Genomic DNA, 54,453 nt, shown 5'->3' with positions numbered 1-54,453 from the left:
TTTACACCAATAAAAATGATAAAACGATTATTTATATTATGCCTATTCACCGTGGCACTTCTTAGTATGGCATAGCATTAGTGTATATAGTCTACAAGGAAGCATCCACTATGCAGTAAGACTTGGGTTGGCATTGCCATGCAAAGAAAATGAATGACCTGTCTTTGTCCTTGGGGAGCCATCACCAGGCCATCACCCGTTGGCAATGTTCACTATATTGGAACTGCTCTGCACCCAAAAATATTGTTTCTAGTAGAAAGACCCTTGTCATGACACAGCTCTTTATCCTTTTAGTCATCTTATGTCTTTTTGAAAAGAACATCAGAATAATCTAATAATGTATGGGGTACTGATCCCTTCTACAGGAGTATCAGGTCCAGATTCCAGGTCGGATGCCAAATAGTTGCTGTTTTCTAGTTGGTGGTACTAAAAGTCCAAGAAATCTTTTTTTAGTCTATTTGCAGAAAGTTTCTTAGGTAGAGGCGTGTATATCATACTCTTCTAACAAACCTTCACTGAGCACCTACTTTGCACAGGGCAGAATGGTAGGGGCTCTAGAGAAGAGTGGGTCCAGTTCTTGTTCTGCAAAGATGATAATATGATGGGGCTGCCAGATATAATTGCTATAAGAAGCCACTAACACATGCTGTGGGGGAAAAGGCCATTGGAGAAGAACAAAGTCTTCAGAGTAGGGGTAAGGTTTGATGCTGGCCTTGAAGTCTGGGTTCCTCATAAGGATGGAACTGGCCTTCTTTGTGCATTTTGAGAGAATTTTCTTTTTTTTTTTACATGTTTTTCCACATTGCATACTAATGTGAGTGATATTGTCCAGTTTGAAGGTGCAGGGGCCCTCTGGTAGGGTTGTTTGGCAGGTTTTCCAGGCGAGATCTCATAGATTGGCTTTAGCTTGGTAAAATCACCCGACTCCCTAATCTGGTTCTCAGCTTTGTGACCCAGGCATTTCACTTTCTTAGCCTACCAAAAAAGTCGTCTGACCCAAGTGATCTGACTTAAACAAGACTTTACCAAATTAGCCATTTATGATGGGGCTGTTTATTTACATGTTCACATCTGCCTTCCAGGAAGCTCTTCCAGGTTTCCAGATATTTTAAAGCCCATGTCGACATAAATCATTGGTCCATAAGCACAAAGTTGGAGCAAAGAGAGGTTGATAGAGGGCCAGGTATGTCAGGGAGCTAAAGGAGTCATTTATAACTCAGAGCAGGGTACTGCCCTTTAGGAAGCATGTGTATTTTCCTCAGGGTCAGTATTTTCTCCCCTGGACAATATTAGATGGATGGACACCGCCAACTTTAGTTGTTCTGATCCCCATTTCCACGTATTCATGTAGACCACTCTCTCATATTGCAACTTTCTATATTAAGAGATATTAATATACAAAAAATTCTCTCTTCCTGTTTTTGGCCAAGAATCCTTTTTATGTTTAATTTGGCCATCTTTTACATATATGTTGAGTTTTTTTTTCAATCGAGTCTGTTTCTTGTCCACTTTACCTACACTGTGCTGCCTGCGTAAATATGGCTTCTTCTGAGGGGAGTCAATCAGCACCATGCAAAGAGTTATTTTTAAAACTTGTATTTGCCTTACTAAAATAGCTATATAAACACTGCTGGGGGAAATTAAAGACATAGCACAGCACTGTTATTCCCGATATGCCATTACCATAGATTCCAGCCATTTATATTTTGTGCCTATATTGGTTTGTTCTCTATAAAACCCCCTTAAGAGAACCCAGAAGAGATCTTTAGACCACAGCACAGTTGGGTCAGATGGCTGTTCAAGTTCTTAATACCTTTTCTTCCTTTGGGGTGTTCTCTCCCAGATCATATCCGCTGACTCCCTTATTAACTTGATCTTTAAATGTCCTTATCTTTATTTGCCTTATATCCATGACTAAAGGCCACGCTCTTCATTTGCTGTTTGTGCTCAATTTGTTTTGACCAAAACTTTTTTTTTTTTATACTTTCTTGGTTCATACTGGATATTCACCGATTATTCCTTCAAGTTATAACCTCATCTACAATGCAAACATAATACCAGTACCAGTTTATTTTAGATGTTATCCACTGGTTCCGTCTCATATTACTTTCAGGCTTCTAACCACCTATATTCTTTAGTTCCAAAGACAGGGAATTTGTGTTGCATTCTAGGAGTTAAGAAGTTCTACTGTCAAGTGAGCCTGACTGGAAACCTCCCGAAATTCTACCTCACGTAACCCTGGGGAATTTCAGAGTGGCATCGTAGCAGATGCTGTCAGTGCCTCCCCTAGATACCACTTCAGCACACTCAAGCCCACTTCTAGCTGCCAGTATCTGCACCTATTTGCCTGAGGGCTTTCCCAGAGCCACGTTCTCTGCCAAAATATAAGGGTAGGCTAGAAGGAAGGAATGGGGAATTAATATCCCTTAGTACCCTCAACCAAGAACTGAAGGGACCTGGTGTACAAGTACCCAACAACCGTTCCTCTAGGGTGGATAGTTCTGAGCTGTGTATTACACTGTTTCTCCAAATGCCTGGCATCCCTAAGCTCCAGTTTCCCACAGTGTTAGTTTGCTTCATAACACACACCCTTTCCTGCTTCCTTCCTTTCCCTGGCCCACCTCCTCATCCCCTACCAGTGTTCCCTGCACCTCACAAATAAACTTCTTGCACTTGAATCACTGTCTCAGGGTTTGCTTCTGAGCCCCAAGTAAGGCATGATATAATGGAGAAGAGGAAACTTCCTAGCTGTAGGACCAATCAAATTAATTTCCAAAAGTTACAGCTGATGAACTATAATGTCTGGTACATAATAATAATTGTTTTATGAATGCTTTACAAATAATTGTCACTTGTGTTCTCCCTCTTACGGAGTGAAAATCCAGTAGGAGAGGTTGGCATATAAACCATGAGACTTTAATATGCTGTAGTTCATTCTGTAAGGGAGATGTGAGAAACTTCCTGTGGAAGAGTCAACAGTTCATTAGGATGGGATTGGGAGTGAAGAACGGGTTTCAGGGAAAGTTTTATTGAAGGGAAATTAGAAAAGGGCATTTCAAAAAGAAAGAGAGAGAGAGAGATTTGAATAAGCTGTGAATACTGCCATGGTGAGGGGAACAGTGGGCTGGTGCATGGGATGTTTGGGGAACAGTTACTGGGATGAGATGGTGAGAGGCCTCAAATGCCATGCTCAGGAGAGTTGCCCTCATCCTGCAAGTGATAGTGAGTCAAAATAGGTTATTAAGCAAAGGAGTAACATGGTCAGCTCTCTGTATTAGAAAATCTTGTTTCCAGATATACCCTGTTTCCCCCAAAATAAGACCTAGGCAGACAGTCAGCTCTAATGCATTTTTTGGAGCAAAAATTAATACAAGACCCGGTATTATATTATACCCGGTTTTACATAAGACCTGGTATTATATTATACTATACTATACTATACTATACTATACTATACTATACTATACTATATTATATTATAGACCTGGTCTTATAGTGAAATAAGAATGGATCTTATATTAATTTTTGCTCCAAAAGACACATTAGAGCTGATTGTCCGGCTAGGTCTTACTTTCAGGGAAACACAGTAGATGGATTAACTGTATGATACTTAAGATGATTTCTGGAGTTCAGTTTACATAGATGAGGCAGTAGAAATTAAGTGGTTAAGTATGTTGGATGCTTTTATTTCAATCCCAGCCCTGCCACTTACTATTGTGTGATTAAAAATAACTAACATTTATTGAATCTACTAAGTGCCTGGCACGATTCTAGGTGCTTTGCAGGTACTAAATTATTAAGTTCTTTGTCCTTCAGATTTGTCATCTATACAATGAATATAACATTATTTTATGTTAAAATATTTTATGACAATATTTTATATAGCTGCCTTGCGGAGTAGTTACATAATTACATTAATTTGTGTAAACTTCTTAGAACATAGCAGGCAGCAGGTGCTGAATAAATGCTGTTGTTATTATAATATTCCTCACTGGTCTCAGAAGAGCTCATATGAAGGGAAACCCTTTGCTAAGTTCCCATACATCTGAGTTCAGACATTACTGCACAGCATCCCTGACAGACACCTGCCCCTGTTGATGGATAGGCAGAAGGCTGATATGGTGCAATATCACATATCCTTACTTTCCTATGCAGCTCTAAGAATTTTGTCCACTTGCAAAAGCTCTGTTCAACCTACCGTAGACCGGAGCCTGTGCAGAGCTGTCCTTTAGTGGAGGTGCTGAACGAGTTGGGAAAAGTTGTTCAACAGCCAAGGCATGTGAGCGTGCTCTCGGTTTTAGAATCTAAAAGAAAAAAGAAGCATAAAACTGGCAGTGAGTTTCGGGCTCAGAATTTGGAGCAGTGTGTGTCTGGTGTGTCTGACTCCAAGGAGTTTTTTGTCCCTGTCTCTGGAGCTATCTGGAGCCTCCAGTGAGCAACCAGGAAGTGGCTCGGCTGAGAGAGGAGTCACATGGTTTTGATTGTCTGTTAAAAGGGCTGCTGAGTTTCTTTCTGGAAGAATCTCCCCCCGGAAGCTTCAAGATCTTGTTGTGATTGTCCATTTGAATCTTGAGGGACAATCGAGCTGTGGAGTAAAAAGTTATTAAGCTTCTTATCCAGACATCTTATGAAATTGCAGATGCAGACTTTTGAATGCAGGCTCTAGGCACCCATGACAATTTCTGACTACAACTCGACTTTCAAATTTCTGGATAGAAATGAGGTATGAAGAGAAAGAGGGGTATTGATATTGTGATATAATTTTTATATTTATAGTTTGAACTAATTATAACTTTTTCAGGAAAGCAATGCAGGACCATACTGCTTCTATGTATTCTCCCTGATTTTTGTCCTTTTTACTAACTCTTCCACCATGAGGCAAGCAGAAGAGGTGGAACTCAACTTTTTCAATAAAACAGAATGAACTTGAGTCGTAAGATACTTCATGTTCACTAGGAACTGCTAGGTGATTTTCTGGTTTCTTTAAAACAGTAGGAGAAAAATAGCATCCATCGTGCCCATGTATAACTACTGATAATCTCACTATATATCCTTGTGTCTTTCATCTGTGTGTGTGTGTACTATGGACATCATATTATACATGCTGGTCTGAAACTTATTCACTTTTTTGAATAATACATGATATTTAAAGATACCCTTGACATTCCCCTAACTTTTAAATTTAAAAAGAAAAGGGGTGAGATATAATTTTGCAGTTTGTGCTCTTTTGTGCCACATTGACAATAAATGGTATTTTTAATATATATGCGATAGTCCTGCTTTTTAAATCCAAACTTAAGCATCGTTTAGAAGTATGTATAACTAGTTTATCGTTTGTTTTCCTTATAACTAAGTGCAATAAAAGAGAATTCACTTGTGTCTACAACCTGGAAATTAAATTACTGTTCTTTACTACCCATTTGGTTAATATTTTTATTATTTTAGGTACAATGTGAAACGCTAAGCACGTTAAGTACCAACGGAAGAAATAATATTAGCAACTATTATCATCAGTGAGGTAAAAACATACTTTAGAACCCTTTGTGCTAAATATATCAGTGATACCAAATTACAAGAATAGAAAACATTCAAATTCTCGCCACACCAATTCAAAAACCATCTGACTTTCCCTTTTGCCCATCTGGAGAGCATTTTTAAGTCCTACAAACAACTATATAGGAGTAGCCTCACAGACCTTTAGAATGAAATACTTGTTACAAAATCTGTTTCACTAGAGGTGAGTCTATGAGTTTAAAAACAGATATGTATTACGCATCCTACTCAAAGCCTTCCTACTCAAAGTTTGGGCATTCCCCGGGCTTGTTAGAAATGCAGAATCTTGGGTTGTACTCTAGATCTTCTGAGTTCGACTGCATTTTAACAAGATCCCTGCCTTATTCATATACACATTAAAGTTTGAAAGGCATGGCGTTGGGGAGATAAAATATATACTGAAGGATGATTTTTCAAGGCTTCTCCTAATCTAATTATTTGTAGGACTTAGAAATGCTCCACAGATGGAAAAAAGAGAGATTCAAGTGTTCTCATTTCTCTACCATATTGAGTGTCCATACAGTGAGGTCTGCTGTCTTGTGCGGGGTATCGGACAGCTTTTCTTGGTTTGATTCTTGTCCTTACCATTTGTATAACCTCTCTATAACTTCAGTTTCCCCACTTGTATAAAAGGAATAACAATAGTATTTCAAAACAGTTGTGAAGATTAAATGAGTTAATATTTGTGAAGCTCTTGGAACAGTGCTTAACACATAGTAAGTGCTCCAAAATAATTTATTTGCATCATCATCAAGGTCTGAGTTTTGTAAACCATTATCGTAAAACCTCAAGTCCTCCTCTGAGGGTCTTGGTGGCAAAATGGTCCAGAGATGAGAGGCTAGTCAGCTCAGAGAGCCTGGGATGAACGGATTTGTCTGCAACCTCTATAGAGCAGGTCTAGGCCTGGCATAGGGCTGTCATTTAGTAGCTTAGTGCCCAAATGTAATGAGCATGGAATATGAATTACTGACCTCTTTTCCTAAATTCCATTCATTAAAAGTGACTAAAGATTTTTAGCCAGTTCCCTGAAATCTTATTATCTTTACTTTGTAAGAAAACAAGCCTCTTGAGTATAGTGAAAATTCACTGTTAATATATCTCCTTGTTACATAAATTGATGTTATTGATGGAATAAATCCTGGCATCTCTCCATTCCCCTCTTTATCTCCTACAAATAACTGTAAGTAGAATTCAGATGATAGACTGAGTAAAATGGAAATGGCAGGACCATGATTTCATTCTTCACCATCTACAAGAGAGAAATATGCCAGGCCAAAGAATACTTATCAACTGGAGATTTGGTCTCTAACTGCAATGTGGAGTCCTGGTGTACAAGAAGGAATCCTGTTGCCCAGGTTACTGCTTCTGAAATTTTAATACGCAAATAAATCACTTAACTATCTTGTTAAAATGCAGATTCTGTGTCAACATATCTGGGTAAGGCCCAAGATTCTGCATTTCTAAGAAGCTCCGAGGTGAAGTCAATGTTGCTGGTCCATAGACCACACTTGGAGTGAGGTCTAGGCTGTCACCAGTCTGAGTTGGTCAAAAATATTCTTTTGTACCTGCCTACCTGAGCCCTCACCTGAATCTTGGCTCTCTTTATTAGTGGTTTTCAGCCCTGGTTACACATTACAATCACCTAGAAATTCTGATCCCCACCTCCACACATTGTGATTTAACTGGTTTGGGATTCATGGGTGGAAGAGAGCCAAAAAAGAAAGATAAAAAACAGATGATTCTGGGAGAGCTTCGAATTTTCAACCCCTTGCATTAACAATGAAATTCTTCGTCAGCACTGTGATTCGATAAAATAATCTTGCCTTTGACCTTGATCTAGATTTATAGTAGAGAGTCAACAACTGGGGAAATACTTGAGTTTTCCATGGAGTTGAATAATAACTACATATAGTCAACGTGGATGTCAAACCATTTTTATAGAGCAGTTCATGAGTACTTTTCAAAATGTAATGCTGAAACATGTTCAGGGGAGAAAACTAGGTTCAGAAATTCAGGAATGCCCATTTACTCTGTCACTGGCAAAGGGACAACCCATTACGTATTCAGTTGGGGAAAAGCTATAAATATATGATCCTTTTCTTTGAAGACCTTATGTTCTAGTTAGGGAGATAAGACCAATACATACAAGGGGTGATCAAACAGTGTGGTGAATGTTTAAATAAAAAGCATCGATTACAGTAAAACACACATTACCATTAACCCCCCTCAAATACTCCCTCTCACTTCGAACACACTTATCCCATCATTCTTGCCACTTTCTGAAGCAGATCTGGAAGTCCTCTTTTGTGAGTGTCTTTAGTTGCGCTGTCATGGCTGCCTTAATGTCCTGAATCATTTTGACTTTGGGGAAGAGCCAGAAGTCACAGGTACCAGACCTGGTGAATAAGGTGGATTCGGACACACCGTAATGTTTTCATTTGACAGAAATTGCCATGTACCAGAAGTGATGTGTGACACGGAGCGTTGTCAGGATGGAGGAGGATTTACTGCAGACTTTGAAACACACCTTCTCTCAACCATAGCTCACAACCAACTGACTGTACCAAACAAGTTGAAACTTGTCACACACTGTTACTAAGGTTTGATGCTCGGCTTCTGGTATTGAAGATCCCTGCCTTTTATTGGACGGCATTTGGCAACAGCTTTCACCATATTTTGTGATCACAATGGAAAAGCTCTGTGTCACACATCGCTGTTGGTATAGCAATTTCTGTCAAATAAAAACATTACAGTCTGTCCTCATCTACCTTATTCACTGAATCTGGCACCGTGTGACTTCTGGCTTTTCCCCAAAGTCAAAATGACCAAGAAAGATAAACGTTTTGAATTGATTCAGAACATCAAGGCAGCCGTAACAGCGCAACTAAAGACATGAAAGAAGACTTACAGAACTGCTTCAGAAAGTAGCAAGAATGATGGGACAAGTGCGTTCAAAATGAAGGGGAGTATTTTGAGGGGGATTAGTGGCAATGTATCTTTTACTGTAATCAATTTTTTAAATTTAAACATTCACCCTATTTTTTGATCGCCACTTGTATGTGCGGTAAAGGGTTAACTCAGCAGGCCTGGATTACTCAGACACTGTATATTCCAAAGAAAGCCTGTCTTTATAGGACTGGCCCTTGGCTAGCTCCTGGGAGGTAACTTCAGAGTCCTTGGAATATCCTGCCAGATAAGAGTGTTTTTCTGTATGCCTGAGGCTGTGGACCAAATTGTATGGTATCAGTTTGATTGCTGGGGTGGTGGATGCCTCTGTGACTGACTTGCAACAATAATCCTGGACACCAGGGCTCCAGTCAGCTTCCCTAGCTGGCAGACTTTCACATGTGTTGTCACATATCATTGCATGGAGAATTAAGGGCATCCCCAGGTAACGCCCTTAGGAGGGAACACCTAAAAGCTTGTGCCTTATTTCTCCTGGACTTTGTCCAATACACCTTTCCCATTTGCTGATTTTAATCTGTATTTTTCCACTGTAATAAACTGTAACCATGAGAATAACAGTTTTTCTGAGTTCTGTTAGTTTTTGCAAATCATCAGGCCTGAGTGTGGTCTTAGGAACCCCTGACAAAACATGTAACAGGCGAGATCAATCCTGAGTCTCCTCAGGAGGAAGTCTATTCGGGAGGTGATCCAGGAAACAGAATAGAAAGAAGGAAATAAAGGACGTGTTATCAAGCTGATCATTATTGTGAGTGCCTATGGCTTGATGCCCTGGGACATTCTGAGGAGATATAAAATATCTCTCAGCATTGTCTTCCTGAAGGGAGGCAGGAGCATTTATCCACCACCAACCACACTATCAATGATTTTATTCAGAAAAGTATTGGCTTTCTTAAACTTGGAGCTGTTAGATTGTACACTCCTGGGTAAGTCTCAAACTGAGGCATCAAAAACGTCCAGAATAAAAAGCAGAAAGTAGTTGGCTGAGTCTAGGTAAGGTGTTGTCAGAGCTGTACAAAGCTGGCTGCTGTTGTAATGGCTGGAGAAAAAGATGGGCTGAGAACATGTGGGGCTGACATGTGGGCAAGGCACAGGCTGTTACTGAACTTGGTCTGCGGTGCGGCCCATCCCAAGAGGCCCTGAGACTGGCACACTGGCTGGCCAGCTTTGGACCAAGCTGTGCATCACGTGGCCACCTCCAAGAAGGATACACCCGAAGGGCAGAGTGGGCAGGCACCAGAACCCCTACTCTGTATGATCAGCCCCTGCACAACAGCTTCTCCACTGTAGTCACAGTCAGTCTTCACAACCAATCAGCTCAAGGATGAATCCCTCCAACTGAGTTGCAAAGATAAGCCAAGGCTCAACTACAACAGAAGGGCACACACAACCCCCACAAGGGAGTACCTGGCTCAGATGTCAAAGTAGACTGTGCCCCTGGGCCCCATAGGATACCTAGTACACAAAGCCACTCTACTAAGGCTGGGAGACATAGCAACCCTACCTAATACATGTCAGATGGTTGCTGGACTTAGCATGGTGATCACTTCTTTAGGTATATAAATGAGGCATATAAATGTTGAATGACTATAGTGTACACCTGAAACTAATATAAGATTGTATGTTAGCTATATTTTCAGAAAAAATTTTTAAAAAAGATATTGAAAATAATGCTAATGATTTGACAAAATTTGATTACAATGACTTTAAGGAGTTTTCAAAGTTCTCAGAGAGAAAAAAAGTTGAGTTATTTATGAATTCTTCTATTTTCTGTCCAATAGGTTCTCCGTTTTTTTTTTAGATGGTACAACTGGTACCATCAGGATTTCACAACAACTAGTTAGTGTCAGAATCATCCATGGTAGAAAAGCTGTAAATGTAACATTTCCTTGTTATTAAGACTTGTTTCTCTCTGAAGTAGTCAAATCATGGGACAATAAGGCTGTTATATTACTGAATGTAACAGTGATATTCTCTTCTCCAGGAAGGGTAGTTTTTAAGGAGAAATTGTGTGCAAGGCATTGATACTTTGTTACCTTTTCGTACTCTGAGGATATTATTTGCTAAGTAATATCTAAGGAACAGATTCTAGATATTCCAGAATGAAATATTATGTCTGGTTCAAAAGTTTAAATACTTGGTTCGTTTAAAAAATGTATCCATATATTTTTTCAACTTTTAATTTTTTAAAAAACATTTTATTATGAGTATTTCAAACACACTGGGTTAGACTTACTCCATACATGGACTTTTTGAGAACAGTTTCCATGTAACACTTGAGGCATTTATTTTTCTGTGATCTCATTAACTCCCATGTAAATGCCAGATTTTGTTGAGGAAGAAGAAACTGTTAAATGACAGGAATCTAGGGGTTTGGGTATTCATTTTACAAGCAGCAATTTTTTCTGATCTGGAAAAGGTCAGCATTTCTAAGAGCGTGCTCTTTTGGTGGGGCTGCTGTTCTTCTTTCCTGAGATGTAATGAGATGCAATTGATCTGTCAGGAAAAAATGGCTTTCAGAGGTTGCAAATACAGTAAAATCAAATTAACACAAATAAGATTATTCTAAAGTGACTTTTGAATAAAAAGTTGTTATCCTACTTTATAAACTGCTTTGAAAATAATACTATAAGGATGAAAGCACAGTCAAAGACAATAATGTTTTTTAAAATTTTTGGGACCCTTTACAAACAATGGTGCTGGAGCAATAGGACATCCACAGGCAAAACCTTGGCTTAAACCTTACACCTTATGTAAAAATTAACTTAAAATTAATCACAGACTTAAATATAAAACATAAAAATATAAAACTTTTAGGAAAAAATCATAGGAGAAAATCTTCAGAACGTAGGGCTAGGTTCAGACATGACACCAAAAGCATGATCCATAAAATGAAAAATTAAATAAATTGGATCTTATCAAAATTAAAGCTTTTGCTCTGTGAATGACCTTGTGAAGAGGATGAAAAGCCAAGTTACAAACTGGCAGAAAACATTTGTGATTCACATAGTCCACATAAGAACTTATATCTAGAATATATAAAGAACTCTGAAAACTCAACAGTGGAAAACCAAGGGCAAAAGACATGAACACACATTTTTTGAAGAAGACATACAGATGTCAAATAAGCAAATGAAAAGATGCCCAACATCAATAGCTATTAGGGAAATGCACATTAAAACCACAAAGCGATATCACTTTACACCCTTCACAATGGCTGAAATAAAGCATAATGATAACATCAAATGCTGGAAGGATACAAAGAAACTGGATCAGTGATGCTGATGGGAAAGTAATATGGTACAGCTACTCTAGAAAATAGTTTGTCAGTCTCTTATAAAATTAAATAAGTACTAACCATATGAGCCAACAATTGCACTCTTGGGCATTTATCCCAGAGAAGTGGAAACTTATGTCAACACAAAAATCTGTAAACAAATGTTCATAGCAGTTTTATCCATAATAGCCCCAAACGGAATGCCCTTCAGCAGGTGAATGGTTAAATGGAATATGATACACAGGAATAAACTATTGATACACACAACTTGGACGGATCTCAAGGGAATTATGCTGAGTGGAAAAAAAGGCCATTCTCCAAAAGTGACATAGTATATGATTCCCTTTCTATTACATTCTTAAAACAATAGAGAAGAAAAACAGAGGGTTGCTAGGGTTAGGGATGTGGAGAGGTTGGTATGTATTGCTATAAAAGGGTAACGAAAGAGAGCCTAGTAGTGATGGAATTTTCTACATCTTGATTGTGGTGGTGATTACAAGAATCTATGTATCTGATACAATTACAAACATACCTACATGAGTACATATAAAACTGGTGAAACCTGAATAAGTTCTATGGATTGTACAAATGTCACTTTCCTGATTTTGATATTGTACTATAGTTACATTAGATGTTACCTTAGGGGAAAGTAAACAAAGGACACATAGGACCTTTTTGTGCACTTTTTGGATAACTTCTTGTAACTCTATAATAATTTGAAAATAAAAAGTTTAGGAGAGCTTGGATTGTGTGTTTACTAAGAAGTCTGGATTGTACAGGCCATAGAAGTAATTTGTCCCCTCTCCTCCTACTGCCTTCCTGAAGAACTGGTAGGTCTAGGTCTTGAAATATACATGGAAGAAAACGAATTCTCATCTTTCCTATGTCAGTTCTTCCTATTCCAGGCATTGCCACTCCTGTTTATGAAATACAAAAAAAAAAAAAAGTAAAACTTATAGATTTCAAAACCCTCTCTTCTATTTGAAGACGTTTCTTTCTCCTCCATTTTCTTATCATCACCAACACAGTAAAACTTATTGCATACTTATTCTGTGCCAGTCACTGTTGCAAATTTCAGAAACCCAACTTAAACAAAATAAAACTGGAACTTTTGATTTACCTAACTCTGAACTCTAAAGGATGGACCCGGTTTCAGGCATGGCTGAATGTCAGCATGTATAACGATTTCTATCTCTTCCTCTTTCCATTTCTCATCACAACTAAGACAGCCTCTCTTCATGTAACCCACATGGTCCTTCATTATAAGTTCGAGCAATGATGTGGTGGGAGAGGATGGGAGTTGGAGGCAATTCCTTGATGTGTTGTTTTGTTTTTCTTTTACAGAGAATAAAAGTACAGGATGATAGAAGGGTAAGAAAAAGAAGTTCAAATTGATTTTGATTAATCATCTAGAATTGCCACAAATCAATTGTTAGCAGTTGAACTCATAGACATTAAACATACAGATAGAGAATACCAGGGGTGATCTGCTTGGAAACCTACTCAGTTAATGCAAAAATTGCCTTAACTTTATCTTTCAGTTTTCTTTAAGAAGTAAATATATTAAGCTGTCTTAATTCTGATTTTTTCTTTCTAAGCTGTTTAAAACTCTTAAATTAGGGTTTAAACTCAGTAAGATTGAAAGCAGCTTACATTTGAAATCATACTAATGGGTGGAAACATAGAAAAAGGACCCGGGATTAATTTTTGAGAAAAGAGATTTGATTACATTACAGATAAACAAAGACTCGATATTAATTCAACATGCTAATTTTATTCTTCTCGGAAACTTCTTAAATTTCTTAAAATAATATCAACTAGTATTTAATTTAGAGCAATATGATACCGTGTTTCCCTGAAAATAAGACCTAGATGGACCATCAGCTCTAATACATCTTTTGGAGCAAAAATAAATATAAGACTCGGTCTCATTTTAATATAAGACCGGGTCTTATATATAATACACTTATATATAATATAAGACCCGGTCTTATTTTAATTTAATATAAGATCCGGTCTCATTTTAATATAAGACCAGGTCTTATATATAATATACTTATATAATATAAGAGCTGGTCTTATATTAATTTTTGCTCCAAAAGATGCATTAGAGCTGATGATTCAGCTAGGTCTTATTTTCAGGAAAACACGGTACACACACACACACACACACACACACACACAAGTTTTCAGCCTTTCATATCTGTATGGTCCACTTAAAAAATCAGAGCTAAAATTATTTGAGACACTGGAGATAAAATGGGTAGTGATTACTCCTTTTAGGATACTAACTGAAATGTCACTTATTTTTATATTCGGAAACTCATTCCAGGTGTCTTGATTATTTTAGCTTTTTTTTTTTAAGATCAAATTATACCAATTTTTTCCTCTCAATTCTCTTGACCAAATGCAATGATATTTTTTATTTGAACATGCCTATGTAAGGAAATTGCAGGGTTTTTTAAAATAAATACCAGATGTCTTTTTAAAATACAGCATTTTGATTCATTTTTAAATAGATTAAAAGCCAATCTAGCTATAAAAAATGATTATACAATTCACTTTGTAGAAATAATAAAACTTACTTGATCTGTCCTTGTATTTTTATAGCTATCATTTAATTTTAGGTTCCATTTTAATAAAACCTCATATGTCTGGAAGCATCTGTTTTCTGCCAGCTTTTTCCCAATGTGATTCATAAATATGTCAAGAAAATCTAATAAATCTTTCATGAATATGAATTAATATTTTAATTGCAATTTAAGGAAAAAAGAAAAGATTCTGACTTCAACGGATTGGAATTTTTTTAATGTCATGTTTCAAATTAGCAATAAGAGTACTGCTTTTCTATAATGGCTTTACCCTCAGAATATCCATCATGTGAAAATCTAGCCTTGTGGGCATTGAAGTAACTGCAATAAGTTATTGACTTGCTTTTTAAAAAATTCTCTTATTACTTTTCTCAAAAGTTATTTGTCTCTAACGACTCTCTGAGATAAACCTGTGCTGCTTTCAGGCTGCGTGACAACCTTCCCTGGCCTGTGAAGTCACCAACAGTATCTCCACCCACACTGCCTCCTGTCCTCCGGAGATTGAAGAGATGAAACCTAGCTCCTTTAGGGAAAACAAAACAAAACAAAACAAAAAATGAAAAAGAAACCATTAGCAAGGATGTCCCTTGTACATACAAATCTTTTATTTACCAGCATTCCAAATCACAGTCCCTATGTGCATTGGGTGAACCTGAAAACAACCTCAAGGGGAAGGACTTTTAATAGTGTTGGTCATTATTCCTGTAAATTGTTTAATTTTATCAAGTAATTAGAATAAGAAAAGTTTCTCTCTCCTATAAAGGAAGCTGTGTCTCTGAGAATTATGTGAGCTGCCTTGTCATTCTCAGGACAATGTTAATTATCCTACAACGGGAAATCATAAGAAATGTTGATGTATTTAGTCTGTGGTCCTCCATTTCTTGTACTCATTGTTCTTTTGTCTTTTAGAAGAAGAGTGTTTCTCCTGGGGTGATTGCTCAGTCCAGTGTCATTCATTGAAAAGTCCTTCCGAGTCCAGAGATTTTCCTGGAAGCAGAGAGGTTGATATCTATATAGTTTGAAGAGATACATAGGAAAAGGTATAATTAGGATTATTGGAGTTACTGTAAAATTTATGAAATATTAATGTTCAAAGAGAAGGCAAACTCAGTTATAAATAGGAATTTCATGTAGAGGGCACAGATGTTTGTGAAGAGAGCTGAAAGATATCCTTGTTCTGAACCAAATACACTCCCAGTCATTTGGTCATTTTCCTGGAATTGCCACAAATGACTGTCTCGTCTTGAGCCCCAGCTCTGTAGCTCCACAATTGGCTTCTACCCTAAATTCTTCTTAGAGCCCATGGGCTAAGTTGGGTCTTTGTAATGATTTGCTTTTAACTTCCATAACTTCAGTGGGTAAAACATTTACTCTTCATTATTAAGATACCCATAAGCAAAAACTTTTCTCTACATTTCAAATTTGAAATGAGGGTGGTATTTCTAAATGGTTCATCCTGCATCAGCATAGGCAGTAAATAACAGGAAATTGGGAAGATGTATGACCGGGTGCAGGTGGTCTTAGAGAAGATAAGACAAGAAACATAATTTTAGCATTTTGTGAGTCCATCTTACAGCTGACACTGGCTTAATAAATGCTCACTGAATGAATGACTGAGCATCCTATAAAGCATTGAGATATAACATTATTTCACAAATAGTATCCACTTTCCATTTTTTACGTAATGATGCTATTTACTGTTGACAGTTATATCAAAGTAATGATGAAAAAAACATTCTCCATGTGGGTTTCATGAAGTATTTTCTGTCCTGAGAAAAATTAAAGCTAGTGACTATAGCATAATCATTGAGACAGACATATCTTAGGTGAATGCCTTCACAAAGTGGGAGAGGAGGATTCCATAGTTACCAAGAACACCTGGGGATAAATAGCAAAATGTGGGTATTTCATGCCAAAAATAGACAAGCTTTTCTTGTGCTAAATTGCAGATTGCCACCATCTAGTCGGACAGGTTATCGTGATCATAACCTACCCTGCACTTCTTTCTTTTTTAAAAATTGAGATTTAATTCACATGCCATACAATTCATCCTTTTAAAGTATAAAATCCACTGGTTTTTAATATAGTCACAAGATTAAGCAACCATCACCACTGTCTAATTCCAGAATATTTTCATCACTACAAAAGGAAATCCCTGTACTTATTAGCAGTCACTTCTCTCTCTCTCCAGCCCCTGGAAACCACTAATCTATTATTCTGTTTCCATGGAGTTTCCTGTTCTGAATATTATGTATACATAGAATCATATAATGTGTAGTGGTTTGTATCTGAATTCTTTCACTTAGCATAATGTTTTCAAGGTTCCTCCATGTTGTCGCATTATTAGTACTTCATCCCGTTTCATGGCTCTGGCGTAGACTTAAGCAGTGTCCTTCCACCTAGTCTCCTTACTTCTACTAGGATTCCCCCTTCTACTAGGGTCTCTCTGCTCACTACTAAAGCCAGAATAATCTTTTTTCAAATGAAAATCAGATCATCTCACTCCTTCAAAATTCTCCACAGGCTTCCCATTTTACTTCTGAGAAAAATTTGAACTGCTTGCCATGGCCTCCAAGACCTTGGCCTTCCGTCATCAGGACCCTACCCTGTTTACTTCTCTGACCTCAGCTCCCCACACTCCACTCACTCACCCTGTGCCAGTTACACTGGCTTCCTTCTACTCCTTGAATGGTTCAGGCTTGTTTCTGCCTCAGAGCCTTTGCACATGATGCTCCCTTTGCCTGGGGCTGTTTTTCACAGTTCTTCTTATTACTATTTTCTGCTCATCTTTCCTGCCTCCTACATCTTCTCAGAGAGGCAAGCCTAGATCCTCCTGTCTCAAGTATCTTCCCCCAACTCTCAGTCACCTTCCATTATTTTATTACCCTGTTGTAATTTATTTATAGCATTTACTACTATCTGAAATTGTTTCATTTACTTGATATTATTTGCCTCTCCTTGAAAATTTGTCAACCCCATGAATGCAGAGACTTTAACTGACTTGGTCATTGCTATATCCCAAACTTCTAGAATGGAACCTAGAAGGTGCTCAGTTAATATTTGAAAGAACGCATGATTATCTTATGTAGAACTCCTAATCTTGCCGATCATGCAGCTACTCTCAGTTCCTAAAGTCAGGTCTCCTTACCTATTACTAAACTTTGCTATTGCTAACTACTGCCTGACTGGATTTCTAGCTATTGTTGACTCTTCCATTCTCCTGACTTTCAACCATCCTTCCCTTCTGAATGCTTTCTGTGATGACTTTTCCGGACATTCCTACCATAAGCTAGCAGGTCTTGCTAATCTCCAGGTCCACGATCTAACTGAGCCTTCTTTCTTATAAGTTGTAAACAGAAAGCAAAGTCCCGTTGCTAATGTGTGGTCAAGAATGTAAGAGACAATAGGTGAAAGGAATCAGCATGGTACTCAGAATCAAACTTTCGATCTGGAAAAGAGGAAGTGGGAATGCTTTAGATGCTGCGCTCCACCTGCTGGTGTATATACTGAGGTACAAGCTTAATTTAAATGAATGTGAACTTCTAGGTACAAATTGGAATCTTTGTAACTAAATTGTTAAACCTCTACTGCAGAGATCTGGGATCTAGCTCCTTTGAAATAGTTGGATAATAAGCGTCCTTCAGAATCAGCTTCCTTCTATTTGGTCATTTGTGGAATCCTCATCCTTTACTCCGGGGTAAATAAAGTGCCTGTCTGCCCTCACCCCACCCCCATCCGTCTTCTCTTATCATGCAAGTCACAAAGTGGTATGACTATTGGTCTGCAAGTCTTTTCTTAAATGTTTCCTTACAAATACCAACTCATATACAGAGAATAAAGGAGAAGCCATAAATAGGGAGCATTTGCCACACATTTAACCAACAAAAGTTTCAGAATGCATAAGGCATTCCTACAATGGGTAAGGAAAAAACTAACACCCCAATGGGGAAAAATGGGCAAATGAGATAAATGGACATTTCACTGAAGAGGAAACAATAATGGTCAATGCATTTATGAAAAGATACTCAATCTCATTAGCACTGGGAATTGCAAATTAAATCCACCATCAGATGTCATACCCACCAGGTTGGCAAAGATTTTTGCAAGGATGTGCAGCAATGGACACTTCATGCACTGCTTTGCTGGTGGAGTGTAAATTGTTACAACACATTGGAAAACAATTTAAAGCAGAGTTTAACTAGATTATCCCCTGGTGACCTAATAGCTCTATTCCTAGGTATGTACCTCAGAAAACTCTTGCAGATGTGTACCAAGGGACATGTATAAGAACATTCAGAATAGCCTGATTCATGCAGAAAAACTTGTAATACACGAGTTGTTTCTGTTACTGGCCTGCTGGCGTATAAAAATCATTGGGCCCACTGTTTTCAGGCTTCTCTGTTCTCACTGACTTCTAATCCTCATAGGCTGCTGAGAGTAAGGTCTCTCAGCGCACCTCCAGGAGACACAAAGAAGGTATTGGGGAACCAGAGCCACCTCCGCCCACCTACATCTTCATTTCATGTACATCATCCTTTGCACTCCTATTTTACTCCTCTGGGAATAAATCAAAGTACAAGCAATCTTGAATCAAAGCTATTCTCATCCATCCTTGAACCTGGACTAGGCTCTGTAATAATCTGGCCTTACATGTTCCGTTTATATAAAGAACTTAAAAATGGTAGCCATTATTTCCTCACTTTTTCTGTCAGGGTTGTACTCCTGCCTGTCTCTCGCTCTCTGTTTTGGACAGAGCAGTGTTCCAATCTGCCTTGTAATACAGCTATTCCAGTGAGGACTTGGGGTCCTTTACCTAATTGTAATTTCCTTTACCTACTGTTACTAACTGTTGTATCCTTAAGGACAGGACTTTACTATAGTGGGTTGCACAATGGATGCGTGATACATTAAAAACCCCGATTTGGGGGAGAAGCTTCTTGGGAGAGTAGAATGGACAGTGGCTCCCTCACATGCTAAGACCCTTGGCCAGATTGTGTAAATCTATCCAGACACCATCAAATGAGAATCCTAATACGTTAACATCCCAGAGATGCCATGAATACTATTAAATGAAATGGCATGGGAAAGTGCCTGACTTAAAGATGTTCGTTAAGAAATGTTAATGTACTTCCTTCCTACCCTTTCCTCAGCGTTCCTTTCCAAAGGAGGTCAAATGAGATCCGTCTTCCCTCTTTCTGTGGAAGAAAATTAAAACCCTGTCAGCCAGTCTCCTAGAATAGGCTGTATTTGGACAGTTCCACTTAGGAAGTCAAGTATGGATAGGGATAGGGACGTCAGGTCACCCAAGAAATCACGATGCGACAGCTAGAGAGTGACCGCCGCACACATGCCTAGAAAAAGAAGTTACCCTGGGCTTGGAAATCAATAGGACAGTCATAGACCTTCTAGACTTGTTAGAAATTTATGTGTGGTCAAGCCCCCAGCAGTCCTTTCCTCTTGACTTTCATTAACAGACAACGGCGTGTATCTAAAAGGTCTCAGCCCTTGCAGGAATTGGGGGCACAACAACATCATACTTGAACCAGGATTGCTTTAATATGCACCGGGCATTGTGCTAGCAGCTGGGCATAAACGAGGGACTAGAACAGAGGTGCTTCGGCAGAAGTGGCTGCTGGAGCTCAGGCCGAGGAGGCTTCCCCCGGAGGGTGAGGAAGGGGCGTCCCAGGCAGACTCACAACACTACAGAGTGTCGTCCTATCCACGGTAAAAAAAACCGGGCTCCCAGCCTCCCCGGACCGCCTGGTTTGCCATCCTCTTTAAGGCTCCCACTGAAATCCTCCCAAAGAAGGGAAGAGACAGGCGTGCATTGTTTGAATCCCATTCTTCCCCATCCCAGAGGATGTCACCTAGGACGGTGACAGCGAAAATGCGTGGTAGCTTGAGTCAGAACCTCCGGCCAGGCGTGCGGGTCCCCGGCGGGGTGGAGCGGGGGCGGGGAGGTGACGAGCCCGCGGCCCGCGCCGCCTCCGCCCACGTGTCCGCGAGATTTAAAAGTTGGCGGCTCGCGGGACGGTCCGTCCGGTGGCTGAGCCCGGCGAGCGGCGCCGCACGGACACCGAGGCACGGCCAGCGCTCCGCGGGGGACCGCGCGGGGTCGCGAGCGCACAGCCGCCGCAGGCGCCGAGATGCCGCCGGCCGCGAGCCGCCGCCCCGCACCGTCCCCCGGACACGCGGCTGCGGCGCCCCGCGTCCTGCTGCTGCTGCTGCTGCTGTCGGGCCTCTGCCGAGGTAAGCCGGCCCCGCACCTCGCGGCCACCCGCACCGCTCGTCCCGCTTCCTTCCCCCACTTTCTCGCCTCCATCCTTGGCTGGGGGCTGCGGGGCTCCCCGGGCCCTCGCCCTTGACCGTGGGCGACGGCAGCCAACCGCCAGTGGCCCGGCCGGAGCGCGTGGCCGGACCCGACCCACATCCCCGGGCCCGGCGAGCGCCCTCCAGGCAGGGGACGGCCTGGGCTGGTGGACACGTGCGGGGCGCCCTCCGACTCGGGGTGTCCAGGCCCCGTGACCCGTGGGCAACAAGAGAGAAAACAGTGAACAATGGCAATGCTTTCCGTTTAACTGAAGGGATTCGTGGTGGAAGCCAGACTAGAGTGAATTTGATACTTCACCTGCTGGTGAGAGGTGAACTGGGAGCGCTCCTGTTCCCGGTCAGATAATCCTGAGCAGCGAACCGGGCCCCATGCTCGCTGTGCAGAGGGTGAGAGAGAGGGTGAGCGAGAGGGCTCTGCCTGCCGGGTTTTCAGGCAGCAGGTCAGGAAAAGGAATAGAGACCGTCAGGCAGACTTGGAGAGGCAAGTGTGCCAGCCAGGCTTTCAGTCAGTGCTACAGCTAAAGGTAGCTGTGATTTGGTAACAATAGGAACTTCTTGAGCTTGGATTACAGGAAAGAAGTGGGAACAGCAAAGGAAAGGTCAAGGAGGGAGGTCTGAAGCTTGGGAGACAAGGGAGAGCAGAGCTCACCTCATTCTAGTGAGGAAATCACTTACCGGTTCCCTCAAGGTTACTTTTCCAGGTACCTGAAGGGACCATCCTTCATCTCGCACCTCTGAGCCAGGGCGCCTCCAATGCCAGCCGCTGTCCTGCGAAGACCGTGAACTTTTTTTTTTTTTTAATTAATTTTATTGGGGTGACAATTGTTAGTAAATTTACATAGATTTCAGGTGTACAATTCTGTATTACATCGTCTATAAATCCCATTGTGTGTTCACCACCCAGAGTCAGTTCTCCTTCCATCACCATTATCTTCCCGGCTGGTTCTTCTTGCTGCCCTCTTCTCTCCTGTCAGTGAGGTAGAGGTGGGCAGACCATTGCATCATTGTTCAGAACATTGGGGACTTGAAACCACAAATGTGAGGACCTTTCAATGCTTGTCTCCCAGCCCACAGTTAGAGGTGGGGAATCCAAAGCTATTTTTCTTTTCCTGAAGTATTTATTTTTATCGCTGTCCTTCCATTGTTTTGGTTTTCTCCTTTCCTTGAGGCATTAGAGGAAGTGGTGGTGGGGCTTGTGTGTGTTTGGGGGGGGGGGGCAGGAGGCTCCCCTGCTTGAAAAACAAGGTAATTTGGCTTTGAAATCCAAGCAGTCAGAAGCTAGGAGACCTAAACTTTCTCTATCACATAGCCAGCACTGATACAGCCCGATTTATGTAAAGTAATCTTTTTCAATTTGTTATTGGTAAAACTAGGATGGTAATCTTTATATGGCTGATTAAGGAAGCAGATAATCATAATTACAAAAGTGGTTTTTTTCTCTGTAAAGCAAAGGTACTTTCTGTGAATGTTACATGCTATGTTGACAGAGATTTTTGCATCAATGGGGGATAACTGCTTTTTTGGGAGATAGGGGAATTTTCAGGCTATTGGTGACTTAGCAAAAATTGGGGAAGGCAGCAGCTGGTTTCATAAAAAGACAAGTCTTGGGTTTTATTTCCAAAGCAGCATATTTGCTGTCTGATCAGTCGTCTCATAAATATCCACAATATTCCTCAAGCAAGGGGATGAGACTCATTTGTCATACACAGAGACCTCCTGCACTTCCCATTTATGTCTTCAGACTTGCTCTTGATACTAAAAAACTAATTGTATCTCTCTAAAAATGTGATGGGTGAGGGTGAATATACAGTGTGACCTGCCAGAGTCCTAAATCTCTGAAGATAGCACTTATGGGGAACAACAACATAAATGAACGAAAGGGGGCATAATCTACCAAGATTAATTGTTATGGAAGATGCAACTGGATGTATCTAAACACAACAAAACACATGTCATAAACACAGAGGAAAATAAAAGTGTGTCAATAAGTGCAGCCTTGGCAAAAATGAGTTAGCAGCGCATACAATAGCAATGAGACAGTAAAGGGTCAGCTACATATTCTGTGAGTGGAAACAGTGTACTATTCAGAGAACAACACTAAAATAAAGATGGAAATTTCCTGATAAGAGGGGCACATTTTGGATGTCTACAACAAACTGTCACTTAATTTGACCTGTGACAGTAAATAGTCAAATGCCCAAGACTAAATTAAGACATGTCTTTTTCTACTCAGGCTCCTATCATTAAAGAATTCTTAAAATTCATTCTTACCCCTTGCTCCAGGCAACCGCTAACCTTTCTATCACTATAGATTTGCCTTTTCTGGACATTCCATATAAGTAGAATCATACAACATTTAGTCTTTTGCATCTGGTTTATTTGACTTAGCAAAATATGTCTGAGGTTCATGTATGTTGTAGCACATATCAGTACAGATGGTCCCCGATTTATGATGGCTCGACTTATGATTTTTCAACTTTGTAATGGTGCAAAAGTGACATGCATTTAGTAGAAACCGTACTTTGAATTTTGTATTTTGATCTTTTTCGAGGCTCGTGAGATGCATTCTCTGGTGGTGCTGGGCAGTGGCAGCGAGCCACAGCTCCCAGTCAGTCACATGATCACGAGGGTAAACAACTGATACTCTACACGTACTGTTTCCAACATTTTTAGGCTATTGTCTTTTGTGGTTTTGCATCCCATCATATCTCAAAACACCCATTTGTGTCTCCTGCTTCTGGTAAAAAAGAGGAAGTCAATTACTTTTGAGATGGAACTCATGCTAGTTGCCCACCTGTAGGCTACTGTAAGTGTTTTGAGCATGTTTAAGGTAGGCTAGGCTAAGCTGTGTTGTTCGGTGGGTTAGGCGTATTAAACGCATTTGTGACTTATGATATTTGCAAATCAAAATGAGTTTTTCGGAATGTAAACCCATTATAAGTCAAGGAGCATCTGTAGTTCTTTCCTTTTTATGATTGAATACCATTGTGTGGATATACTGTTGTCACACAACAGCCCAGCAGACTGTCCCCCTGTGTCTTTCCTTGTGGAAAGAAGAGTCTGTGAGACTGTGTATCCCTGGGAGTGTATATTTATCTCTATTTAGTCTCCAAAAGAGGGTTTACAGCCAATGACGAGTAAGATTCCCCACGGGGTGGGGGGTGGACAACTCAAGCCAGGCGGAATCCCGTGGAGACCCCCGATGAGCTGCCTTAGAAAGGCCATGTCTCCCCTTCCCCCTGCCTGGGAAAAACCACTGCTGACTCTGGTTTTTCCCCTCTCACCTAATTGAAAGGAAAGTCTTTAAAGTGATAAGATCAAGCTCTCTCTGCTCAGCTCTAGAAAACAGTCTCGACATGTGATATACGTCCTTTAGGGAGTCACATACCTCACCGCAGTCATCATATGACTTTTGCTTCGGCTGTTTGGGGACCATCATAATTGATTTGGGTTGTTTCTATAACGCGATGGATGAACGCTGTGTCAGAAATAATAACACTCTTGTATACTGATCAATAAATACCACCAGTCGGCTTTATTCTGGGCTCCAGTCTTTCAGAACTGTGAGTCCCCTGGACTTCTGAGATTTAACTGCATTCTCTGTTTGTTTCTTTCTTAAAAACTTAACCCAAAGCCGCCCCTTCTCACACCCTCACTGCCCGTGTTGCGCTGAACGCGACAATATACGACCTTTTGTTGATCTATTCACAGATGATAGAAATTTTAATTGTTTCTGCTTTGGGGTTATTGTGAATTATGCTGCTATGAACACTTACATACAGGTTTTCGTGTTGGCACAAAAGTAACTCATTCTTGAGAGTAATGTCTGTGTAATGTTATTAAGGTTCATTTAATAATTAGGTCTCATCCTAAGTCAAATGCTAAAATACTAGTTCAAGTAGGAGGGTAGTGATGCCCAGTGAAAAATGGGAAATGTTATCCAAAAGTGAACTACACTCATGTGCTACATCACAACGTAATGTCCCGTAAGACTATATGGGACACGATGTCGCATAAGTTTATAATGGAGCTGAAAAAGTCCTATCACCTAGTGATACTGTAGCTGTCATGATATCAGAGCACAATGCTCACCTGTTTGTGGTGATGCTGGTGTAAACAAACCTCCTGCGCTGCCAGTCGTATAAAAGTACAGCACATCCAATTATGTAAAGTACAAAATATTTGATAACAAATGACTATGTTACTGATTTATGCATTTGCTACACTCTCCTTTTGATCATTATTTTGGTGAATTCTTCCTACTTATATAAAAAAAGTTTGCTGTAAAACCGTATGCCACGTCACCGCAGCGGTCGCCTCATACCCCTCACGTTTACCGCACCGCTTGACTGCGTCATTTTCTCTTGTGCTTCTTTTAATCTTGTGTTGTTTTGTTCGTCACGACCCTTAAAAGTACAGAATCCACTGCTAATCTCACTGGTAAGAGGCCACATCTCATGATTGATCTGGAAACAAAATTAAAAGTGATTAAGGACTACAAAGGTGGAGATCAATGGTTGTTGTTGAGCACTAGTCAGGCATGTCCCATTCCACCATAGCTACAATCTTGAAGAACAAGACCAAAGTGATGAAAACTGTCAAAGGATTGGCTTCATTGAAGGCAGGGAAACTCTAAAATTCGAGAAAGACCTAGAACACACATGGAGAAATGTCTAATGACTTAGACTGTAGGCCAGACACAGAAGCATATCCCTCTCAGCGCCATGATGATCATGGCCAAAGCAAAAAGTTTGTTTCCTGATGTTGAAAGAATAGGTTGAACCTGACTGAAAGGGTAAATTTACTGCTAGCTCTGGGAGTTTTAAACAATTCAAGAATTGTTATTCATTACATAATGTGAATATGAATGGTAAGTATATGAGTGCTCATGTGAAGGCAGCTAAAGAATTTTTGGAAACTCTAGGTAAGTTGATTGTGGAGGAAAATTACTTGCTGGAGCAAATATTCAATATGGATGAAAACCTCCTTATTCTGGAAATGGATGCCTGAAAAGACTTCATCCATAAGGAGGTCAAGTCAATGCCAGGTTTCAAGACTTTAAAGGACAGGATAATAGTCTTGCTTGGGGGCAATGTTGCAGGCTACAAATTGAAACCCTTTGTGATCTGGAACAGGGAGAACCACAGGGCTGTCAAACATATCAGTAAGCACACACTGCCAGGATACCACAGGAGCAACAAGAAGATGTGTATGACCCACCTTCTCTTCCATGATGCCTTCCTGAATTGCTTTGCCAGCGAAATGGAAAAGTATTGTTTGGAAAAATGACATAACTTTTAAGAGTTTGTTTATTGTTGACAATGTTCCCAGACATCTTTTATTGGTGATTTTCATCTTAATATCAAAGTGGTGTTTCTTTCTTCACACATGACCTCTTTGATCTAACCAATGGATAAAGGAGTTAGAGCAGTTTATAAAGCCTACTGCCTGAGACGGTCCTTCACCCAGGCTATTGCTGCAACTGAGGAAGACACTGATGCAATTCTGGAAAGATTGCAACATCTGTGACTGCATCAAGAACCTTGTTTGAGCTTGGGGTGATGTCACCAAACAGTGTGTGAATGGCATCTGGAAGAAGACACTCATGAGATTCATCCATGACTTCAAAAGATTTGCCAATGATGAGAAGTTTGCAAAACTTAAAGAGGCTGTCGATGAGATGGTAAACAACTATAACATGGGTATGAATGAGAATAAGATTAAGGAGCTCCTAGAGCTTGTTCCTAAAGAACTAATGAAGACTTGTTGGAACTGCAACAGGAATGCATAGCTGAAGAAGATGCAAGAGAAAAGTAAACTACAAGAGAAAAAAAAAGAATAAGAGTCCCCAAGAAAATGCACAGTGAAGGGTTTAGCAGAAGTGGTTGTAGACCTCAACAAACTCCTTAAAAAGATTGAAAACATGGATGCCAAACACTGAAAGGTTTTCATTAATAGAGAATGTTCACAGTACATTATCTGCTTACAAGCAAATCTATGATGAAAAAGAGAAACAAACCAAGCAAACAACCATAGACATATTTTTGAAAAGAGTGACCCCCTCCTCAAGACGAACCTTAAGTAGGTCCTTCAGGAGGTGTTCCAGAAGAAGGCATTGTTCCTACAGTTGATGACAGCTCCATGCATGCTATTGCCCCTGAACACCTTCCAGTGGGACGAGATGTGGAGATGGAAAACAGTGATATTGATGATCCCGACTCAGTGTAGACATAGGCTAATGTGTGTGTGTCTTAGTTTTTAACAAAAATGTTTAAAAAGTAAAAAAATAAAATAAGTCTTTTAAAAATAGAAAAGGCTTATAGAGTAAGGCTATAAAGAAAGAAAGTGTTTCCATATAGCTGTACAATGTGTTTGTGTTTTAAGCTAAGTATTATTAGAAAAGAATCAAAAAGTACACAAAATTCAGAAAGCCTACAAAGTAAAAAAGTTACAAAAAGCTAAGGTCAATTTATTATTATTAAAGTTTATTGGGGTGACAATTGTTAGTAAAGTTACATAGATTTCAGGTGTACAATTCTGTATTACATCATCTATATATCACATTGTATGTTCACCACCCAGAGTCAGTTCTCTTTCCACCACCAATATATTTTATCCCCCTTACCTTCATCTACCATCCCCCTCCCACCTTACCCTCTGGTAACCACTAAACTATTGTTTGTGCATTTTTTATTTTTTATACCATGTTTTTACTGTACTTTTTCAATGTTTACATACACAAATATTTACCGTTGTGTTATAATTACTTCCAGTATTCAGTACAGTAACATGCTGTAAAGGAACAATAGGATATACCGTATAGCCTAGGTATGTAGTAGGCTATACCATCTAGGTTTGTGTAAGTGCACTCTGTGATGTTTGCACAATGATGAAATCACCCAATACCACATTTCTCACAGTGAAGAGTTTAGCAGAAATATACCCATTGTTAAGTGACTAATGACTGTATACATAAATATTTACTTTTAGAAGAAATACTATAAAATTAACATGTGAGTATGACTTTATTTTTAGGTGCTCCAATGTTATCTGAAGGATTATCACCTGAACAAGAACTACAGTTGTGGAATGAGGTAAAGAATTATGCTCATACAAATTATTGGACATTTTGCCCTTCTTTGAAATTATCATGGTGAAATGAAATAATATAGCTGAGCTTTGGGATAACTGTTATTTTACTAGCATCCTGATGTCATAATATTCAGAATTGTAATTTCTATTAAATGAAACATGAAAAGGAACAAAAAATACAGTAAATGGAAAGTAAGATGGCAAAAATAAGTCCTCACAGTAGAGTAATTATAATAACTGTTAACATGCTAAAATGTACCACTTAAAAGACAGACATACTCAGATTGGCTTTTTTTAAAAGATTTACCATATGTTGTCTATAGTAGTCACACTTAAAACAAAACAAACAAACAAAAAAAGGGCTAAACATAAAAGGATGGAAAGTGATGTACCAAGCAGATATGAATGGCAAGAAAATTAGAGTAACCTTCTGAATAACTGATAAAATAGAATTCAAATGAACAAACCATCATAACAAAGAGGAATTTTATATGCTAATGAAAGAACAAGCAAAACTATAACCATTATTAATATACATTACAAAAAAAAAAACCCTCTAAACTTATTTAACAATTGATAGAACTTCAGGGAAAAATGGGTAAATGAACAGTTGTAATTGGAGACTTTAATACACCTCTCTCCAAACTGATAGTTAAACAGGTAACACATAAGTACATATACCAAAAACCTGACCACACAATCAATAAATTTGAGCTATTAGAAATATTTTTAAAAGCCTACACTTAATATTATACACATTCTTTTTTAGTATAATTGGAACACTGAAAAAAAAAAAAAAGACCATGTGTTTGAACACAAAGAAAGTTTCCATTTAGAATTGGATCCATTTAAAATGTTTTCCAATCATAATGCAATAAAATCAGAAATTAATAAAAATATAGCTGAAATATCTCATCTATTCGGAAAATAAATATCATTTCGGTAAATAATCCTGGGCAAAAAAGGAAACTGCAAAATACTTAGAACTGAGTGACATAAAATTATAAGTCAAAATTTGTAGGCTCCAGCTAAAACAGTAGGTAGAGAGAAATTTTAGCTTCATATAGATACCTTTTTATCAGGGAGAAATTTTAAAAACAAGCTAAGCATTCAACTAAATATGGTGAAAAAGAACAACAGGAAAAATTCAAAGAAACAAGAACGAAGTAAATAATAAAAATAAGGGCAGAAATAAGTTTTATAAAGAGAGATACACAGAACAAACCAATTTGACAAAACCAAACATTTGTTCTTTCAATGTTAATAGGCAGTGGTAATACCGATTTTAAAAGTCAGAGGGAAGATAAAGATAAACAAGATATAGACTTTAAAGGGTAGACTACCGAGAAAAATAGAGATTTAAAAATGTTTTTAAAAAGTATTGTGGACAATTGACAAGTAACGGTTGTACAACTCTGTATATGGCACTAAAAACCATTGAATCGTGTTCTGTAAATTGGTGAATTGTATGGTATATGGTAGATCTCAATAAAGCCATAACCAAAAAAAAAGGTTCTATGGACAACTGACAACTATATGGCAATGATTTTGAAAAGTTAGATGCAGTGGATAAATTCCTAGAAAAATGTCTGATACGGGAAAGGTGCAATAGTAACACATTAAGCACTGAAGAAATAATTTCTTCTTTTCTCCACGCCTCTCCCCCAAGGCCTCCAGTACTGTTACATAGTAAATGTATGTAGAGCTTCTTTATAAAGCATAAATTAGCTCTAGAATTTTGTTATATAACCTTTACCCAGTTAAGGAAGTTTTCTTTTCCTGTTTTGCTAAGAGTTTTGTTAATCCAAAACAAATTTGAACTTAATCAAATACTTTATCTGTATCAGTATGGAGATAAACTGTGTGCCTTTTCTCCTTTAATCTATAATCGTGATGAATTGCATTAAGAAATTTCTTGCTCTTTTAGTATTAGAGCTAAGATGAGAGTGGAGAAGATTTTTGGATATAATAACAATACACAAGAATCAGTAACATTTCTCTTCACTAGGAAAAAGTAACATCAAAATAAAGTTTAAAATAGTATATCATTCACAATGGCAACAGAAACTTTAAGTATTTAGGAATTGACCTAACCCCCCCCCAAAAATACAATAACTTTATGGAGAAAAAAATTAAATTTTAATAAAGGAAATAGAAGAAGATATGACTATATGGAGAGACCTTCTTTGCTCTTTGATGGAACAATTAATTTAATGTAATAAAAATATAAATTATCCCCAAATTAATCAATGTAAATCCCATAAAAATCAATGTAATCCCAATCCCAATTTCATTTAGTTTTTTTTCCCCCAGAAACTTCATAAATCTAACCTAAAATTGATATGGAAAAATAGAGGTCTACAAATAGCCAAGGAAATTTTAAATATGAAGATCAAAGAATGAGAACTTAACCTACCAGATTTCAAGAAGTACTATAAAACTCTACTAATGAAAAAGGTAATGGCACAAGAACAGACAAATGAACCAATGGAACAGAGACTAGAGCTTGGAGAGTATAGCAGACACCGTCAGTGCCCTGTCATATCCCTTTGGCATTCACCATTTCAGGGCACTCCAAACTTGCTGTGTCCAATTGCATGCCCCTGTGACCCTGCCTGCTTGGTCTGCGTTCAGGACAGATGAGAAATGCCTGGGAGTAAATGCCCCCACTGAGAGCAGTCCTCAGTTGGTGGCTGAAGGGAATTGGTGGGTAAATACTTTAGCTGCCTCTGCCCTCAGTTGAGATAACTCTGAGTTCTACATTGCCCCCAGTTTCCCGGCTTATGGATCCCAGTTTCCCACAGTGGTAATCTGCTTGATAACATTCCCTTTATTGGATTCCTTTTCTTCCTTGTTTTACTTCTCCACTCTTCTGCTACTGCTTCTTGAGTCATCTCCCGCCAAATCTACTTATACCCACATATTTATTTCAAAGTCTGTTTCTGGGGGAACCTAATAAGATGGACATGCACATGCACATGCACATAAACGTACAATAAAAGTAACACTACAATTCAGTGGGAAAAGGACCGATTGGCAAATAAAAGAAACTAGCTTGCTGTATGGAGAAGAATAAAACTTAACATCCAAAGGTGGGCTCCAAGTGAATTAAAGATCTGAAGGGTACAATTATTAATAGAATGTATTTTCTATTAGGAAAATATCTTTGTGAGCTAGGAGTGGGGCAAGTCTTCTTAAACAAAACTTCAAATAGAAATCATAAAGCCAAAAACATGATGAACTGAATTACAAAAGTAAAGATTTCTTTCAATAAAAGACTCCATGGAAAAAGGTAAGAGCCTTTGAGAGAAGATATTACCAATGTCTAAAAGTGATAAGGGATTAATTTCTAGACCACCTAAGAAACACTATCAAATCAATTGGATAAAAGCAGGAATCCAAAGTAAAAATAGTCAAAGGATAGAACAATTTAAAAGTCAAAACCTGAAAGTCCAAAAAGCATCTAAAGAGACGCTTGAATTCAGTAGTAATAATGAAACGAAAAATAAGACAACAGCAAAGTGTCACTTTTCACTCATTAGATGGCCAAAAAAATGAAATCTAAGTAATGGCAAGTATTAGCAAGGGTGTGGGGTGTACGAACCCTCATGCTTTGCTGGTGAGTGTCAACTCTGGAGCCATCTGGAAAGCAACTTGGATATCCTCATGATCTAGCGTTCCCTCTCTTGTTTACCCAGCCCAAAGATATTGTCCTCCAGATCCGTAAGTGGAGGACAGATACAAGGAGATAATGGAAGGAATTGGAGGGAAACCAGTTGTCCTTCAGCGGTGAATGGGTATGCAGCGTGTGATGGGTGTACAATATAGAGTACAGCAGTTAGCCAACGACATGGCAGATGTACCCAGTAAGATGGATAATCTCGAAGTACAGCGTTCATTGAAAAAATGCTATGTATGCACATCAAACAGAACAGATTTTTAAGGAACCTAAGCATATGGAAGATCCACATCAAATACATTGGAAAAGTTGCTTATGGAAGGATGGAATAGGAGTAGGAAAAGGAAATATAAAAAGAATAAATAAATGGAGTCCAATGACGATAGTGAGCTAATGAACTGAGGAGAATTACCCTTTGCACCTAAGCCACCCCTAACAAAATACATAAGGGGAAAGACAAGGCAGATGGTAAGTGCCAAGTACTAACCAGTGTTTAATAACAGAGGAGTTTATAAAGTCTATTATAAGGGCCTTTGCCTTGATACATCAAAATACAGACTGGGAATACATAAATAAGATGAAGAATAATTTAGACAACCGATACTGATGTATAAATCAGAAACATTTACTTTAGCTTGAAATCATCTATATTTCTGTGGGAAATCTTTGAAAAAATATTTTAGATGATAATGCTGGACAAAAACTCAGAGTTGTAAAGGCACAATAAATTCTTTTAGAGAAAAAAATATTTTAAAGACGTTAGGATGCTAAGAACACCAGAAATACATATAGAGCATCAGTGGACAGGAAAGATGAACAAGTATCGTCTATCTGTAAAAAACAAAAATGCCAGTTGCATCTTAATATGTTTTCGAACAGATTCATCAATGGACGCATTAGAGTTCTCAAAAGCAATCAGTGGCACTTAAAACCATTAGAGCCAGAATCTGAGTATAATGAACACATGGAAAGTGGGTGAGCAATGTTGCTGTGCCTTTTAAAAAGAAGGTGAACAAAGACTGAAAAGCTTTTCAATTGTCTCCTAATTTGATTAATTGGTGTTTTTTCCTTATTCTGATGTTTTTATTCAAACAATGTTGATGCACTAATTAGTTAACCCTGAGGCTCAAGGATTCTCTATTCTTAGTCACAGACACAGCCGCAGCAGCACAGATGGGCAGCCTGTTCTGTGGCTGCCAGCTTTCCCCTTGATCACGTGGTAGCTTCAGATACTTAAGCACCACAAAAATTTCAGTAGATACCCCAATTCGTACCCTGCTAAATCACAGTAAATAATACATTTGGAAGTGATATATTACGCATGAGTCACAATTCAGAGATTAAAAGGGTATCTTTTTTGCTTTCCCCTCACAATTAACTTCTCTTTTATTTTATTTTTCCAGGCATTCAATTAAATTTAATTAAAGGAGATTTATTGAACACTTACGCTGGGCAAGTTAGATATGGTATAGCCCTTCCCCCAAGAAGTTTGTCACGGGGTGTGTGTGTGTGTGTGTGTGTGTGTGCGTGCGCGTTAATGATTCTGAGCTTGTTTAGCGTGGAAGAGGGGGCAGGTGAGTGGGTACAAGGGACAAATAAAATAAAACAATTCCCCTAAGTATTTGTGACATATAGAGAAGATGACAAGTTCTCTGAGGATAAATGGAGAGAGACATAAGCTTATGCTTTTCTATATTATTGGACAACTTTGTTATTTTCTAGACTAGAGAATCATATTTTAGGACATGTTCAACTTGGCAGCAATAAGAAGCTTGAGAAATTATGCCTAAGGAGTATGATAATTTCCCCCTCAGTATGGTAGGAGAATGGAAATTAAATGATCAACAAAGACTTCTCGGACTACAAAGGGGCCCCTGAGATGTTATGCCGTAAACAGGACCCAACCTAAATTATCCCAGACAAAAAAGAATTGGTGCCATGTCTTTTCCAGTCCCATTCTAAAAGGCCATCAAAGAAATAAATGCTATAAAAAACTCCAGACAGCCAGGTTAGTGCTTAACTTCTCAACACAGTTTTTAAATGATGAATAGAAATGTTTTTATATTACAGTTTAAAGAGTTTCACGTTTTCTCTTTAGGATAAAGGCTGAGAACAGCTAGTTGCTGATTATAGGTCAATAAATCTTCTGGCAAAATAGAATACTTTTGTAATTCTGGTTCCTTGGTAGCAAACCAGTAGATTGCCCATGTTATGGGAGAGTTTTTACTGTATGCTATTTATTATGCTACTTATAATTTAACACTTATGCCATTACCACTTAATTTAGATGGTGTGGTTAGATTTATATGTAATATAGGACTACATGATAACAGGGTGCTCTTTAATTTCAAGGCCATTTTTTAGTCACCACTCACATTTTTCAGGCTGAACAATAAGTGTCTTTATACTCTCTGACGATCACTTTCAGGTGTTCTTGGGGACATACACCCCCTGTGGCTGGGGGGAAATTTGGGCGAAATCCCATTTCCAGGACTTCCTTAGAATGTTTAAGGGGCTCCTCTCTCTGAAACCCGGAGTCCTAAGCTGTCACAGAACTTTGATTAAAGTTATGTAGGTAACTTGACTTTGTGAAATCTGCTTTCCATTTTCTGCTGTTTTCTATCTCCAAGATGTAACTGGCATTTTTGTTTTCTACAGATCGATGCTGCTTGTTCGTCTTTCCTATCCTTTGGTTCTCAGCCTCAGGTAATTCCAGTTGGAGGTGTTTTGTAACGATGTGGGCATTTGTGTAATGCTGAATACTTCATTTTTCCCTTTGGGTCTGTCATTATTTTATGGAATTATTAAAACATGTTGACATATTAGAAATTATTACATCATCTGCTGGTAATAATCAGTGCTATGAGCTTATGTTTTAAAGTGCTAAGACTTTTATCTCTAAGTAAAACAGATTTGCAGATAATATATACATATTTTGGAAATGAAAATGCCAATTTCAAAATCAAATTCTGTGTTAGATTAAAAATAATGTATCTATTGCTATATTTGGGGCTAATATCCTGTCCCTTAATTGAGTTTGAAACCCGTGGAGGGAGAAATTTATGGAATCAGACTTATGGAGATCAAAGTATCATTGTAACTGAAAAGTCAGTTTGTGATTGTAGCCTTAGATCTGATGCCAAGTGTGTTTGCTAAAACTACCCCCAGAATTAAACTGGAGTAGACAGAGACTCGGGGCCTCCTGCCAGAATCAGGTTTTCTACCACAGGGCAGAGAGCAGACAAGAACAGAGGTGGCTCCCTAAGGGCAAAGGACTAAAGGGGACATGTCCAATTTCCTCCTTTCAATTATCTCTCAGGTAATTCTCACTCCTCTTATAGGAAAGAGTTAAGAGGAGTTTGGGGAAAGAAGAGGGTTCGTCTAGCTCCTGTGCATGGAAACATGAGGAGTGGGAAATAAGTGTCTCCTCGTTATACCATCTTTACTGGACACTACTGCTTCTATCTGTAGCTCTGTCTCTGACAGCAGGTATACCAGAGTTAGCGTTAGTGTCTTGAGTTTTATTGCCTTGACTCTCTTAACCAGTATCACTAGTCTTCTGGATGGAGAAGAGGGCTCAGTCGAGGTCCTGTCTTACAGATCGATCAGCTGTGTGCCTTGGGAAAACCCCTACATAGTATGGCCAAGGTGCCATGTCCTCCACCTAGTCCTTCCAGAATGTCGTCCTGGCCAGTGTGTAGACAGCCTTGTGTAGTGGTGCTGTATTTCTCCTGCCTCAATACATTCCTCAGTCTGCAGAGGATTATTTGCAGGAAGTGGGAGGCATTAGACACCAAAACAAGACCAGGATCATAATAGGTGACCTGTTTATGAATAGTATTTCAAATTAATTGAGGAACATTGATAGATATGTAACATGTGATGGATATTAATCAGCTTACAAGCTTTTGCATTGTGTTTAAAATTCAGAATCACTTTTATTTCTGCAGTGCTAAATGAACAAATTGTAAAGCACTCCTCTAAACACCATCAAGGTAAACTAAGCTTTTATTGGATTTGGCTACTGTGCACATTGTGAGAAGTTGATAAATTTATTATGGAATATTTTACATTACCTGACACAATTTTTAAAAATCATTAATTTTTACATTAACTATTCTTTTGTTATTTTTGTGATCATCTGAAGATTGCTTCAAAACATTTTTACCAAATAGTAAATAAAGGATCTTTAAGATCCACAAATAAAACAATCAAATGTTAAAATTTTAGTATGAGGAAAATCCTTAAAGAATAGTTGTAGCTCATTAACTAATGGCTCCATGTAAAGAGTTGCTAGAAAAAATGCAATTTGTTTTGAAACTTTTTCTGTCAAACTTCAATCTTATTGCCAAGCCTCCTCCAGCTTAGAATGCGTTTCTAAGGAGAACTTATATATCTGAATTTATTCTTCTTCAAAGTAAGAGATACATCTTTGATAAATGACATCACTAGATATTTTTGTTATTGTTTTATATTTTACAGTATTTCTAGATGGGCCACAAAAAGACGTCTCAGGGATTTATTTCCAGATTTTTATGGAGTGACCTGTGTCCCTATCTCTGAAGAGAAAAAGTGAGAAAGGGTGTATCAGTGTTCGCACTCTACTTTTTCTCTCAACCAACTCCCAGCGATAGGTGTAACAGTCAGTACCAGGACAACACAGGAATATCTAAAGGTCAGAAGACCTACTTCCCAGGACACACTCTATCAACTACTAGCCAGGTGTGGTGTTGGGCAAGTGACAGTCTCTTAGAACCTTACTTCCTTAGTACATGACAGTAACAGTTCCTGTCCTGTTAATGCACACAGTACTGTGAATTACTATGTATGTGAAGGTGTTTTGTTATTGGAGCACTATATAAATATGAGCCATTTAATGTAATTAATAAATATCCCAGCCGTGTACATGGCAGGCAAACAAATGAAAGAGAACAAAGCAGACCTGTGATTCCAGGGAGGATGCTTAGAAAAGCTGTTTCATGACTCACTGTATCCCTAACTACAACCAACCATATTAAACATGCACTGCTGTTCAAAGTTCAGAATAGTGGTGGTCGCAAACAATCCTTTTGACGTGTACTTCTAAATGAAGAGTAATTGCAGCTAGAAATCAAGCTTTATAGGTCACACATTTTTTTTTTAACGCTACCATTGTTAACTAATTGCTATGTACCTGGCACTGTGCTAAGAGATTTACCTACGTTTAATCCTTCCAAGAATTCTCTGCAGTGATGTTGTCATCTAAGATTCATGGCTGGAAAAAACAGTCTAGAGAGGTTCAGTAACCAGCCCAAGGTAACACAGCTAATACAGAGTAGAAATGGAATTCACGCTGCTAAAGAGTTGCAGGCTGCTCAACCTCATAGCCCATGTTTTTCACCACCAATTATATCACCTCCCCCCACCCATGGTTCCAGATCTTCGTTATTTCCAATGTGCATTTCTTAAGAAATCAATTGTCCGTGGTACTACTGTGCTAAATTCTGTGCAAAGCAGGTTTCGCCCCTGCTTGTCCATGTGCTGCTCCTCGCCACACCCATCTGGCTGCTAACCACAAGGAGCCCTGCCCTACTTCTGTGTTCAGATGCTTTGAAAAACCTGATCTAAGGTGTGCAGTCAGCAGCCTGGAAGGGTGGTAACTCAGATTATGTGCACCATGCGTGCCCTCTTCCTCTCCAGCTCCCATTGTTTGGGAGCAAATGCAGGGTTTTCAAATGACCCGATAATGAATAATATTCAGTGAGGCTCACAGCTTTGGCGTGTAAATTCAGAATTGGCTACAACCTGGGAAGAATAATCCTCCTTTTGGCACTGCCCTAATTACTCTCAGTCATAGAATTCCGTGAAATCTTAGCAAGTACTGAGAACTATGTATCTGGACCAGAGGGGAAGCCTTAATCAGTGCTTAACAGTACATAACATTTTTTTTTCCTGGTTGGAAGGAAGGTTTTACTTTTAGGAGCCAAGTTTTTATGATGAGAGAAATCAGGGGATTCCAACAGAGTTTCAGTGGGCCACAAGGATTCTATTCTGGGTAGTTGGAATATGCATGTGTTCCTAACATTCTACAGTTATGTGTTCTATGCAAATGTTGTTAAAACAGAAGCATAGCCTGTGTATCTTCTTTCCATTAGGCATACAGTGCATTGGAGAAGCTTTGCTTCATGATTATAGGGACTCTGCCAAAGCCCCAGGTAAAGTTGAAATATGTTTTATTTGTAGGGAAAAATTGCTCAGTGATATCTTGGACTTCCTTTTGGAAGAAAATATACCCAATTTAGGAAGCCAGACAAGAGGAGCCAGAAGAGGATAAGTTGGTTTTGGATAAGACACAAATACTTCAGTTTCTCTGATATCTGAGAATTTAAGGTCATACTAATGCAATTTACAAACATCCAGTTGGAAAATTCTATGTCCCCCTCAAGTATAAGATGTGTTCTACCTCTGATGAGAGAAATGTGGGGTCATTTGCCTCCTTTTTTCTACCCTGACTCAAACTACAATTGGAAAACAGATGCATCTTTCTTTGTTAGAGAGGACATTAAAAATCCAACAACAACAAAAAAAGCAAACTATATTATCAATGTCAGTTTGAAAAATATATTCTTACTGTGATGTCTTGGTTTCTTATTAAAATTATTTGATTATTCTGAAAGAACTTTTTGTCCCGAAGTGAAGATACGTGGGAACTTGAAAAATAGCATAATATACCATATCCTTTTTATATTCTGCATTTTAAAGATGTACTTATTTTAAATCTATCTTATTAAGGGTAAGAGCCTCAGGTTTAGAATTATATTTTTCATTAGCAATTCTAATTTAACCTATGATCATCGGTACATTCTGACTTCCCTTCCTTTCACATACAATAATTCAAAGAAACCTTGATTTTTTTGAAGGCATTAATGTTTTCTGAAACTAACTGTTTACAACTATTTTTTCCTAATGTTTTTACAGGTGACGTTTTCCTAAAACATTCAGTTGGCTTTTTTCTTAATTATAAGAAATGACAATGGTGTTATCCATGATTTTCCTTTTATATTTAAAGCAAATGAGATCAAAAAAGAACAACAAAAAGGAATGATGTGATTCATTCTCAAAAACATAGATTTTTGGAGGGAGACAGGAATATAGAAAAGTTTATAGAAGGAAGCAAAAACAACTCAATCTTATTATTTAGTGGTAACAACTACAAATATTTTGATGTGATAACTTCTTGTCTATTTCTCTGAATATCCTATATGTGATTATATCATGCTTTCCCATTCTACCGCTGTTGAACATTTAGGATGTTTCCAATTTTCTACTCTTATGAACAATGTTGTAGTAAAGATCTTTGTTCACATTTTTATTTATAAACAGTTTCTCATTTATTTTTAGAGCAATATATGCTTAACCAATTTTAGTCTTATATATATATTTTTTTTTTTTTTTTTTTTTTTTTTTTTTGGTTGTTGAGAGCCCACTGGCCCATGTGGGAATCGAACCGGCAGCCTTCGGAGTTAGGAGCATGGAGCTCTAACCGCCTGCGCCACCGGGCCGGCCCCCAATTTTAGTCTTATATTTTATATGTAACATATGTTTAATGTTTTTTAAAATTATGCCATAATCTTATATATTTTATACTATATATTGTACATAACATATATTATAATTTTATGTTATAAATAATATATTTATGTTTGTATATCTCTTTTGTCAACAGAAAACAGATGAAAAAGATAATACCAAAAGGGTAAGGTGATTTCCATAAATATATACATTAAGAAAATAATAAAGGAAACCGCTAATCGTCTATAGTAAATCTCACTCTTTTTTTTTTTAACAGTTCTTATTTCATTATTCAAAGATGCGGAAGTTGGGCAATTCAAATGTTGTAAGTAGTAGAATTACTTCTTATTAGTAATCACTAGTATTTGGGTTATTTTTTTTAAAACTGATTTTTGAAGTTTATCATAGAGCTAGATGAAAATTCATGTTTTTTTACTTTAAAAGTTTATACATGTATGAACAAATAGAATTCAAAATTTATTATACATTTATTTTATATCTCAAAAACTACATGTATATCAAATTCATTCATTCATTCAACAGTTATTTACTGCGTATCTGCTATGTGCCAATCACAATTCTAGTTATTAGAAATATAGCAGTAAATAAAATAGAAAATTAAAAAAGAAATACTTACTGTCATGGAACTTACATTCGAAAAGCAAAGAAAAAGCAAATAATTAAGTGAAACATACTTTTTTAGAAGGTGATTAGTGCAAGGGAAAAATAGGTTTGTCCAAAGGCATTTTAAGAATTATTTTAAAATATCACGGTCAAATGTAATTAAATATAACTAGAAATATCCACTTGTATTCCTAAGATCTCCTTATTTGTAATTAGGCATTTAATGTGAGAATTTACTAAGATTAGCCAGATATCAATAACTTTAATTCAGTTCACTTCTAAACTGTGTGGTTTTAGTGGTAGTTTTTCTTTTTGTATGTATGGATTTAAAAAATGCTAAGCAAGCTACTTTGATATTTCAATCTAGAATACTGAATAATAATTTGACTATAATATTCTTTCTAAGCTTGTGACTCACTACTATGAACCAATTTAGAGAATGAGGAGCAAGTGTATTTTACATATATATGTACCTGTGGATAGGGAACTGCAATCTTAAACTCAGTTTTAAATGTTTATCACATTGAATATTCTTACATACGAGGAGTTGAAAGTTAGGTTATACTGGCTTTAAAAACCAAATACAAGTTGAATTGGTTAACAAATAACCAGTGTATAGGGCTTAAAGTAATCCATTTGATAAATGATTTTGGTATTTGTGAGAAGGTTCAATTTAAGCCATGCCTTTAAAATGAAACTGAAGCAGGTAGCCACATGTCTCAAATGTGCTTTCAGTTTCTTCTGCTTGGCATCTTTACATTTGGAGAAAATGTATCTTAGTCACATTTTTTGCTATCAACAACACATTGTCATTTTTCTTGTGTCACCTGTTGTCTTATTCCATATGTTCAATTTTAAATAAAATACATAATTTATAAATGTGTGTGTACAACACAGTCTTCCAGATAAACATTTTCATAATGGAAAACTGATTCTCACAGAATTGTTTTCATCTGTCCTAAATTATTTTGAGTAAGTCTGGAAGCTGACAGACTGCTTTTTGTCTGTCAAAGATGCAGGCTGGTGTTTTACTTCTTGGCAGCTGAGGAAGGACTGAGGCCGTCAGGAAAGTGTTTGTTCAATGTCATGGCATCTAGCTATATCAAATTTTATTCCATCTCATGGCTTATTCTTCTCAGTTCTTTGAAATGCTCACAAAGGATGTCATAGATAACATCTTCTTGTTCTCTTTTGTCTGGAGCAAGTATAATGGGTAAAAACAAAAACAAACAAATAGGAAACCGTAGTGATGCCCAATGCTAAGAAGCCCTTGTGCTCATCACCTGTGTGTGTTCCTGTCTCTCAGTCATCTGTTGTGCATTCATTACTGCAGCTCGTTCCTCAACTGCAGGAGAGAAGAATGAAGAGATTCAGAGTGGACGTATGTAACACGAACTGCATGCTTGCTTTGCCATTCACTCTGCGTAGGGCAGCTCTTCTGTTAATTCCCAGTTGTGTTTTATACGACACTCTTCTTCAGGATAAAACCCACACAAACACCAGTTAGCCTAAGAACATCTGTTTGCAGGAGTGTTTTCACACTCAGGAAGAAAAGAATTGTTCCCCCTCTATCTCAGGAGCAGTGAGGAAAGCTGGGGTTAGATTCCCTTCCAAGGACATGACCCTCCCAGTGAGGAAACCCAGTCTTGATTTAAGAAAGGACGTAGCAGTATGGCTCGTTGTTAGGTAGGAACGGGAGAAAAGATAAAAGATAAAGTACTTCTGTGGACATAGGTTGGCAAATGGCTGGGAGGGCAAACTTTCTATCCAAGTTTTAAAGTGTTAGTAAGAGTAAGGCTCATGAAGGAAATATATCAGAAGTTAAATGTAGGTATTTTGTGGTTTTTTTTCCATAATTAACAAAAATATGGCCCAAATTCAGTATGTGTATGTAAGATGAATGTAACTATATTGACACGTTTTTAAACTAGAAATTGTGGAGTTTTTATTTTCATTTAAAAAGAATCCTAACTCTTTCAGTGATGAAAGTTTCTAGGTATTATTTTAAAGCAATGCCTTACGTTATTGTAATGCATTATAGTTTTCAGTCTTGTATCACCTCATTTTATTCTTTTGGCAACTCTGTTGGTGCTTATACAAGTATTGTTATCCTCAGTTTACTAGAGGGAAAACAATTCAAGACAGTTAAAGATGTTTCCCAAGATCATTCCTAGTAAGTGAGATTAGAAATTACAAGTCTTCTGACTTCTGGCCTGGGCAAATACTTTTCTAACTATGCCATTTCCTTTATAGTCTAATCTTAGATATTTCTATTATTGTCAGATTTTCCCTTAATTTAAATACCATATTAATTTCATTCTCCAAAAGTCTTCAAATAGTTTTTAAAATGAATACAGTTTAGGCAAATAAATTCCTCAAAATTTATTTTTATGGTCACTATTTCCTCCCTAAATTCTTCACATTCTTAAACTAAGTTTCCACCAAGGAAGATAGTATGTGCTGCCAACTTGAATGAGAAATGTAAGAGAAACTGTAGTAGTGCCTTAAAATTGTAGAATTTCTAGTATGAAAAAATATCAAAATGGTTGTCAGCAAACTTTCTGGAAGTAATACCAGGTGCCAAAAACATGTATACACATGACTTGTATTTCTCTTTTGTTATCGGTATATATTATTACAATTTTAATACAGTTTTTTCCTTTCTTAAAATGTATATACATATTTTTAACACCCTCTGTATATACTTTTTTCAATTAACTTTTACTTTCTGAAGAATTTGCTTCACTTATGAATAGTGTAAGATTTCATTTTAAAGGTTCAGTTCCTTAAAATATATCGACAAATTATTAGTTTACTATATAACTTCAGTTTCATTATTTTTACAACATTAGCTAAATACTCAGTATTGTGGCCAGTTTGGCATTTTTTCTGAATGTTCCGCCTTCAGTCAAGTAGCTGAAAACATGAACTCTGACTTGGCAGTGTATACTACTGGACAAATGATAACTCCTAAAAGCATTTTGTAGCAAGACAAGTTTCCTAGGAACCTATGAAAGAAAAGAATGTAAGACCTGAATAGAAATAAATAAACAATAATGTTAGCTTTGCTAGACCTAAGTCACCTAATTTTAAAACATATTTTCAATAGTGAAATATTTTGGATTCTTAAAGAAAATGTTTTCAGATCTTAGTGCATTCTAACACTTCTTATATTTTGTTTACTAGACATCCTTACTTCTATCCCCACATCTCTTTTACCCTTACCTCCCAAGTTTTTATATATACTGTTCTCTTTCCAGTGATAAGACTGAAATGAACTGTGTTTGGATTTGAAAGTTTTAAGTTACATTTTGTCCTACCTTTCTTTTTTTTCTTATGTAAGCATATAAATGTATAGTGTCTATGGGTACATTTTTGAATATTAAAATTATCTATCTTTTAATTAACTTAGGGCGATTTATAGTCAGGATGAGAATTAGGTATAAAATATGGAGAATTTAAGATATATTTATTGTAAAGCAAAGATTTCAGAATTTTAATAGATGTGAGAGCCAGTTTTTAGAATTTAGAAATATGATTTTACTTATGGAATAATTGAAAAGGGTCCTGTTGACAAATTTCATAGTGCTAGCCATCCTGATATTTTTATAAGTAATTGTTGAAAATAGGAAGCTATATGAACCAATTTTATGGAAACCATAAAATGTTAAATATGTTTTCCATTAAGTTTAAAATTAAATGTTTTAAGAAAAGAAACACTTCAAAATATACCCATTATGAATAATTGGTTTCTTCCTATTTCATGTTTTTTCATTACCATTTCTGTAAATATAATTATATTGGGAAAATCTCTTCTGAAGTCTCATTGAATAAATATGTTTACCAAAGTTGTCCCTTATTTATATACATGAATACATAAATATTATGTATTTTAGCTCTCACACAATTCTCTTATATTTTTCCCTGTCCTTGTGTTAGCACATACAATATGTTATTCAAAGAAATTATTTTGTTCTAACAAAATGCTAAAAGGAGATTTTAAAAATACTTAATTATCTATGCAGTGTCTGTCATTCTTCTTTCTATTTATTGATGAATATACATACAACTGACAAATTTCCTGAAAATAGAATCTGTTATATTGATAAGGAAATTATTTTAAAATACAACATTCTGATGATACTGCTAGTTGTTATAAATTCTTCAGATGTTAATACAGAGATTAGTTATTGATATAAATTATATACTGAAGTCTTTGATTCCCTCTTTGTTTAATTATGATAGTTTAAAATAACTGTGAGCTTCACTATACTCTCAGGAAGAATTTGTGCACATTTTTACTGTTATTTGATTTGTAATGCCTTCATTTTCTCTTCAGGAAGAATTCCGAGGTCCTATTGCAAGCCAAAGACGAAGATACTTTTTATTCAGGGTATGCACATACTGTATTTTTTTAAAAATCAATCAATACCAAAATTGAAAAATAATTTCACTGTCCATTTATTTACATTATTTCATAAGTGTTAATCAAATTTTGAAGTTTATTTATTATAGATGTTTGACATCAGGTGTTATTATCTGAGATTCACTTCTTTTTTTTTAATTAAAGTTTATTGGGGTGACAATTGTTAGTAAATTTACATAGACTTCAGGTGTACAATTCTGTATTACATTGTCTATAAATCCCATTGTGTGTTCACCACCCAGAGTCAGTTCTCCTTCCATCACCATATATTTGATCCCCTTTACCCTCATCACCCACCCCCCACCCCCTTACCCTCTGGTAACCACTAAATTATTGTCTGTGTCTATGAGTTTTTGTTTCTCATTTGTTTGTCTTGTTCTTTTTGGTTTATATACCGCATATCAGTGAAATCATAGGGTTCTCTGCTTTTTCTGTCTGACTTGTTTCACTTAGCATTATTCTCTCGAGATCCATCCATGTTGTCACAAATGTTCCTATATCATCTTTCCTTAACGCCGAATAGTATTCCATTGTGTATATGTACCACAACTTCTTTATCCATTCATCTATCGAAGGACATTTTGGTTGTTTCCATGTCTTGGCCACCGTAAACAAAGCTGCAATGAACATTGGCGTACACGTGTCTCTATAGAGAAATGCTTTTATATTTTTGGGGTAGATATCCAGGAGAGCGATTGCTGGGTCATATGGTAATTCTATTCGTAATTTCTTGAGGAACCTCCACACTGCCTTCCATAGCGGCTGCACCAGTCTGCATTCCCACCAACAGTGTATGAGAGTTCCTTTTTCTCCACAGCCTCTCCAACACTTGTTACTATTTGTTCTGTTGATGAAAGCCATTCTGACTGGGGTGAGGTGATATCTCATTGTGGTTTTCATTTGCATTTCTCTGATGATTAGCGATGTTGAGCATTTTTTCATATGTCTATTTGCCATTTGTATATCCTCTTTGGAGAAATGTCTCTTCAGGTCCTCTGTCCATTTTTCAATTGGGTTGTTTGTTTTTTTGTTGTTGAGTTTCATGAGTTCCTTGTATATTTTGGATATTAGCCCCTTATCAGAGGAACTGTTTGCGAAAATCTTCTCCCATTCAGTTGGTTGCCTCATTATTTTGTCAATAGTTTCTTTTGCTGTGCAGAAGCTTTTCAGTTTCATATAATCCCATTTGTTTATTTTAGTTTTTACTTCCATTGCCTTTGGAGTCAAATTCATAAAATGCTCTTTGAACCCAAGGTCCATAAGTTTAGTACCTATGTTTTCTTCAATGCAGTTTATTGTGTCAGGTCTTATGCTTAAGTCTTCGATCCATTTTGAATTAATTTTGGTACATGGTCACAGATACTAGTCCAGTTCATTCTTTTGCACGTAGCTAACCAATTCTGCCAGCACCATTTATTGAAGAGGCTGTCTTTCCTCCATTGTATGTTTTTAGCTTCTTTGTCAAAAATTATCTGTCCATATTTATGTGGTTTTATTTCTGGGTTCTCAATTCTATTCCATTGGTCTATGTGTCTGTTTTTCTGCCAATACCATGCTGTTTTGATTATTGTAGCCCTTCAGACAAGCTCAAGTCAGGCAATGTGATACCTCCAGTACTGTTCTTTTTTCTTAAGATTGCTTTGGCTATTCGGAGTCTTTTGTGGTTCCAAACAAATCTGATGATTTTTTGTTCTATTTCTTTAAGAAATGCTATTGGGATTTTGATTGGAGATCGTATTATGGGTAATGTGGCCATTTTAACTATGTTGATTCTTCCAATCCATGAGCACAGAATGTTTTTCCATTTCTTTGTGTCTTCTTCAGTGTCTTTCAAAAATGTCTTATAGTTTTCAGCATATAGGTCTTTCACATCCTTGGTTAAGTTTATTCCTTATAACTTTTATTCTTTTATTCTTTTATATTTTATTCTTTTGTATGCAATTGCAAAAGGAATTGCTTTTTTAATTTCTTTTTCTGAGATTTTGTTGTTAGTATACAGGAATGCAATGGACTTTTGTATGTTGATTTTGCAGCAGGCCACATTACTGTATTCGTTGATTGTTTCTAATAGCTTTTTGGTGGAGTCTTTAGGGTTTTCTGTATATAGCATCATGTCATCTGCAAAGAGTGATAATTTAACTTCTTCATTCCCAATTTGGATGCCTTTTATTTCTTTCTCTTGCCTGATTGCTCTGGCGAGGACTTCTAACACTGTTGAAAAGCAGAGGTGATAGTCATTCAAAAATGGATGATTAAAATCAAACCCTTTCTAGGATCCATGAGTAGAAGAAAGAACACTAGACAGGAAATCTGAACAGCCCTGTCATGTTCCTGAACATAGAGCAAGGGGCTTCAGTTTTTCACCATTAATTGTGAGATTAGCTGAGAGTTTGTCATATATTGCCTTTATTATGTTAAGGCATTTTCCTTCTATACCTATTTTGTTAAGTGTTTTAATCATAAATAGATGTTGTATCTTGTAAAATGCTTTTTTCTGCGTCAATTGATATAATCATATGATTTTTGTCCTTTATTTTGTTTATGTGATGTATCACATTGATGGATTTGCGTATGTCGAACCATCCTTGTGCCCCTGGAATGAACCCCACTTGGTTGTGATGAATAATCTTTTTAATGCAGTGTTGCATTCGATATGCTAGAATTTTGTTTAGGATTTTTGCATCTGTCTTCATCAGAGATATTGGTCTGTAGTTTTCTTTTTTTATGTTGTCCCTGCAGGTTTTGGTATCAGGGTAATGTTGGCCTCATAAAATGAGTGAGGGAGTACTGTCTCTTCTTCAAGTTTTTGGAAGAGTTTGAGCAGGATTGGTATTAGATCCTCTTTGAAGGTTTGGTAGAATTCACTAATGAAGCCGAGATTCACTTCTGTCACCACCTTATTGCTTCAATATTATGGCATCTCTGATCTCTTCCCTAATCCACAACTGTTTGTAAATACCCAAAATGACATTCATCTATTTCAGTTTAGTTCCATAACATTTCATGTACAGGGAAAGAGTGTCTTAAAGATGTAATACTCTTTAACTTCCAAAGAACCATATACTAAATGTTTCATTCAATAGATCAGAAGAGTTATGACTATTTTCATAAGCTTTTAAAAGTAAAAGAATCAAATACATTCAAAGCTGTAAGTAGATAAAACTTTGTATTTAGTATTTTGTATATCCAAATTGTCTGAAATGTGAGTTTCTTTCTAAGTAGCTATACTTTTTAAAGTGTTTGTATCCCTCACACATTACCAGAAATTTTTCATTCCTTAATTCAGCCACTATTTATTGAAATTCTTCTGGGTGCTAGACAATGTACCAAAGGCTGGGAATATAAAGCCAGATAGAATTCTGTTCTTAGGCTCTAGGAGTTTACAGCCTAATACAGGAAATTGGTAAATAAATAAATAAATAAATAAATAAATAAATAAATAAATGTTAACTGTACCTTCAACCCAGGGGTTATGGTTTTCCTTCCTTCCTTCCTTCCTTCCTTCCTTCCTTCCTTCCTTCCTTCCTTCCTTCCTTCCTTCCTTCCTTTCTTCCTTTCTTTCTTTCTTCCTGTCTTTCTTTCTTTCTTTAACATTTTAAAAATTAAATTTATTGGGGTGACAATGGTTAGTAAAATTATATAGGTTTCAAGTGTAGAATTGTATAATATGTCATCTATATATTACACTGTGTGCTCACCACCCAGAGAGGGTAAAAGGGGTCAAATATATGGTGCTATAGTTTCTAAAAAACAGGCCCTTAACCCAGACTGGGGAATGGAGGAGGTAGAGGCTTTAAGGGCTGAATTTGAAGAATCAACAGGAATTAGGCAATGAAATATTTACTTTAGGAATTCCAACTTTATTGTAGAGGCTAAGGAGAGCCATATGGTTAAGATTTGCATTTTGGAAACTAATTCTAACAACAAATTGGAAAATGGTCTGAAGGAAGGAGGAAGACAGCATAGAGGAAGAAATAATACTACTCATTGAAATCATTTGGCTGCTTTCTATGAAAATTTACTCCCCTCCTTAGCTAACACTGGTTTATTACTAATTTGTTATTTTCCAGCCACGCAATGGAAGAAGGTCAGAAGATTACATTTAAAATGGTATGTGCTTCACAATTCAACCCAGTTTGAAAATTTCTGTTGTTTTTAGATATTCACATATTAAACTATGCTGAATATATTTCTATTATTTGATTGCATATATATATATTACTATTCTATATAAATACTACAATTATAGGGGCTGTGAGGACTTTAAGATGGAAAATACCATTATTTTAAAGCCAGATTTTTTTACCCAAGTCATGCGTTCCTCAGACTATGCCACAATAGTCATCACCATCAATTTTGTGGACATTGACCTTATTATAGTTATTTGTTGTGCAAGTAGTTTATGTAAGAGATTGTGTCTTATTGTGGTAATCAGTGTCCAAAATAATGAGTCAGAATTTATAACCTGAATGTATTTCTGTGTTCCAAATTACCCATATTCAAAGATTGATTTTAATAGCTGTGATTTACCATTTCTAGAGAACTAAGAAAAGGTGGAAAGATAGGAAAGCATGGCGTCTGCTTTGGGATTCCCAGAGTTTCCACCTTAATGATGGAGATAAAATAGACACTTAGTAGCTATTGAGTGGTCATACATGTTTAATAAATATGTTTATACTAATATGTTATTAGGTTATGAATTTTGAAATTAAACCCAAATGTAGATTGATAAATTTATACCACCAAGGTAAAAGTATATTCTATAACTTTATCTGAATTCAGATTCTATGCTGAACATATTTTTGCAAATATTTAATTCATATCATTTATCTCAATCCTTAATACATATTTAGCTTAAGAATGTTAAAATTCTTAACATTTTCTCATAGAAACAAAAATTTTAAAATGCACTATTTCTAACTAAAGAAGATATCAACACCAAAATTATACAATATCTAGAAAATAAAGGTAATGAAAACACTGAGTATCAAAACTTATGGGACTCTGCCAAAGCCATATTCAGTGGAAAATTCAAGACTTTAGCATTTTCAAGCAAGGAAAAAATGAGTAGAGTAAGGATTTAACTCAATAAGTTAAAAAAGAACAAGGTGAACCTCAGGAAAAAAAAGGAAGAAAAGTATAAAATAAAAGATGAAATTAATAAATTATAAAATAGTAAAGTAGAAGAGTTGGTAAATAAAGCAAAAACCTGTCTCTGTAAAAAAATAAACTACTCTAATTCGCCTAATTAAGAAATAGGGGAGAAAGAAGCGGAGTACAGCTTTAGGAATAGAGACAGTGGAAATGTAATGGCTCTGTGCGATGTCAGAGGGATAGTGGATGGGGGCAGGGGGGTCACACAGTGTGAGGGATATAAATGATAAATGTCTAAGTATTACTTTGTCTTGTGTACCTGAAACTAATAATAATAAAAAAAGGACAAAAACCCAACTTAAAAAAATAAAGAAATAGGGGAGAAACCAAAAATATACAAAAATACAAATGAAAAGAGGAATATTAAAAGATATGGAAGAAATGAAATTATAAAAGAGTAATTTGCAAATCTCTGTGCCTGTAGTTTGAAAACTTGCGTAAAATGGAAGATTGTCTAGTAAAGTAGGTGCTACCAAAATTTACCTCAGTAGAAAGAAAAAAATATATATACAGACTAATGGCCATGGAAAAAAAATTGAAAACATTATCCAGAAACTTTCCCCTCAAAAAAGTCCTTGGCCAATAGATTTTGGATTTTTCCAGCTCAGAGAAGGAAGAAAAATCTCAAAAAACTTATGAAGTCAGCCATATATTTAATGAAACTAATACCAAAATCATACAAAAGTAGTATTAAGGAAAATTAAGGTCAAAGATATTTATAGTTTTTAATGTAAAAATTTAAAAGAAATGTTAGTAAACAGTATTCAGCAGTATTATTTAAAGAATTACATGACCCTATGAAGTAAAGTTTGTTCTAGCAACTCAGGATAGTTCAATATTAGGAAGTCATTTAAATGTTTTCACCATTACAAGATAAATTATGTAATCACCTCAATAGATACTTTTGGTAAAATTCCTCATCAATTTCTGATGTTTTAAAAGAAGAAAGAGATGAATTTTGTCTTGATATTGTTTATATCAAGACACACGGTCTCACAGTCAGTAGCAGGTTTCATAGTAAAACACTTTAGCATTTCCGTAAATGTCAGGAACAAAACAAAGATGCTTTTGTTTTTTTATTTAATGTAGTTCTTATGCACTAGCTAATTCAGTTAAACAAGAAAAAAATAAAAGATACAAGTATTGGAAATGTAAAGAAAAAAATTAATGTGCTCATGGGGCATAATTAGGAACTTAAATTTTCAAACTATTTTTGGAATTAACTCTTGTTTCAGCAAAGGCCTGTTATGTTTGTATCAGGAATATGAGCAAACATTTTCTTAACTTTTTCTCTTTTTAAAGAGTTAATGGAAAAGAAAACTATCTTTCATAATATTACAAATGTAGAGGCATTTACAAAATGTGAACAAAAAATACTTTAATACTAAATAGAAAAAATGTTTGTGATTATAACACCAAACTAAGTGTTAGAGTACTCACAAATGTGAAATGGAATTTAATCTATGATTTGATCAATTTAGCAAATTTTCCCTGAAACAGAAAAATAGCTTTATTTAGATCTTTGCCAAGATTAGGCTCTACATAAACTAATTCACTCAGAACTTCATTTTATTTTGTTAATAAACAGTTCAATAATCATTTTTTTGTATTTAGCGTCTGATTATCTGAGGTCTTCCTTTGTCCTGATGACTTAAATTTACTTTAAAAATAGAAATATAATAGAATGATTTAATTGTAACAATATAGCAAAATAAATACACAAAGAGTAACTGCAACTTTTGAAATAGTCATTAACTTTGTTGGCATCAATGAGCTTTAGAAAACCACTTTTATATAGTTAAATACTGTCAAGTTTTGGAAAATACAGACATACTGAGGAAATGTTCCATCAAAGAGAGATTAAATGATAGCTAAAAGTATATAGGCTGAAGAAAAGCTGAGAAATACTTCAGATGTCAGTTTTATTATACATAACAAAACATTTCTAGAAATACCTACATACAAACATTATATGCACATTCACATACTCATTTATACTTGAATCTAAATTCAATATTTATCTTTTTACAGATTACCAACTATTTTCCACAGAAGCAATGCCATGGGATACAAAATATACTGGCATTTTGTTTTCTTCTCAAAAACAATCCTTGCTAAATTTAATATGTTTGAGAATCCCTGTGTTGTAAACATTTTCAGTAAAAGTTGTTTGAGACTGTAAATGTTCAATTTGTTGAAAATTTAAAAAGCATCTTAAAATATTTTTTCTTAGGGTTACAATGATAAATAGTGTGTAATAAGGCTGTAAGTAATGCTGTTCCTTAGATTCCTGTAGCTTCTGATAGTACTGATGCATATATTCTTTGTTATTTATGTTAAAGGCACTCAGTAGAGAGTTGAGTTTTAATGAGCTATTTTAGTTTGTCCTGTTTGGATTTTTATCAGTGACAAAATCATCGGAATGCCCAAGAGCTAACAAATGTTATTATGTGAATACCAATTAAACCTGTTGGAGGATTTGGCCATGATCTATCCAATAGTCCAATAAGCAAATTCTGATTTATATTCTGTAAAGTTGATGTCTGATTGCTACAAACATATGAAGGGACTAGTTTTTTCCACCAACTAGTAGTATTCACTTTCTCTTAAAATAACGTATTTTACCTTGCAACGTTTGAAAGGCAACCAGTCTTGTCCATTACCAGAAAGAAAATTATTTTACTAGTAGAGGATCCTGAATACACTGGGAGAACTTTTTGCATCAAATCAGTGTTTGGTAGATGCAGAATTAACCTCAGATGAATGTTGAGATTATCTCCCTTCAGCTTCTCATGGATTTTTCCTTTCTGACAACCCCCTCTTGCATAATAACCACCTACTCCACCAAGCAGATTGCTAGCTAACTAGAGAAGGGTGGCTCACTGAGTGGATTGGATTCATTCTTATATTATTCAGAGTATAGCATCTGAAAATCTTTGTCTTGTTAATTTTGACCACTGATGATGGCCGAAATCACTACTTACACCAATAAAGTCTCTGAATCTCACTTCTTCTCAACCGGTGTGAAGAACAAATGGAAAGAAGGAAGCAGAATAAGACAAAAAGTGCATTCTTTTTTTAAAAAATGAATTGCCTTGAAAAGATAGGCACTTGAAAGCTGAGAATGCCTCTTGCTCTAAAGCCAGAGATGCATAGGGCAACATTAGTACTATGCACTGTAATTTAATTAGCGTGAATTTTGGATTGTCAAAATACGAAAAGAGAATCAAATATTAATTTAAGCAGCAGTTCCCAGGTGTTCTCAGAAAGCCAGAAACTTAGGCCACTTACATTTTTTAGGGCTCCCAGGTATTAAAATAAAGAAATACCAAAACATGACTATAAAAAATGGAGGACGTTTTAAAATATTGCATATTTAACAAATTAATATCTTATACAAAAACACAACAAAATATATGGGTTACTAGGAGTATAGGATTTGTATTAAGTATTAACTGGGCCGTAAAGATGGAGTGGCCCAATGCTGAAGCCAAGTTTAAAATTATGTCCTTAAAAACATTCCTATTTTTCCCCCATATCCTATCAGTATATCTTTGTGACCATGTGTATGACCTTATTTGGCGATGTCAAATGTTTTCCCCACGTTCCTGGCAGCTCCTAGTAAACATCATTTCCTTAACCTAAATTTCTAGGAACCCAACTATCTAGGCTTCCTACCTAAAACCAGAGCTCTTATCTCCTAAAGAAGCGCATTTTTAAGATGGTGGTGAAGAGCCATTTGAGAATCTCGTGAAAGTTCTGATTCCTAACTGCACCATCATCCCCTTCTTCCCCCCTGAAAATGTACACATACAACAAAATTATGTGTATACCTGGGGGCTAGGTATTCCCTAAAATCCATCCAAATATAGGCTAAGCGCTCCAGGTTAGTAATTCCTCCTTTGAAAGGTTCTCTCCCCAGAATTTTATTATTTCTCCATGAAGACAGGACTCAGATTGAAGAGTGTCAGAGAGCTCGGAAACAACGCGTTGATTTGATGGCGCTGGAGGGGAGGCCGGGAGGAATACCAGCATCAGCACCACAAGGCAAGCAGGAAAGGCTCCGCTTGGCATAAATATACCCCAGGACCCGGTGCGTGGGCACCCACAGCCATCACGTAGGCCACGCCTTCGCGTTGCCTGGCAATAGAGCTGCGCCAGGAAGACGCCCTTGTTCTCCCCTCCCCCTCCCCGTGGGCAGTGGAAACCTCTGGGCCTGCGGTGGGGGGTCTCCCGCCCGGAGGAGACATCTGAATCTGGAGTCCTTCGCCAGGCTCCTGAAGGGACAGCTCGTGAGGGTGGAGACCGACCGTCATGCAGGTGGGAGAACGGCCACAGGGTGTCTGGGGCACCCAGTGGAGACGGCTGGGCCTGAGGCTGAGCACGAATAGGGAGGGGGGCCCATAAGGGCTGGATGCTAACATTTGTTTTGGGTAAGAGCTAAAGTTGGCCTGCGTCTCAAGATTGGAGAGAAATCCAAATTAACTCTAGGAGAACGCCAGTTTTACAACGCTCAAAACTTGGGTATGTCGCTAGAGGAAGGTTGGGAGTTGTTTGGGATTACGTTTCACACCTGAATCCTGGAAATCTTACGGCTGCACTATTTCTCACTTAAGAAATAGACCAGCAACTTTAGCTCAAGCCTAATTCAATTTAAGTATCCTGCTGCACAACTTTAAAAAAAACACACAAAACGATCCTAACAGAAACGCTGGTAGTTGCATCTCTCTTGAGAAAGACCAGCTGTCCCTGCAGTTTCTCCTACCTGACTGCCAAAGCTGTTACACTTCCACTTATTCCTTAAAAGGCTGCTCCTCTGTCTAAAGCTTCCTTATTAACCAGAAGCTTGTGTTTTTGTCTGTTTATCAAAAGAGTAAAATTGTTACTTTCTGACTTACAGAAACAGCTTCTCCCCACCTGCTCCCCCAATTTCAAACCACGGCAATTTTTCTTGGTTTACATATTTTGGTATTCCTATGTTGTGCAATTTATTAGGATGTATGGGACATAAATTACATATAATTTAATGGATAGTCCTTTTGTGTTAATAGATTACTAGCAAGTACATTTTATCCAGTGTATGACGACATTTCTATACATTATAGTGAATAATCCGAAAAGAAATTAAGAAAACAATTCTACATATGGTCGCATCAAAAAGAATAAAATACTTAGGAATGAATGTAACCAAGGATTTGCCTTGTACACTGAA

At 37.0% G+C, this 54,453-nt stretch overlaps 1 protein-coding gene across 2 annotated transcripts; it reads left to right on the top strand.

Moving 5' to 3' along the window:
• The first annotated feature begins 20,472 nt into the window (after positions 1-20,472).
• Positions 20,473-51,666, top strand: NMU (neuromedin U). 2 transcript variants are annotated; one of them, XM_081049609.1, is made up of 10 exons: positions 20,473-20,634; positions 27,751-27,809; positions 34,145-34,192; positions 37,621-37,680; positions 39,192-39,221; positions 39,315-39,362; positions 40,995-41,042; positions 44,001-44,054; positions 48,158-48,197; positions 51,273-51,666. In XM_081049609.1, the coding sequence occupies exons 1-9, from the start codon at positions 20,532-20,534 to the stop codon at positions 48,191-48,193; spliced, it is 486 nt and encodes a 161-aa protein (XP_080905735.1). In that variant the 5' UTR covers positions 20,473-20,531; the 3' UTR covers positions 48,194-48,197; positions 51,273-51,666. The 2 variants fall into 2 exon arrangements, with proteins under 2 accessions (XP_080905735.1, XP_080905736.1); XM_081049610.1 differs by lacking the exon at positions 40,995-41,042.
• Positions 51,667-54,453: the final 2,787 nt, after the last annotated feature.

The sequence above is a fragment of the Rhinolophus hipposideros genome (assembly GCF_964194185.1).
Source record: "Rhinolophus hipposideros genome assembly, chromosome: 1".
In the NCBI taxonomy this organism is placed as follows: domain Eukaryota; kingdom Metazoa; phylum Chordata; class Mammalia; order Chiroptera; family Rhinolophidae; genus Rhinolophus; species Rhinolophus hipposideros.
This window is presented reverse-complemented; position numbering and strand designations above follow the sequence as displayed.

Coding starts and splice junctions, on each gene's coding strand:
- NMU (XM_081049609.1), top strand. CDS start 20,532: ATGCCGCCGGCCGCGAGCCGCCGCCCCGCACCGTCCCCCGGACACGCG. Junction 27,810..34,144: donor AACTACAGTTGTGGAATGAG/GTAAAGAATTAT, acceptor TGTTTTCTACAG/ATCGATGCTGCTTGTTCGTC. Junction 44,055..48,157: donor GAAGATACTTTTTATTCAGG/GTATGCACATAC, acceptor GTTATTTTCCAG/CCACGCAATGGAAGAAGGTC.